At 39.6% G+C, this 72,089-nt stretch overlaps 1 long non-coding RNA gene across 2 annotated transcripts; it reads left to right on the forward strand.

The window, feature by feature from the left end:
* Positions 1-15,673: 15,673 nt before the first annotated feature.
* LOC138818385 (uncharacterized) lies at positions 15,674-26,733 on the forward strand. Of its 2 annotated transcripts, XR_011369097.1 has the most exons (5): positions 15,674-15,844; positions 17,353-17,434; positions 19,358-19,546; positions 24,445-25,143; positions 25,430-26,733. It is a non-coding gene; the product is annotated as an uncharacterized lncRNA (long non-coding RNA). The 2 variants fall into 2 exon arrangements; XR_011369096.1 differs by having other exon boundaries at positions 24,445-26,733.
* Positions 26,734-72,089: the final 45,356 nt, after the last annotated feature.

The following is a 72,089-nucleotide window of genomic DNA, read 5'->3' on the forward strand; positions in this document are numbered from 1 at the left end:
TCAGAGTTAAGAGTGAAAAAATCTGTAGGGTTTAGGAAAACCTGCAATTTATTTCAAGAATTACAAGTCAATTTCAGTTAGGATGACACAAAATGAGGGATTTTCATAAATTATATAATTGGGATACCATTAGGGTCAAGTTTATGGTTAGGATTATAGCCATGATTAGGGTTAGAGTGAAGGAGAAAAAAATGAGGCTCAAATTGAAGGTAAATTTTAGAATAAGCCTGGTAAGAGTTAGAATGAATGTGAACTAGAGTATTGCTATATTAGAATCTACTTACAATCAGCTTATGGTTATTCTCAATGTTCCAGTTAAGGTTAAGTTTAGGGTTAGAAAATGACTAAGGTATTGGGAAAAAATTGTAACCTATGTTTGGAAGCCTTATTTGAATCAAGTCAGGATGAGTGAAAATTAGTTTACTTGTGTTAGTGTTGACATATAATTTATATTAAGATTAGGGTCAGTATTTTGTTCTGATTATGGTTAGTGTTATGAATAGGAATATTTTTAGTATGAAATTGAGTTTTCACTAAAAAGTGGATGCAAAAAATGTGAGATTGAATAGTAACTAGAGCATTATCATTATATTTATTTCTCAGTGATCATTCTTGTAATGATTAATGAGAGTTTTCCAGCCAGGTTTCAGTTGAGAGTTAGCTTAAGTAATGGACTAGATGATGAGTAAATCTGAAACTGTTTTAGGGTACAGGGAAACTACCATATTTTTCCTGATGTGAGAATTTGAGGACACATAATGGTTCATGTTAGGGAACAATATAACTTCAGATGTAGAGTCAGGAAATTTGTGGGAATTAGGGCAAACTGGAGCATTCACTAGAATGAATAAAAACTAGAATATTTTTCTTAAACATTAGAATTGGACTATCATTAGGGTGAAAGTTAGGTTTCCATTCTAGATGGGCTTAATGTTAGCATTAGGGAAATGGAAATTTTAGGGTCTAATTGAAAGTAAATTTTTGAAACACAAGTCAAGTTACAATTAGGATGAATGTGAAATAGGAAACTGTTCATAATAGAAGGATTAGGGTATGATTAGTGTGAGGGTTAGCCTGAATGTTCCAGTTAGGGTTCGGGTTAGAAAAATGGCAGGATATTTAAGTAAAACTAAAAACTATTTTGAGAAAGATGAGTTGAATCAAAGATAGGATAAATAAAAACTAATATATTTGTGTGGCTTTTAGAATTCAAAGGCAATTGGTTCTAGGGTTGTGGTTACTTTTCTAATTTATGAACTAATGAATTAAAGGCACAATTCTTTCATTCTTACAAACCAAGAAAGTCACAATTTGGGGAACAAACTCAATTTTCTACATGAAAATGTGTCTTAAAATATTTTCAAACATAAATAATAGTGAACAAGGTGTCATTTATTAAAATTAGGTAAGTTGATGATACAGCTTTCAAAAATATACAAACACATGGGACAGAAACTCAGACATCTTATCAGAAAAAACAGATATTCTACTTGCTCTAGTTGGGAAATTGTGTGTGTGTGTGTGTTTGTGTGTATGTGCACGTGTGTGCATGTGTGCATGTGTGCATGCGTGCATGTGCGAGTGTGCGTGCACCCACCACAGGTCTTCAACTCAGGCCTGGGTTCTGTCATCATCTTATTCAGTGCAAGGATGGCACTAAACCACTTAGCCACAAGTCTTCTTCTGGCTTTTTAGCAGTTAATTTGAGATACATATCACATGGATTTTCCTGTCTGGACTTAATCTTATGATCCCCAGCAATCCTTGGATTAGTGTTACTGTGGGTGTTACCACAAAGTGATAGTTCATTAATCTGGGAACAATATAGAAGTACTTGTGCAAGATACAAAGTAACCAGTTCATTAATTTGGGAGTAACACAGGATCACATTATATTGCCTTCAAACACATTGTTTCTGATGAGTTTATCTGAACCCCAAGACATAATCAAAACCTATTAGCCAGAATGTATGAAGTAGCACATATTTATGGCACAGGATATGTACAATGAATTAAATCCTGAATCAAAAGTCTTTGTTGGTTTTGCTATTTAAAAACAAATCAGAAATAGATGGTCATTGAGATGAAGCCTAGACTGGAGGCCTGTAGTGAGCAGCAGAGCATCTGCATAGTGAGCACAAGGCACTGAGTCCAACCCCCAGGACCATAAAGAAGAGGTAGAAGAAAGTGAAAGTGTAGGAGAAAGAGGAAAGGAAAGGAGGAGAAAGGTGTAAGAGAGGAGGAAAGGCATAGCAGGAGGAAGAAGAGGAGGGGACAGGGAGAAAGTTGAAGGGAAAAGGGATGTAAGAGGGAAACAGGACCCTGGGGAAAAGAAGCAGGAGAGGAGACAGAAGGAGAAAGATAAATGTAATATAACAACAAGAATTGTTGGAAAAAATTTTGCATAAGTGATCTGCATGTGCATGGCAGAATTATTTTTAATCAGTGAGAAAGCTAGCACGGTGACAATATGGGTGATACCTGTTGTTCGGTCATTTTATTTTCTTTCTTCAGTGAGGAGTTCAGAAGAAATCCTGTTTGGTGTTTGACAGATATATTCAGGATTTCTTTTTCATGAATTAAACATGGGAAGGAACTATATGCAACCTCCTTTAATTAAAAAAAGAATAGAAGCTATATTTATTAGTATTACTGTGCATGAGGAAATCGTGGAGATTTTTGGTTAATTCAAAGGGCTCCATGCAAAAATATACGACAAGAGGGAATTAAAACTGTTTTTAAAGTATAATACATTATCATTGATGAGAAGTTTTAGTGGATGTTTTTCTTTTTCTTTTTCTTTTTCTTTTTGCCAGTTGTTCAGTGCAGCAGCAAGGCTGTACCCTGGAGCCCTTTCGAAGTCACCACATGAACTTCAATTTCTGTAGTCCCTGTGGGTGTGGGTGCCTCCTCAGGTCACCCGTTGAGAAGTGGGGTCCCCTTCCTTCTGGTGGATGTACAGTGAGGGGATGTGTGTGCATGCTCCCCAGCATTGCCAGATGAGCCCCACCCATCCTTCCCACCTCCCTTCCCAGTCTCAGTTGCTCCATTTCACTCAGGATCTGGCAGCCATGGGGCTGGAGTTGAATCCACTGCTGCCTTCTCCTCCTCCAGCGGTGCTGGTACTGTTCTGCAGTGGTCTTAGGTGAGAGTGCCATCCCAGGGAGACTCCGTTCTGAGGTCACTGCCTGCCCTCATGGGTGTAGGGTCTGGGGACACCATGTTTGTACACTGTAGAGTCCACGGGAGAAGGAAGGCTGGGTGGGCAGTCCACCCCTTTGAGGCCAGGCAGCCCAGCTGTGGTTCACCTTATCAGTCATTTATTTATTTATTTATTTATTTATTTATTTATTTATTTATTTATTTATTCATTGTGAAAACACCATACAGAGGGGTTACAATTACAAGGGCAATGAGTACATTTCTTTTTTTTTTTTTTTGGGGGGTCCGGTTGTGAGGCCTGAACTCTGGGCCTGGGCGCTGTCCCTCAGCTCTTCAGCTCAAGGCTAGCGCTCTACCACTTGAGCCACAGTGCCACTTCCGGCTTTTTGCTTATGTGGTGCTGAGGAATCGAACCCAGGGCCTCATGCATGCAAGGCAAGCACTCTACCACTGGGCCACCTTCCCAGCCCCAATGAGTACATTTCTTATCAAGCCCTTTCCCATCCTCCTCCCCCCACCACCAAAATTGTAAAGTTCATTTTTCGACATAACGACTTGTACATCTCCTTGTTGCAATGAGTCCACCTGTATCCCTATTTAAACTATTTGTTTTTGCCCTTCCCCTCCACAAATTATACCAACAGCAAATACAGAGAGAGCAGGGGGTATTCAAATGTTTTTCTTTCACTCGATTATTTCTAACATATTTATAAGATGATTTCTTTGTTGTTTTGTATGTCCCTCCTCCACGGTATAACCCCTGCTCTCACCTCATCAGTCTTTAAGGTGGTCTGGAGACTGGAGTTGTGTGCTGGCCCCTCTGCCAGAAGGCTTGTGACAGCTGCACAGCTCAGCACCCTGGAGCCCCTTTAGCATCCCCACAGACTTCCATTTTCTGGTCCCTGTGAACTCGGGTATGGGCTCATCCCTGCATATGCCCATCAGTGCCAGAGGAGTCTGGACTTTCAATGCACCAGCTGCAGCACCAGGGGCCTGAAGTCCTTTGGCTTTGCTGTGTAGCCTCCTCCGTCCTTTTGGTCTGCATGGGCCCAGATCTGGGTGGCATTCTGGGGATGCTCCGTTTGGAGGCTCACTCCCTACCCTTGTTGTGCTCCAAAGCAGGGAAATGGGTCTGGCCTTGGCAGTGTAGTCCACACAGATGGAAGGCAGGACTTGGGGTCTGCCTTGCCTTCCCTCCTGGCTTTGGCCCCTGAGGCTGGTTTGCTTGATCTGGTCACTGATGGAGCCTTGTTGGCCGCAGCCCACCACAACAAGTGCTGCACCTGCTGCAGCAGCAATGTGATGTCCTGGGCCCCCTCAGGGTCACCACAGGGACCTCTGATGGGTCTACATGCGCTGGGTGTGGGTGTCATCCCAGGACTCCCATTAGGAAGTGCCACTCCCCTTTGTGGTACTGGAAGCAAGAGGTGCCACATATAATTTCTACGTTCTAACATTTTCCTTCACTGAGATAAACAGAACTGGGAGATTTAAATAACTTTTATAAAAACCAAATATTTAACCTATATCACTTCAACCTGTTAAACTATTGTAATATTTTTTATCTAGTAGTAATTCTTTTTTTTTTTTTTGCCGGTCATGGGGCCTGAACTCTGGGTCTGGGCGCTGTCCCTCAGCTCTTCAGCTCAAGTCTAGCGCTCTACCACTGGAGCCACAGCACCACTTCCAGCTTTTTCTGTTTATGTGGTGCTGAGGAATCGAACCCAAGTCCTCATGCTTGCAAGGCATGCACTCTACTGCTGAGCCACTTTCCCAGCCCTCTAGTAGTAATTCTTTCTGTAATTACTTATTTTACTTTTGAATGTAACTAATAAATATTTTGTGTGTGTTTTACTATTCTAGTATAACTTCGTTTGCACTACTTACATACAATTTTTTTTCAAATTCTGATATTTAATCATGTGTTTTGGATAAGAGTTTTGTTGTACTTTTATTTCAGTTTGCCATTATGGCCTTATAAATACAAACAATAAAATCCATTTTTGTTAGTATCAAGAAAAATGATTTTGGACTATAGACTCAAGGATATAGCATTATATATCATACAGTAATATATATCACTTTGTTTAAAACTGCTCCATAAAATAAGTAGTAATTCAGGTGGCAGCCACTTCATCTGGCATGCTGATCCCTCTGGTGAAGTAGGATCCTAGTGGCAGTCTGTCCAAATCGGGCCCTTGTGGGCACCTCGCCTGGGACTGTGGGAGAAGATCAGGGTACACCTCCTGTTGGGCTAGGGCAGCAACCCAGTAGCTTCTGTGTGAATGACACAGTGCCACTGACTCACATCTAGCACCTGCCTGCCCCGTGGGCCTGGGCTCTGAGGATCAGCCCCTGTGAGCACACACACACCGTGGGGCAGAGACCGCCCACCTAGGAAGGAGTGCAGACTGAATAGAAGCCACTCTGTGGGCCAGCTTGTACAGTATTTATCCTTCATGAAGCAGGGGACAATTCTGCTCCACTGTGGGGAGAAGAAAAGAAAGACAGGCCCAGGAGGGGTGATGCCAACTTTTGTATTCAGGCTGGCAAGGAAACTTTCCTCCACGCACTCTCCAGCAGGCTCAGGAAGCCCTTCCATGCTCCTGGTCGATGGAGTAGTAGCCAGGAAACTCACGTCTGATACTCCTGGCTGCTCTTTTGGGTTTGTTTGTTAATTTATTCAGAGAGCCTCTCCCTCAGACAGCAAAGTTATATTCTGGGTTTTGTAAAACGTTCTGCATCTGAGCATTCTCAGTGTTTGGTTTTTGTGTTGTTTCTTGTAAATGGGTTGTAAAATTTGTGTTTTAGGTTTTGAGGTGCAGGAAGAGGAGCCAGAATATGAACACAGTTTCCTATAAGCCTTTCATCTAAAACTGAAAACAGATTCTCTCTAAAACTGCATTTCAGGAAATAAATTTGAGAGGGGAAAAGGCTCTTTTATCATGAGATCAAAATGTGCTATTTTTATATGCATGTTTTATACGTTCAAAATACAATTAAGTAATTCACTATCTAGGAACAATTTTTCAGATCTAAGATATAAGTGTTTTGGGAGCTAGAGGCAGGGTTATTTATCCAAAGGGAGGGAAGGAAGTTAAAATCCATAGATGACTTTGTAGAATCAAAATGGTAATACAAAATAAGAATCACAAAAAACCCTCTGTGCTTTTCGGGGTCTTTTTTTTTTTTTAATTTTTTTATTGTAGAGATACTATACAGAGGGTTACAGTTACATGAGTGAGGTAATGAGTACACTTCCACTTCCTCTTGAACATTGTTACCCCCTCCATTGTTTTCCCCCTACCATCCCCTCCCTCCCTCCCTTCCCCAAGGTTCTTTTTTTTTTTTTTTTTTTTTGATCGTGATTAAGTGATTACTTAATTTCCGGAAATTCACAGTATTGTGGAATAATGATGCTCATTTAACGTCACAAGTTCATTCTAACTTTCCTGGAGCAAATTGTCTATCACAGTCTGTAATATATAACGGTGCTCATATGTTATATACCATATATGTGATCAGCAGCATGGGGATATTTAGTAGTGGTTCAACCAGATGAGTGGGAGTTCTTTGTTTCTTAAGTCCTGTTAGTTTTGTCATATCACCTAACATTTTGGATTCATCATCCACTTATCAGGGAGACCATGTACTGTTTGTCTCTTCGTTCTTGGCTTACCTCGCTCAACATGATTCCTTCTAGCTCCATCCATTTCCCTGCAAATGCCATTATTTTGTCATTTCTAATGGCTGCATAATATTCCATTGTGTATAGATACCACAATTTTTGGATCCATTCATCTGTGGTGGGGCATCTAGGTTGTTTCCATATCCTAGCTATTGGGAACAGTGCTGCAATAAACATGGAGGTGCACGTGTCCTTGTATGTTGGTTCCTGTTGTTCAGGGTAGATGCCTAGAAGTGGTATGACTGGGTCGTAAGGGAGGTCAATCTTTAGCTTTCTAAGGACCCTCCAGACTGCTTTCCAAAGTGGTTGTATGAGTGTACATTCCCACCAGCAGTGTAATAGCGTTCCTCGTTCTCCACATCCCCTCCAGCATTTGTCGTTGGCTGATTTGTGGATGTGGGACATTCTGACTGGGGTAAGGTGGTATCTCAGGGTTGTCTTTATTTGCATTTCCTTCACCACCAGGGATGATGAACATTTCCTCATGTGTTTCTTTGCCATTTTTATTTCTTCATTTGAGAAGTCCCTCTTTAGTTCCCTTGCCCATTTAGTAATTGGTTTGTTGGGTTTGGGAGGGATTAGTTTCTTGAGTTCCCTGTATATACAGGATGTTAACCCCTTGTCTGATATATTGCTGGTAAATATTTTTTCCCAATTAGTTGGTTGTCTTTCTAGCTTGGTTGCAATAGCTTTATCTGTGCAGAAGCTTTTTATTTTAAGGTAGTCCCATTTGTCGAGTCTCTCTCCAATTTGTTGTGACCCTGGGACTCTGTTCAGGAAGTTCCTTCCTGTGCCTATTAGTTCAAGTGTCTCTCCTACTCTGTCCTGCAGTAGTTTCAGAGATTCAGGTTTAATGTTAAGGTCTTTAATCCATTTTGAGTTGATGTTGGTGCATGGTGATAGGCTGGGGTCCACTTTTAGTTTTCTGCATGTGGCTGCCCAGTTTTCCCAGCACCAGCGGTTGAAGAGGCTGTGTTTCTTCCATTGTATGTCTTTGGCTCCTTTGTCGAATATCAGCTGGCTGTAGGCCTGTGGATTTATTTCTGGATCTTCTATTCTGTTCCATTGGTCTTCGGGTCTGTTTTTGTGCCAGTACCATGCTGTCTTTGTTATTATAGCTCTGTAGTAGAGTTTGAAGTTCGGCATGGATAGCCCTCCCATATTGTCTTTATCCCCTAGAATTGTTTTGGCTATTCTAGGTCTTTTGTTGTTCCATATGAATTTTTGGACTGTTTTATTCGGGGTCTTTTATTCTTCCATAATAATTTTTGGATTGCTTCTTCTATTTCATTTAAGAGTGAGATTGGGATATTGATAGGTATCACATTGAATTTGGATATAGCTTTTGGCAGTATTGCCATTTTCATGATGTTAATCCTCCCAATTCATGAGCATGGGAGGTTTCCCACTTCCTTAGTTCTGCTTTCTTTTTCTTTTTAAGGTTTTTAAAGTTTCCATCACAGAGGTCCTTCACCTCTTAAGTTAACTCCTAGGTATTTTTTTTTTTGTGCGGCTATTAAAAAGGGGTTGCTTTCCTAATTTCAGCCATACCCTTATTGTTATTGGAATACAGGAAAGTCATTGGTTTCCGAGGGTTAATTTTATACTCTGCTAGTTTGCCAAAAATTTCTGATCAGCTCAAGTAACTTGGGAGTGGAGTCATGGAGTTCTTTAAATACAAGATCATGTCATCTGCAAAGAGGGAGAGTTTTACTTCATCTTTCTCTATTTGGATCCCCTTTCAGTTTGCATCTTGTCTTACTGCCCCAGCTAGCATTCTAATATTAAGTTGAAGAGGAGTGGAGAGAGTAGACATTTTTAATCTCACTCCTGTATTTATAAGAAATGGCTGTAACTTTTCACCATTAAGTATAATACTGGCTGTAGGTTTGTCAATCCTTAACAGAAAGAACAGTACTGGAACAATATCAATTCCAAATTTCAAACTCTACTAAAAAGCCATAGTAAAAGAACAGCTTGGTACTGACACAAGAATGGACCTGAGGACCAGTGGAATAAGACTGAAGGCTCAGAAATGAATCCACTGACCTATAGCCACTTGCTCTTTCACAAGGGAGCTAAAAAAACAGAATGGAAGACAGACAGCCTTTTGAGTAAATGGTGTGGAAAAAATTGGTTAAACACCTGTAGAAAACTAAAGCTAGATTCTGTATATGTCACCCTGCATGAGAATCAACTCTGAATGGATCAAAGACCTCAAAATAAAAGAAGACACCAAGAAAACATTACATGAAGGAATAGGAATAAATCTAGGGGTTTTTTTTTTTAGCACAGACAGAAATTTTCTTAATAGAGAGCCAGAAACAAAAGAAATCAAAGGAAGTTTGGACAAATGGGATTGCATGAAACATCAGATCTTCTGCAAGGCAAAGGTCATAGCTAGCAAGATCAATAGAAAGCTCACATACTGGGAGAAGATCTTCTCGACACAAGGTCTTATATCTAAAATATACTTAGGACTCAAAAAAAATCCCCCAACAATAAATCTTCAAACAAACAACTGCTCAATAACTAAGTGGGCTAAAGACTTAAAGAGAGACTTCTCTGAAGAGGAAATAAAAATGGCCATCAGACACATAAAGAAATGCTCAACTTTTCTGGCCATAAAAGAAATGCAAATCAATACAACATTGAGATTGCACCTCACTCTAGTTAGAATGGCAATAATCAAGAAATGTAATAACAACAGATGTTGGAGGGGATGTGGTTAAAAGGGAACCCTACTGCATTGTTGGTGGGATTGTAAACTTGTTTAACCACTTTGGAAAGCAGTATGGAAGTTGTTCAAAAGAATCCGTGTAGAGCTCCCCTATGATCCAGCAATCTCACTTTAGGGCATTTACCCAAATGATCACAAACAAGGTCATACCAAAGCTGCCAGCGCAACCATGTTTTTTGCAGAATTAGTCACCATAGCTATGATATGGAATCAACTCTGATGCTCCTCAGTAGATGAATGGATCAAGAAAATGTGATATATATCTATATATACGTATATAGATATAGACATACACACACAATGGAATTCTATGCCTCCATTAGAAAGAATGCCATTACCCCATTTGTTAGGAAATGGAAAGGCTTGGTAAAAATTAAATCAAGTGAAGTAAGCCAGGCCCAAAGAAACATAGGTCCATGATTTCCCTTGTTTGCAAGGACTAGTACATGTCTAGGACAAGCAGAGAAGATCAAAGGCTATGTACATATGACCATATACAATGATGTTAAGCGAAATGTACCCCAAGTCAGAGACATAGTGGTTTTTTCTTTCTTGCTTTTGTTTTTAATATAATGTACTATGTGATTCTTTTGTAGGTTCATCCCCCCCCATGGTATAATCCCTGTTTTCACTGTATTTGATCAAGTGTTCTGCATTTTGTATATACATTTTTGTAATTTGGGGAGTGGAAGGGATATAGCAGAATGCTTAAATGGGGATGCAGGTTGACCTATTGTGATGATGAGATGTAGAGGACACTGTGTCAAAAATGAATTTACAGTTTCGGGCAGGGGTCAAGAAGGGAGGAGTTGGGGAGGTGGGGAGGGAAGGGCTAGGGGAAAAACAAAGGAGGAGGTAACAATGCTCGATAGGAAATGAACTCATTACCCTACTCATGTAACTGTAAACCCTCTGTGCAGTAATTTTACAATAAAAAATATAAAAAAATCTCTGCCCGGTGTAGATTTCCAATGCTGCCCTCGGCATTGCATTTTTTGCCTTTTTTGGCTGTGGTTAGGTCTGCCTGTCCAGTGGATCAGTAGTCTTCAAGGCATCTTGGTCCTGAAGTGGACTTGAATTATCCATTGATTGTTGGAACCAGGCCAAGGACAGGACAAAACCACTTCCAGGGCCTGGCTTCTTCATTCCCCATGCAACTAGGATTGCAAGCAGTATTTCTCTGAATTTGTCCCCAGAAAAATCACTGAACCAAAAGGCAAAGTCACCAAACACCTCCCCTCCTCCCCCCATCCCCTCCTTTCTCCCTCCTTGGGAAAATACAAAATAATTTTGCAGGTTTTAGAAAACACACAAATTGCCCACCACCTCCCCTGGTAAACTAGGTTTTAAGTCACTAAGTCATGTAAACAGATAATGCCCCATTCATTATTCTGGACAACATCTTCAGGTTGTTGGATGCTTTAATTTGTTGTTGTTGTTGGTGGTGGTAGGGGGGCCTGAACTCTGGGTCTGGGTGCTGATCCTGATATGTTCAGCTCAAGGCTAGTGCTCTATCACTTGAGCCATAGTGCCATTTCCACTTTTTTCTGCTTGTGTGGTGCTGAGGAATTGAACCCAGGACCTCATGCATGCAAGACAAACACTCTACCACTGAGTCTCCTTCCCAGGCCTAATGCTTTAATTCTTTAAAATTTCTTCTTGTCAGTCATGAGGTTTGAACTCAGGACCTGGGTGTCAACATATCCCTACTTTCTTCAGATCAAGGAGAGCCCTGACCGCTTGAGCCACAGTGCCACTTCCTGTTTCTAGACAATCATCTCTCAGACTTTCCTGCCAGGGTTTGCTTTAAGCAGCGAATTTTTAAATTATATTTCTTCTACGTGTTTATTGGAACATTACAGTTTTTCTGAAATTTAAAGTTTTCTATAAACCTTTCTCTTCAAGTAATCCAACAGCATTAAATATTACATTTAGAAGTTATCCTATAGCACATCAATTTTGACATTATTATGGTAAGATGAAAATCTTATTCTTTGTAGAAAAATCCCATTAAAGTCTAAATGGGAAATATGCTAATTTCAGCAATCTTGAATCTCCTTCCTCTTTTTTTTTTCTCTCCAGTATCTTTTCTTGTTTTGGAACAAGTGTCATGGACTGTCCAACCATTTAAAAGGAAGCTTAGTCCATTAATTTTATAGAAAAGGAATGCAGCCTGCCTGCATGTGAAGGCAACTTTGAGTATAATGTTAATCTGATAATTCACATCATTGAATTTTCAAAGTTGTTTTGATAAATTTTTGTTAAACCATTCGTTAAAGAGGTTCCAAATAGCAATAATAAAAACCAATGTTTTGCTTTCTAAGATGGTTTTAAAAGCTAGTAATTCAACAAACACATTCTATCCTTCCACGATTCCATGGTGAAGAATTTCTCTTTTATAATTGCCCTTACCACTGACTCCCTCCCTTCAATCTTGCAGCTTTATTCAGTTTTATTGTTACAGCTTTCATTTTGGTACTAGCATCCATAATCTCCTTGTAGTATTTGACAATGAGATTTCATTTGTTGTTAGAGAGCTCAATTTATATTTATTTATATTTCCAAAGGCAGCCTCTTGAGCATATCATAGAGCATAAAATCTTGAATATCATTAACGTGATCTTATACAACTATTCCATAAATTAATATAAGTACCACATAAATGTGCATTTTCATATAATTTTTAAAATGCAAAGTAGTTACATATATATGTCAAAAATAATTCAGACCACTAGTAGAAGACACTAAGCTAAACCTTTTGCATCTTCATCAATATTCTTTGTAAAATTTTCTTTCACCTTAGAGCCTTCTTTTCCTAGCAAGAAGTTATAAGTGATGTCCTTGGATTTTAGTGACCTCTGAGTAACCTCTTTTCTTTCCACCACCAGTTAGTCCCTCATGTTAAATACCTGAGGAATAACTTGGCCCAATGTGCCTGCAAGAGGAGTACCCAAGTCGACTGTCTGTGCCCAATCTACCCTTTGTTTGGGAATGGGGTATCAGAGAGAGGGGTGTCAGGGATCAGGTAGCTGGAACCATGGTGTTATGAATTATGGGTAGCAGAAAAGAGTAGTAGAGACTAGGATACCAGGGAAAGGGTAACTGTGACTGTAATTGCTGAGTTGCAGTGTCAGGAAATTGGGTAGCAGCTACAGCTTTGCAGGGGTTGGGCTAGCTAATACAGGCATCCAGAACTGTTTAGCAGGGACAAGGAAGCATAGACAAAGTGAAAGAGCAAAAGTTGTGAGGGATTGTGGGGCACAATCAGGGTAAAAAGGTCATGAGTGTGCAAACTGGGTAGCCAGTACTATGGTAGAAGCAATTTTCATGGTGGACTGATGTGGTGCAGAGCTCTGGGTTTGCCTCTCCAGTTTTGGCTGTTAGATCTTTAGGGAAACTACCTCTAGCAGCTATTATCAGCTTGTTGTGTTCAGGCACGTGCCATCTATAAATGTCTACTCCAAGTAGATTGCATTCTTTGACACCAGTTATAGGATCTTTGCTCTAAGCATCCTGAGAGACCACACTCCACAATCCTGCAGAACAGGCTCCACATAGTGAGCTGCAATCACCTCATACAGCTCTTGCTGCTCCTCTCCAATGTCAATTATGATAGCAAGGGATCTGAGATGTGCTCAGCAGCAGTGCTCTGGGAAGCTACCAATTCTTACTCTGGCATTCTGGGAGCTCCCTAGCAATGGGAAAGAGCACTTGCTGTGGCTCTTCCAACTTCTCTCTGTGGCTGTGGACAGCCAGACTCTTGTACCTCAGATGGGTTACTTTGATGTCCAGGTGGCCTCAAACTTGCTCTATCTTCTCTCTCTAGGTGCTCTTCAGCTTCAGCTTCAGCTGCCTCTCCTTTTCCCTCCAGGTAGCTCACTTCATCCCCACATCCTTTGAATTCTGCTTCATATCACACCAAGGCCTTCCACTTTCTCATTTACCTCTGTAGCTGTGAATCTGGCACAACAAGCTATATGTAACTTCTGTATCTGTTTATCAAGATTTGAGTTGGAATCCAAGGTGGTACTAGCTCACTGAGAACATGGGAAGCATCTTAAATACTCCCATGCCATTCACTGCTCATTGAGAAAGATGCAATTGTGTTGTGGTCAGTCTTTCCTTCTCCATTTCTGGCTCAGCAGAATAAAGTGAAGTCACAATGGAGCTACCAGACAGCTGCTATGTCAGAAAGTGACCTAACGAAAGATAATTTTGTGAGGGGATACTTATCAAATGTAGTAGGATGAATGCACATATTTATAGGACACTACTAAGGGCTTCCATCTGACTAGTTATGTTATGTCCAAAATGGCAGACCAATCTTAGGCTCTCGCCTAGATCTTCCTGTTCTGAAGGCCCTGAAGACTCCTACATACAACTCAGACTTAATGACATGGGTAAATAAAACAGTAGGTGAGAGCCGGGCACTGGTGGCCCACGCCTGTAATCCTAGCTACTCAGGAGGCTGAGATCTGAGGATCGCGGTTCAAAGCCAGCCTGGGCAGGAGAGACCATGAGACTCCTATCTCCAATAAATCACCGGAAAACCGGAAGTGGCACTGTAGCTCAAGTGGTAGAGCGCTCTCCTTGAGCTGAAGAGCTGAGGGAGAGCGCCCAGGCCCAGAGTTCAAGCCCCACGACCGACAAAAAAACAAAAACAAAAACAAAAAAAGTAGGTGAGTATGGATTAGTATTCTGAAGGTATGCTAAGTTGTTGTCTTGTCATGACTACCATGAAATCAATGTCCTTTCTCTGACCTTCACCATAGTTCTTTATTTGGCAAAATTGGCAAGTTTCTTAGTGTGCCACTTTCTCCTGTTAGTTCAGTGCACAGGTTAAAACTGAAGAATTAGAAAAATTAGGGCTGAGTCCATTTTACAATTTGCTAATTTGCTAACTGCTGATTCTGCTTATGTAAACTTGCTTATGCTGGCACTGACCCTTCCCTTCCCAAAAATGAGTTAACAAGTTTCAGGGACCAGATGTCGGCCCCAGGACAAGGTCAGTGGTCGTAGATAAAGAACAGACAGTACGTGTTCCTCAGTTCCCATTTAGAAATTCCCCAGACAGGACCTTGAGATAACGACCACCTGGCAAGACCACAAGCTAAGCCAAATGTCAACCAATCATAGGCCTGTAACCATGTAAACCCCCCTTAAACCAACCATGGGCCAGTCATTTTACAAAATTTCCCACGTGGCAAAGTGATTGTTGGCGTATATGATGACCTTTAAATGAACCAATCATGGGATGCTTTGTGTTATGCGTTAATCTTGTGGTTTTTGCCTTTAAAAAAGGGCTTGTAACCACTTCTCGGGGCTCCCTGTCTGCTCGGGACAGAGAGTCCGTTTGTGCAAACGTCAAATAAACTCCTCTTGCTTATTGCATCTCCCGGCCTGGAGTCTGAGTTTCTGGGGCGCCCTCCCGTTGACGAAAGTATCCCAGGAGTCTGGGGTCTTTCAAAAACATTAAGCATGCCAAACCATGGGTTTCCATTGTCCTAGTAGAAGTTTAGCATTCTAGGATCTTCCTTCTAGGTAAGTCTATTCTTGGGCCCTCATATGCATATGCTCACAGAAGTGAATGTCTCACAAACCATGGAACATAGTTGGCCAATGATGATTAGCTCACACAGAGACTCAAGAAGTTTGGGTCTGTAGCCTTTCTGAGAGGCCTTGGACTAGGTACTGTGGGCAACATTGACAGTAATTCCTCAGAGCAATACCACTGGCAGCAAGTGAGCCCTGACTACTACTTAGCCCTTACTAGTTCTCCCTCGGGTATGAACACATGAACAAACCCAGTTTAGCTTATTGCACAGTGTCCTCATCAATGAAATCATTTTGAGCCTAGGAGAAACTCTCCATTTGAAAAGCAGTACACATAAGAAGCAGATGATGGCCCACACTCAAATGCTTCAGGAGAACAGAGTGTAAGGGTGTCTACACAGTTGGGAAATAGGATTCTGAGGGGTAGGAAGGGATGATTTTAGATAGCAAACTTAGAAGTAATTATACGAATTCCTAACCTAACTTTCTTCTGCCCCTCAGATTCAATTCAGGAAGTGGTGGAATGTTTATAATCACAAAATGGAGTTTTTAATCCCAGGCCCAAACTTTAGGTGTTCTTGTTACGTCTTCACACCTGCCACTGATGTAAACAGTCAGAAGGGCAAAGGGGAAGGGAGCCCCTGCACAGGAATATAAATGGAGCTTACAAGCCACTGCAATCTCTGACTTTCTATGTTGAAGGTAAGATAAAAGGCAGTTTGAGTTTCTAAGAACTCAGTTTCTAGGCTACATGGCTCCTTCAGAACTTCTTTCCCTCCTCCTGTGTTTTGAGAGCAACAGTTAGTACAGTACTTCTGTCTCTTAGGGGCAATCTTTCTCTTCACACAATGCTTAAAGTAGACAATAGGTGGAAGCTGCCATTAAATAAAAAAAGTATGAAATCAGGCTGGGAAGATGGCTCAGTGGTAGAGCGCTTGCCTTGCATGCATGAGGCCCTGGGTTCAATTACTCAGCACCACATAAGCAAAAAGAAAAAAGCCGGAAGTGGCGCTGTGGCTCAAGTGGTAGAGTACGAGCCTTGAGTTGAAGAGCTGAGGGACAGCGCCCAGGCCCAGAGTTCAGGCCCCAGGACCGGACCGTGCCCTTCCCCAAAAAAGTATGAAATAGCACACAGTGAGTGCTTCCCCTGAATTCCTGGACCTAACAATCTCTCATTTCTGCAAGGCAAGCACTCTACCACTGAGCCACCTTCCCAGCCCCCAATTTCTCATTTCTGAAGAAAAAATGATAATGGGTGAGTACTAACAGCCTCCATTGCATGGTGAGCTTAGAACACTTTTCCCAAGGCAGGTTCTGTCCAGGTATTAGGATGGCTGAGATCTACTGGATCAATGAACTTACAGACAATGCAAGACAGAAAAGTCTAAGAGACTGAGTCTCAAAAGAAGAAACTGGACCAAACTGGAAATGGAGAAATTCAGAGAATGTTTCTCTGAATACAGACAGGGTAAAATTATAACAAAGTTCTAAGTTGTGGCTCATTAGTAGAAACTATCAAGTCAAACCTCATTAAAGCTAAAAATAAAACTTATAAAAATAAAAAAAAACTATTTGGATTTCAGTACTAACATCTATTTTAAGATGTGTGTGTGTGTGTGTGTGTGTGTGTGTGTGTGTGTGTGTGTGTGTGTGTGTGTGTGTGTGTGTGTGGAGTCTGAGATTATGTATGGGACAGCATTGGTTCTTAAAAATCACAATATTGACGCTGTCCTTTAGGTTTCCAATTGAAGTCTGGTGGTGTTCTAGCTCTACCAGTTGAAACACACAATTCTCAATTTCTTCTGATTAACTGCAGATAAACATGTAATGGATATGTCAAGCTGGGTTGGTTTCAGTTGTACTCTGTCGATATTATGTTCACAATGAACTATACCACTGTGGACAGGGACAGGAGGGAAAATCAGAGACAGAGAGCAAAGGAAGGGATGAGATTGTCAAACCAGAAATGAACTCATTACCTAATTTACAAAATTAAAAATCTGGGTTGATGATTCTCTCCTCCAGTTTTTGTAGGTGCCCTTAAGGCCCATCGATGGAGATTTTGAAGGTTAACTTATATGATAATTAATATAGAGCCAGAATCTCTTAAGAAATTTTATGAAAAGCATTTCATCTTAGTACTGGTTTCTCTTTGAGTGGTGATTCTATATGTTGTTGGCAGAGCTAATTTTTTTCCTTCTTGTCTTTAGTACTTGTCAGGTGTTGAAATCCTTCTTAAAGCTTTGCAACAGAAGTCTGCTATATCTTGGCACCCTGCCCCTAACTAAAATGGTAATCAACGTTTGAAATTAATGTACTTGATATGAGTTTTATTTATTTATTTAATTTGTTTTTGGTGGTGAACTCTGGGCCTGGTCGCTGTCCTTCAGCCCTTCAGCTCAAGACTAGTGCTCTACCACTTGAGCCTCAGTACCTCTTCTAGCTTTTCTGCTTAGGTGGTGCTGCAGAATCAAACCCAGGGTCTCGTGCATTCAAGATAAGCTGTCTACCACTGATCCACCTTTTCAGCCCTTAGGAGTGGTATTTTTGTGCACGGATCTATCAAGCAAATCTATTTACCAAATGTGTTTATTTGCCACTATACATATTCAAAATTATGAATTATCTGATTTTTTAATGAATAAAACTGTTATCATTGTTACCAGAAATTGTTTGTCTCCTCATGCTGTAAACATGGAGGAGGCATTTTAAACTAAAACTACAAAATAAATTTTAAGATCTTGGTGTTAACAAATGTGTCCAGGTGTTGTTACATTAAACAGAGAATTCAAAATGGTTTTTCTTCATGAATACAGAGATCAAAGTTCTTATAATACTTTTTTCAAAATGCAAATTAAAGGGAAAATCAGTCAGGAGGTAAAATTTATATTGAATGTAAATTTTTAAAGAGGAAAAGAAGATCCTAGATGGCAGACTAAAGACAAAGCAACATCAGAGACCTATATGCTCAATACTAAATAAGAAGCTTTAATTGAAAAATTCAGCTGGAATGTGAGCATCAGGCAAAGGCAAGCAATCAGAGCCTACCACCAACAAAGAAACACCATAATGTATATCTCAGAAAAAGGAAACAAGTTCAGATCAGGGCTCAACATCCTTATCCTTGATTTCAATGATACACATACACCCCCCTACACACACACAGAAACACTCACTCACACACACACACACACACACACACACACACACACACACACACACAAGAATGTATGCAACAGCTCAACCTACTCACCTCCATTCAACATGAATCAAAGATCTTCCTGTAATATTTGAAACTTTAAAAGTTTCAAGTCTTGTAAATAATTGATAACAGATGCATAAGCAATTATTTTCTGAATAGCATCTGCTATGAAAATGAGAGTTCATGATTGTTATAACTACTTAAACATCTCTGAATCTCAAAAGAATTAAACTAGAGACAATCCGAATTTGGGGACTATATTTCTACCAGCTCTTCTGCAAAGGCTTAATAAGAAGTTATGAAATCTAAACTTAAATACCAAATCAATACAATTAATAATTGTGTAAGTGAAGTGAAAGACACTGATCAGAGACCTATGCTGTCTCCAGTTCTCAGCCAGCTGCACACTGTGGCACCTTTGATTCTGCTGGGCCTGGCCCACAGTTGTATCCCCAGAGCAGTGATCCTGCTGGGGTTGGGGCTGGGAGATTTGTGGAGAGGAGGGGTGGCCACGGGGGAGGCCAAGCTGGGATTGGGGGTGGTGGTGGTAGGGAGAGGATGGGAGGCCCTGGCAGAGGCTGGTGAAGGGAGGAAGGAGGCAGTAGCCCAGTGGCTCAGGAAGCAGCAACTGCAAAGGCAGCTGGGTTCTGGGGAGTGTCTGTGAGGTGCAGAGTTTGGCCCCTGGGGTCTGGTGGCTGGGTGAGGAGAGGAAGGAGTCTCAAATCCCACCTAAACAGACAATGAGAAATGAGACAACCAGTGGCTGAAGAATTACAAGAAGAAAGGCAGGGACTTGGGACTTGTAGGTAAACTCTGGGGGCGGGGAGGACAGCAGTGTTGGACAAGTGGTAGTCATGCCTCTCTGGAGGCTGTGGGCTTGGCCTCACTCTTGCCTTGAAGCAGGCACCGTATAATTCTGCCTGGAATCTTTAATAGCAGCTTAGTTTAACCTTAAAGTCTAATTTATTTGCTTTGTTTTTTTTTTTTTTTTTTTTTTTTTTTTTTGCTTACAGTAATAGAAGAATTGGTGGGACAATCTGAAAGGATCTCTGGCTTCTTATTTTCTCATCACCCTGAGGTACAACCTGTGTGCTACCAGCTTAGATGATGGGACTCTGAAATTCTGGAAAGCAGATGCACATCATAAGGCCCCATGGCTTTGGGATTTCTCACATTCTTTTTAAAATGTAATTGTTACTAAGGTGTGTACAGTGATTTCACAATTCATGTAATGTGTACACTTGTCTTGTAGACAATGCCATCCTTTCCTGAGCTTTTTCCCAGTTTCTGTTTTTTTTTTGTTGTTGTTGATTGTTTTTGTTTTTGTTCCTGACCTTCAGCTTGAACTCAGGATTGGGTGTTGCCCCTGAGTTTTTTGTAATCAAGGCTACTTTACCTCTGGAGCCCCAGCTCCTTTTATGGCTTTTTGGTTGTTAATTGGAGAGAAGAGTCTCAGAGATTTTCTCACTCCATCTGGTTTTGAACTGAGATCATCAGCCTCCTGAGTAGCTAGTATTCTAGGCCTGAGTCCCCAGTGTCCAGCTACTAAAGTGTTGGTTTCATCCTTCCCTGTTTGTGTTACAACTTTCCTTAACTCTTGGCACTAATACTACATATTGCTTGGCTCAAATCTGAATCGGTGGAACATGCTGTATTTTGAGGAAGGCAGGAATAGGAAACTGTAGGCCATAGGGACATATAAGCTAAACAAATCATTGGGAACATGGCATAAAGACAAATAAGTTTATTGCCAGTTGACTGTGTCATGTCTTTACTGTTAATTCTGCATGGCCTGTGGATGATGTTATACATATCCAAATGGTCATTGGCAGAAATAAGGTTTCTCATCCTGTTCTATAAACAAAACAAAAACCAACCAAAAAATACTACCTATGAGTCCAGCAATTTCCTCTAATTAGAGATCAGTATGCCCTAGTTTATGAAAAAATATCCATTATTCAAGTGCTGCTACTTTTTCTAACCACAAATATAATGAAATATGTAGTTGTCTGTAGAATTGCGTATGAACACCATCATTTTAATTCACAAAAAATTCAGACATTTAAATGTTTATTTATCTATTTTTTGTCAGATGTGGGGCTTGAACTCAGTGCCTGGGCACTGTCTGTGAGACTCTGTGCTCAACATAGTTAGCACTCTACCAATTGAGCCACAGAGACACTTCTGACTTCTGAGTTGTTAATTGGAGGTAAGAGTCTTATGGGTTTTTTTCTTCCTGAGCTGACTTAGAACTGTGATCCTCAGATCTCAGCATCCTGAGTAGCTGGGATTACAGGAATGAGCCACTGGCACCTGGCTTCAATAGTCATTTTTAAAATGATGAAATGCTTGGTGCCTCTGGCTCACATATATAATCCTAGCTATAGTTAGGATTACAGGTATGAGAAACAAACACTAGGTGTGTGTTGTTCATGATGGTTTATATTGGCATGTTTTGATATTGTTTGTTTCTTATACTACATTGCTCTTATTTTTATTTTCACCTAGGTGGGGGTGATAGGTACTAGCCAGTGTTGAACCTTCTTTGGTTGAGATGGAGCCATGTGGAAGTTCTTGCCTATGGCATGAAATTGAAATCCTCCAGCTCTCAGCTCCCAATGAACCTGGGATGATAGATGTATTCCATCACGCAGAGCCAGTGGTTGGGGAGCATTGCAGAAAAAACTACACTGGTCTTGAACTGATGTCCCAAATAGCTAGCTTTACAGGCATATGCCTTCAAAACCTTGTTGTATTCAATTTCACTTTGAAGTAGTGTTTGTACATACTTAGAGAGTACAATGATAACACACTACATGTTTAATATATAGAAGTCAATACAATTAGCAGGTTAATCTCCTAAAACATTGAAGCTAATGTATTTTGGTAACCTCCTGACTGTGCTAGTTATTTTAGAATATACCATAAACATGAATACAATGATGATGTGTACTAGAAGATTGAAAGTTTATAGAGATTGAGACAAGTTAGACTATGTGTAGTAAATATATATTTATCCATTGCTGCTCTGAAGTACATTATCATATATTCACTGTGACAATACCATCATATATTCACCATGACAATAATTTTCTTGCAGTGTAGAATTTTCCATTTCATAATCTGCCATCTTTTATCTTTTTTACATTCTCCTTATAAGTATGAATGCTTTCTTGTTTCTTATAATGTTTTGAAATTATTTTAAGATGGAATTAAAATTCGTTGAGTCTACTGTAATTATCTCATTTTGTTTGGTTTTGTGATGCTAAACATTAAGACCAAGGGTGCCTGAAAGTGATGCCAGCAGACTATATCACTAAATTTTATTCTAATTACCTCTTATTATTGTATTTTGATATAGGGTTTTATTGTTGCTGTTTAATAATATAGAGTGTGGTGAAGGTGGACTGAAACTTGCAACCCCACTGCCTCCAATAACAATGCTTTCTTACATAATTATCACTCTAGCTAACAGGAGGTTGAGACCTGAGATTTACTTCAGACAGCCTGAACAGGGAATTTTATGAGTCTCTCCTCTCCAGTTCAGTACAGAAAACTTGCAGTGAAACTGTAGCACAATTGGTAGGGCACTACACGCAAGGGAAAAACACTCGGGATTGTCATATAGCCCCTGAGAACAAGCCCTAAAACACACATATGCACAGACACACATTCACCCACATACACACACACTCTCACACACATGTACACAAACAAAATTGCAGGCAATGTTGTACCTTAAATTCTTATCCAGGGGTTGGACAACAGTCCACTTATTTGTGAAGGTTTTCCTTGATTATTTTGAAGGAGGAGGATAGTTCATGGGACACAGATGACAAGACTTTAGTGAGGAATACTTTATAAATGACTAGCTTATAAAAAGAACAGGAGCACAGCTTTTATCTTTAAATAGTACATTCCTTCAACTATAGTATTTTTAAATAATAATCATTGAATTATGAGAAGACAATGCAGCACCTCTTCCCTTCTCCCCTTCCCCTCTGTCATAAAATATGACAAAATTATCAAAAATAGTCTTTTATCTTACAAGAATGAACACTTGTAAAAATGTCTGACTATATGTGTAATGTTTGTTTTTCAATACTTGTTTGATTTTCCCACCTCTAAGTACTTGCCTTTTTTCCAGATGACAGCACACAGGGGCATCAAGAGCAAACAGATTAGGAAACAAAAACCTTACAATGTCCTAGGAAGTAGATGTCAAAAATAGATGCAAGAAGCACATGACAGGCTGAGAGGGCCATGAGACCCGAAATGATTTGTGCATTATGAAAGAAATAGTGACAAATAAGGCTTGGATCTGACCTAGGAAGGGCTCCTTGAGGCTGAGACCATGCCTGTATCTAGGCTTAGCTGAGGATGTTGGGAATTGACAATGTCCACATGTGGATATAGTGATGTGAGAGGGGAGATTTCAGTCTCCAGTTTGTCTTTGGGATGGTCTTATGTGACCAAACAGCTTAGATCATTGGGCTCTGAGAAATGACACTACCTACCTCACAATGGAATAGAATATAGAACTATGAGAGCCAAGCAACTGTAACTGACATTCAGCTCAAGCCAGCTCACTTGGCCTGTGGTGCAGGAACAAGAAAGATGTTCTTGTGTTGTTTTCAAAGTTCAAGAGACTCAGCTCTCAGGCATGAGAGGTATGAGTGCCTCACTCAATGCTGCAGACTTTGGATCAGTGCCAAATCACGAATCCAATGTCTCAGGCCTTTTTTATAAGAAGAAACCAAGGGAATCATAAGGCAACTCAGGCAAGTATAACTATAACAGGAAACCTATCTAATCTCATCCAGCCCACATTAGAAACTTCTTCTTGTGTGCTTTTATATGTGTATACTGAGAAAATATTTACTGTGTACTTTTCAATCCACTCTATTACAATTACTCAATTTGAAGGGTACTCCCACTTTCACATTTCAAAGATCCATTCTTTTTACCACCTCAGTGTGACAATGAATCAGCCCAAACCCTGAATGTGCCTTATAACATATGGATCCTGGACTCAGGCTTGCTGGAAATGCTGGTAATGGACCTGGTCCCTGACTACCAGAAAGGTGATCCCTTCTATGTTGGAAACTTCCTCTACCACTATAGAGAGTGGGGGACAATGGAGCAGTTGCTGGATATTCTGTTTAAAAAGTGAATGTTCCTAAGCCAGGTGCCAGTGGATCATGCCTGTAATCCTAGCTACTCAGGAGGCTGAGATCTGAGGACCGTAGTTCAAAGCCAGCCGTGACAGGAAAGTCCATGAGACTCTTATGTCCAATAAACCACTAGAAAACCGGAAGTGGCACTGTGGCTCAAGTGGGTGAGTGATAGCCTTTAACTGAAGAGCTAAAGGATATCACCCAAGCCCAGAGTTCAAGCCCCACAACCAACAAAAAAAAGTGAGTGTTCCTCTTTCAAACTCAGGGTTGATGAGACCCCCTGGCAGAGTATTGGTATACTTGGCACCTTTCTGAGACTGTTTCACTGGAGTCTGATCAAGGAGCTTGGCTAGAGACGAAGAAGTACACTCTCTGGCTAATTCCTTAGGACTGGGCTGCCAGAGCATTTCATTTGCCTCAGAAGCTAGTGGAGCCTTAGCAATTTGCTTGCTGAGAGACCAGCATTAAAGGAATGAGCCCGTGGCATCCAACGTCCACCCTCACCTAGAAAATCACTATCTTGGAGGCCTTTGAAGGAATATAGACAGAAGAAAGGATGCAACTGAAACTTGAATTGGGGGCTTGAGTGCTGTCCCATTTGTAACACTCTACCATTTGAGCCCCAGGTCCAGTTCTGGCCTTTGGCTGGTTAATTGAAGATTAGTGTCTTTGGAATTTTACAAACTAGACTGCGTTCAAACTGTGATTAGTAGAATTAGAGGCATGAGTCATTGTGCATTTATTTGGACAGATGCATATAAGCATCCTCACAGAATTTGCATGAAATTGTGTAAACATTTCTCCACTTTTTGTCTGTCATGTTTACATTACCATGTGGGTCTTAGCCAGTCCCATGTGTGTCCTGTTAGTTCAGAAAAGGAGAAGCATAGAGTTAACTTCCTTCTCTCCTTCCATTGGTACAGATCCTACTACCATAATTGGAAAATGAACAAGTGAAGAAGTAAGTGGATGTTGGCACAAAAAGAAGTTCTGTCCTTGAAAACTGGGTATCTTTGAGGTTTCCGAATCAAAGCCAACTTTCTTCTTTGCACACAAGTTGTGATTTTCACCAGGGGGTTGAGTCTTGGCACTTCAGTGCATAGCAGATTACACAGTTGTGGATGTGGTTGTGGTTTGGGACTCTCATGGAAGACAGGGAGGGCTGTGTATAGCAAGTCAGATTCAGTGGGGAAACAACTTTCTCTTCCTATCACAGGGAGAATTTTAGAGAATTATATTTAAGAAATTTCTAGAAGTGATATTTTGAGGACCATCCTGCTTGCAGAAGTCTCTTCCCACTTCCCAACCTGCAAGTCCTGCAGAAAGAAGCTCTAGTACAAGGCTCAGGATGAGGAGGGTGGAATTTCATTTTCCTTGTCACCAAACTGCCCACAGCATCGTTTATTCCATCCTCCTTATGTGGATGGACTTCTACCCTGATGATTTCTATGAACCCAAGAACCATTGCACCCTAAAAGAACTTACACAGTATGTCAAGCTCAACATGCCCTCTTCAGACCTGCTCTTCCACTTACATATTCTTCTGGACCAGCTGGAGGAACACATGACCCATGAGACCAAGAAAAAGAGGAAGAAGTCCTTGTTTCAATGCCTCAGAGCTTGTGAGTAGGAATGGAACCTGGGTCTCTAGAGATGGGCCTGATTGGCCAACAGCCCTTAGTACTCTCCAGCTTGGCAAAATGTCCTTTTATGGATATTCTTTGCCGGTAATATGTTCTCTTTTTGAAAGAACTTGGAAGTATACATTCAGAAATACCCTACCTTCCCATCAGTGTTCAGTCCAAACTCAAGTTCTACAGCTTCCCCCATTAGATCCTCATGGAAGTTTAGTCACACCTTAACTTCTAGAGTCTACTCTAAGAATCTTGTACCTATTTCCATTCTCAGGTTTGCATCAACATAGAGCAGCTCCTGCAGAACTACAGATAAATAACCTTCAGTGATGTAGTCTATGGGGACTGATGGAGATCAGAAGCCATCACTAATCTCCAGAAAGCATGTGAACATAGAGTTTTTTTTTTTTAATTTGTAGAAAGGCCCAAGCAGGTTTTGAGTCCTATGGACATCCCACATGTGATGCAGGTGTACCTGCACCAAGGAAGAAGACGATCCAGAATGTCTTCCATTGATGTTCACAATCCAGCTAGATCAGCTCCAAACCAGTCAAAAAGAACACTTCTTGGTGTGCAGGGTAAATGTGTGCTAATGGAAAATGACCACAGTCTATGTTCAGTGAAACCAATAAGTGAGGTCCAAAATCTAGATTCAGTTGAAGAAAAGGAATCTTTCCTCAAAGAATACCCAGACCAATCTGTCCTCCTGCAGGGGATCCAATTTCCAATTGAGAAATTAGAATCTGTCCCTCTCTGGACTCAGGAAGAAAATCCTGTCTTTAATGAGGAAGTAGATCCCTTTGAGGACTCCGAGGCAGAATTTCTGCTGAAGGCAACTTAGAGGCCAATCTAGATTTAGAGATTCCTTTCCCTCTTCCTGGGAAAATCTTTATTTTTCTTTTTGTCCTGATTGTTGTAAAAGGTTCATTCTATTTATTTTTCTAACTTTATTAAAATGTCAATGTTTTTGATATATTCTAAAATTCATGAATCCTAAATATGTTTCTTTTTAAACCTACAATCTGAAACATCGTGCATACATGTTCTGGGGGGGGGAACAGAGATTGACAGGGGGCTGTACAAGACAGCCTACTGCATATAATGGGAACTGTTAAATGTACAGGGAGTGGCAAGGAAGCAGGTCATGACTGCATGGGGTGATAAGGTGGCTACAAAAGGTCTAGGACATAGCAGATCAGATGTCCTAAAAATCTATTCTGTCAATTGTGACAAATGCCACAATACTTATAGTGGTCTGTGGGATGCTCTTCCAACAGTGAGTTTAAATCTGTATACATCTTCATTGTGCTTTGGGTAAATATGGAAGAAAAATTTGACTCCAGTAATATAAAATATTTGACAAATGAAAATATTTGACAAAATATATAGAAAATATGTATACTGGAAAGTAAAAGCCATCATCAATAGAAGAAAGAAAGTTTACATAGATGAAAAAACACAAAATCAGGAAGAAAAGAAACCACAATTAAATTAGTTATATGTTAATATGTGTTATATTCTTTATGTTATATATAGTATATTATATAATATATAAGATTGAATATGATTTTTCAAACTACAAAGGCATTTAAATTTTTAGTCTAGTATTTTTTTCACAAAACATTAATGTAAAATATTATTGGGGATAGTAGGGATATAATTTGATTATAATTATATGAATATATATTTGTGCATTTCTAGATATAACATTGATTAAAAATAGATGAATAATTATATACATATATTTGTATATATCTGTCTAGGAAGTGAATATAATGAAACTGACTACAGTATGTATATAAAAGCAGCTATGAGTTGAGGCCATGAGACTCAATCCTGTAATCCCAATGATATGGGAAGCTGGGTTCTGAGTTTTAATCTCTCTTACCCCCTTGGCCTTAGATTTTCTGAGGAGGCCTGGGCCTTTCAGTGTAACAAAGAGACACATATGCAGTGGGATCACACTCCCTGACCCCAGAGGAAAGTCAGTAGAAATCAGGACAAGCCTCTTATGTTATGACAGTCTATTCGGTTCCTGTACCAAGATGGCCATCTGTAGAACATAAGATGGAAAGTTGGCATTCCCTCCAAAAGGGTCTAAAAAGAGCCTTCTGAACTATAGTATCTGACAATACTGAATTAAACCTTATTTCCCTTCCCAAGCTGCAAACACATAGAAATATAGCAAGGGCTCAAGAGAGATGGGCAAAGATTTACAAATACATAAATTTACTCTGTTTTAGTAATTCAATGAAAATCATCAAAGGCATGTCTTTAATTTTTCTTTTTTCTTTTTAAAAGGAAATGGAAACATACTCTGAGTGTATCAGGAACTGGGTGACAGTTTGGTTGCTGAATTGTTGAATGCACTCCTGAGCAAAGGAGACACATATATTGGGGAAATTGTGTGGGGTTGGGTGTCCTCACACAGCTTTACAAAACAATAGCCATAACTTCTATGATGTCACAGTCACCTTTGCCATAGCAGCAAATAAGTGTCAAACACTGATTTTTCCCTGAAGTAGACTCAACACCACCAAATGGCACAAAGAATAAGAGGGAATGATTACTAGCCACCAGACTTCAGCTTGAGAAGCTGTCCTGACCAGAAGCTAGGATAAATTGAGCTGGAGAAGGCTAATCTCCATGTAAGGCTCCTGAGCACTAAGGACTAGGCACTATTACAGGTATTGGAGAAACAGAAGTGAATATGGCTCTCTCCTCACCAATTTCATGCTGAAAAGAAAACCAGAAATCATAATGATACTTTCTGTAAATCAGAGACACGAAATTGGTGGTTTTGTGGCAACAACTTCACATTGGGGATGGGGAGAGACATCCCTAAAGAGGAGATAGTTGATATGAGAGCCATCATCCAGGCAATTATCTAGGAGCAAGTTTTCTTTCTTTATTTCTTTTTTTGGGTCCGGTCGTGGGGCCTGAACTCTGGGCCTGGGCGCTGTCCCTCAGCTCTTCAGCTCAAGGCTCTACCACTTGAGCCACAGCGCCACTTCCAGCTTTTTTCTTTTTGCTCATGTGGTGCTGAGGAATTGAACCCAGGGCCTCATGCATGCAAGGCAAGTGCTCTACCACTGAGCCACCTTCCCAGCCCTAGGAGCAGGTTTTCCAGGCAGTAAGAACAGTAAGTACATCCCCCATTGATGGAAATGGACCTGACTTGCTTCAGAAAAGGAAAACAGCACTGACATGCTTGCTTGTGAAATAAGAATGGAAGGGTACAATGAAGAAAAGAAAAATCAGAAATGAAGATAGAAATAAATTAGATATATATTGGATGCTGCAGGTTACAAGAAGAAAAGTTATGATTTTAGTTTAAATCTGACGTGACCCACTGGAACCAAAGTAGTCAAACATATGGGTCTCTGGTGTCTCATAACTGGAATCCTAGTTACTCAGGAGGCTGATATCTGAGATTCAGGTTTGAAGCAAGCCCAAAGGAAATTTGGTAAGACTGATCTCCAATTAAACACCAAAAATATGGACATGAAGCTGTGATTCAGCTGGTAGACCACTAGCCTTGAGGAAAAAACTAAGGGACAGCACTCAGGCCCCAGGTCCAAATCCAAGGACTTCGCAAAACAAAGAAGCCAACAAATAAATTTTGGTGCTGTCATTCATCATTTAGCATTCTAGTTCAATATATTTGGTATTAGCCTTGGAATTATATCCTTAGCAAATGCTCTCCCGGATATTTTGCTTCATTACCAGTTTTCAAAGTCCTGGCATCACCACTGTCTCCTCCCAGTTAACATAGCAGTGTACCACTAGAAATTTGAAGATTTATTTTATTAATCACAAGAATTCTTATCATCTATCCACATACATGAAATGAATAGTAGCCACATTCCACTACTCTGAATATTTTTAATCCCCCTTTGAGTTAATTACCATTAAGGCTTAAAAACTCTAGAGTGGTTATCAAATTAATTCAACAGTCATCATTCTTCCACCCAATCTTGTAACATAAGTTTATAAAACTAGAGAGTATATGAAAGTGTACACATGATACCTTCTAACTATAATACTCTCAAGAAGTAGGGTTTTACAGAAACATCCTGATTGCATTGCCAAAGCAAAGGATAAGAGATTTAATTAAGCTACCTAACATCTCAGAAGGAAAATGCTATTGGCTTTAGAACAAATTCATTAGCCTGGAACTGAGGAAATTAGTTTCAGAAATGCCAGAGGCAAAGGGTATTATTCAAATCACCTTATCATGAGGCACAAGCAGCCTGTCTAGATCAAACTTATAGGAAAAAAAGGGATGAATGAAAAGCAATTAATGCTTCTAAAACAAGCCAGTTGGTGGTGGTTCATGCTTTTTATCCTAGATACTTAGAAATCTAAAATGAAAGGATCTCAATTCAAAGACTGGCCAGGAAGAAAACCTTCCTCTCTGCAACCAGCAGACAGGAAGCATCAGCTCTGGGCCTGAAGCCCAGCAGGATGGCCTCTGCCCACAGACATCCAGACACACAAGACCACCCGCATCTAAAATATTATCAAATACATTCAAATAGTATCTTCTGTTTGGGAGATAACATTTAAAAGATGCATCAAAAACATTTCACTGAGTTCCAGTTAAAAAAGGAAGAGTGAAAGTGGAAATATGTACTCACTCACTGAAAGCTAAGTCACTGACTAGAATGATGTTAATAGGGCTAGAGGCCTATTTGGTAACTTATTCATTCAACCATCTTTCCTCACAACTTGTCAGTCACCCTGAATAGTGAGATTTTTGGTTTTTTGTTTTTATTTTTTGTGCACATATTGTACAGAGGGGTTACAATTACATGGGCAAGATAATGAGTACATTTCTTATCAAGCATTGCAGCCTCCTCCTTTGTTTACCCTTCATATGACTTCCCAGTCTCCCCTTGCTCCCCCAATCCCCCCCCCCCGCACCAAAGTTGTAAAGTTCGTTTTCGACATGACAACTTGTACTTTTCATTGTAGCAACAGGTCCACCTGTATTCTTTTTTTTTTTTTTTTTGTCGGTCGTGGGGCTTGAACTCTGGGCCTGGGCGCTGTCCCTCAGCTCTTCAGCTCAAGGTGAGTGCTCTACCACTTGAGCTACAGCGCCACTTCTGGTTTTCTGGTGGTTTATTGGAAGTGGTTTTCTGGTGGTTTATTGGAGATAGGAGTCTCACTGTCTCTCCTGCCCGGGCTGGCTTTGAACCGCGATCCTCAGATCTCAGCCTCCTGAGTAGCTAGGATTACAGGCGTGAGCCACCAGCGCCCGGCTCCACCTGTATTCTTAAACGACTTGTTTTTCCCCATCTCCTCCACAAATTATACCGACATCAAATATAGTGAAAGCAGGGGTTAAACTGAGATTTTTGAATGAAATGTGTGTGAGCATGTAGCTTGTGAAAGTAGTAATGAAAAGCTAGGCACTGGAAGCTCAGGCCTGTAAAACTAGCTACTCAGAACGCTGAGATATGAGGAACTCAGTTCAAAGACAACTGAGCAAAAAAGACTCTTACCTCCTGTAAGATTAAATTAAAAGAAAGCTGAGCTGTGCTTCAACTGGTAGAGTGCTAGCATCACATACAAAAGCTAAGGGACAGTATTTAGGTCCTGAATTCACGCCCCATACTCAGAGCTCTCATACACAAAATAAGCATGTCAACACCACAGTATATGCATATGTTAGCAAGAGATGTAGATGAATGGGATGATGACATCATTTACCTCACCTTTAGTCTCAAGCATTCTGTGTAGCATAGCTCAGTGTGTGAAAAGCCCTAGTGTGTGAAAAGTCCTGTATATGCCTTTATCTGATTGGGAGAAGGGAAGGGAAATAACAAAATGCTGAAAGAAGTACAAAAGGTGACCCATTGCAACAATGATACTCACAGTACACTATGGCAGAAATTAACTTTACAATGTAAGGGGGGGAGTGGAGGGAAGGGACAGAGGGTGAAAAACACTGGAGTAGGTACCAATGTTCAATGAGAAGTGTTACTTAATCATGTAAATGTAACCCCTCTGTACAGCATCTTTATAATAAAATTGATTTTTAGAAATATAAAAATTAAAAAAGGTTTTTTCATAAAAATCTCAAGCTGATACTAACAGAACTTCTGAGTTCATGTCAAAGTGTTTTTTTAGGAATTTCAAGAAGCTAGTATTAAGTACATATAACCACAATTAAGTGATAATGAGAAAAGTAGTGCTTTTTATTGTATTATATAAATAAAGAAAAAATTTTTTTCATTTCTGTTTACATGGAATTCATGTTTGTGATCTGCATTGTTCCCAAGTCAGACTAATCTCTTGTCCTTAGCTTTCTTTGGTATGTATAGCCTGGACATGTAGTCTGAGGTAGAAGAATTATTCTTTGTTCAACTTGGAGGTCTAGCATAAAAGCCTTCCTCCCTGGGCAGGAGGAGGAGGAGGAGGAGGAGGAGGAGGAGGAAGTTAATAAAACCAAACCAGTGAGAGAGAAAAATTGAGAGAGCAAGGGAAGGAGTGACATTTCAAAAAAGAAATGTATCCTGACCTGACTTATATGACTGTAACCTCTGTGTAACTCACCTTGATAATAATAATACAAAAGAAAAAACAGAAATATAGTGCTGGAGGCATAACCCAAATGGAAGATCAGACTAATATGTATGTGATACCAAGTTCAAACCCCATCATCAATTTCCCCTTCAAAAAATGGCTCTTCTCATCATTTGTGCTTTCCCTAGCTTATGAAAGGGGGTGCAAACAGTTAAAGAGAGAGAAAGGTAATCTGTCAGGAACAGAACTGTACTTGCAATGAGCAGTACTTGCTAGAACACATGTTGACTAGAACACATGATGACTCTATGTTTTCTGAAATAAACAGACCTAGTTGGGCTTGAATACAGGCTCCACTGTATACTAGCTGGGGACTCAAAATTAACTAAACTCTCTGGATCTCAAATTCTTCACAGGTAAAGTGAGCATAACAATACTTATATCACGGGATTATGAGATCTGGATGTCATCAAACATGGAGTGGGTTTTATTTTAGGTGTGTGTTCAACACTCAAACACTGCTGGAAGGAGTATAAACTGGCATGATGTTTACTATATTACTTAACAGTAATACAACAACTACTACAGACTCACTCCTGTAATCTTACTTACAAAAGGTTCTAAGCCTGGACAGGAAACTGGAGCAGACTCATCTCCAATGAGCTCTAAAAAAGCTTGAGGTGGAGTTTGGTTCAAGTGGTAGAGTGCTAGACTTAGCATAAACCTCAGGAACAGTGCCCAGACCCTTAGTTCAAGCCCTAGGACCAACACAAGCACACACACACACACACACACACACACACACACACACACACACACACACACACACACACTAAATTTTGTATGTTCCTATCATCCCACTTAATAATACTTTCCCTCTTCCAAGTTCACCAGTTGTTGTTGTTGTTTTTTTTTTTTTAAAAGGGACTTGCTGTGTAGCTCAGACTGCTCTTAAACTTAAAATCCTCCTGGGTGCTGGGATTACAGGCATGCCTACCATAATTGGCTTCACTCAGTAACTTTATTTATTATATTTTCTGCAAGAAATCCATTCATACTTATGAAGATATATGGCTTAAAGCTGTTCACAGTAATATTCTACTGGACAAAATGTAAACAATATAGCTGGACATGGTAATATGCAACCACATGGTAATGCCAGCCAATACTCAGGAGAATAAGGAGTTGAGGAAAGCTTGGTCTACACTGCAGAACCTGGTCTCCAAGTGAAAGAAATTCTAAAAATATTAATCTACTATGAAGTACACAATATGTTAAATTTATGTAATGGAACAAATAGATCATTGTTAATGGAAATAAAATCTTGGCAGAAATTATAAATACATACATATGTATATATATTTAAATTTGGAGAAATAAAATTTCAAGTGGTATTATCTGAATCTTTCAGTCTACTTGTCACCTACCTATTTACCAACACATTGATTTCTGTTTAGTCTTCACAAAACACTGTTCTCTCACATTAGTACAAAAAAATTGCAAAACAAAAAATACATTATCATAAATACAAATGTAGTTTAATCCCTACTATAAGAATTTGGAGAAAACTTGCATTCAGTTAATGGCATTGAATATTGTTCAAGAAGGGGAGTCTAGGAGAATGTTGACTCTGTGTGTGTGTGTGTGTGTGTGTGTGTGTGTTCCATGAGTAAATAATGGAGTTAGAAGTCGACCTATTATTCTTGCTTAGTTTTTTTGCTCAAAGCTGACACTACCACTTGAGCCACATCTCCACTTCTCGATTTTGGTTTCTTAATTGGAGAAATATCTCAGATTTTTCTGCATGGGATGATTTAAACCTGAATCCTCACTTTTTGACCTCTAAAGTAGCTAGGTTTTTAAAACATGAGCCACTGGTGGATAGCAACTACATTAACATTTTTGCATGTTTGATGAACTTTAAAGTAAAACATATATGTTACTTTTGAGAATGGCAGGAAAGAGTAATAAATGTCTAACAGAATTTAAAACATACAAAGCTGAGAATGGCAACTAGCTGAGAATAGGATGGAATAAATCAAAATTTCCTATAACAGTTTTCAGTCTGTGCACAGAAATGATTGCATTGTTGGAGGCCAAGGCCATCAGATAGCTGAGCTCCAGCTGGCTGCTATGCTCATGAGGCCAGCTAGTGCTATTCACAAGAATGTGATGTTGTTGGATGGCAAGGATCAGCTTCAAGTTCGGAACCTGGAATGTTTCTATTAATCTAGAAGGGGAAATATACCAGGACCCAATGACTGGGTATGTGGTTAGTGGTAGAATGCTGGCCTAGCATGCATGATACACTTGATTTGATTCCTCAGTATGATGTAAGCAGAAAAACTGGAAGTGGTGCTGTGGCTCAATTGGTAGTGTGCTAGCCTAGAGCAAGAGAAGTTTAGAGAGAGTGCCCAGGCCCTGATTTCAAGCCCCCAGTGCTGGCAAAATTAAAAACAAAAACAAACCAACCAAGCACAAAATGCTGTTTGTTGAAATAAATATGTTGAAGAATTCTTTATGTTCACTAGAAAATTGTGCTGTTGGGCATTCATAATGAACTTTGTTATGAAAAATTAAAGTAAATTAATGAAATATTATCTGGCATTGTTCAGGGCATAGTGAGATCTAAAAATGATTGCTGCCTATGGTTACTTGACATAACAACATTAGAGATACACTTGCCAGATTGTGATTTTTTTTTCAGTATACAATTGTGGGATTTTTTTCTTTTTCAAAATAACTTTACTGCCGGGTGCCAGTGGCTCACACCTGTAATCCTAGCTACTAAGGAGGCTGAGAATTGAGGTTCTCTGTTCAAAGCCAGTCCAGGCAGGAAAGTCTGTGAGACCCTTATCTCCAACTAAAGGTTCAGAAAATGTGAAGTGGCACTGTTGCTCAAGTAGTAGAGTGCTAGCCTTGAGCTGCAGAGCTTAGGGACAATGCCCAGACCCAGAGTTCAAGCCCTACAGCCATCAAAAAATAATAATAGTAATAATATTAATTTTATTGTTACTATTAAGGTTTTATATATAAAGGCTACCATTTCATATGTTTGTTTCTTTGATAAAAGAAACGCATATCCATCTTCATTGCCAACAGTTGCTATATATTTATTCAAATACACACATACACACATACAAACACGTGTAGTATAAAGACCCAGGCAGTCTGCAAGGAAATATTTTAATAGGAATTCCATAAAATATTGTCTGCTGAAATCTGACTTGAATTTATAGTAATATCTAGCTGCTTCCACCCCTGGACAAGTCATCATCATTGGTGAAGATGTTGCCATTTGAATTTAGAATGCCCCAGAAAGACCTGTGTTAAAGAAAAATGATTTACCATTTCCTGAGAATACCTGAATATTTCCTCTGGAGATTAAGTTCTTCAGAGTGAAACCCATGAGAACATAGACTCTCATCTTCTTTTATCTTTAATCATTCTAAGTCAAAAACTTTTCTCTTTGACATACTCTCCACTTTCACATTGTCTTGTCACAGGCCACTAAAGCAATAAAACCAACTGAACATACCCTGAAATCTTCGAACTTGTAAATCTGAGTAAGCTGCTTAATAAATGGACAATATCATTATTATGGTAGGTTATTAAGCTAACACAGAAGTCTAGTCTATCTAACAATGTAGAATATATTAAAATGTGCTTCATATTGTATTTTGTGTTTTTGTTTCTGTTAGTCCTAGGGCTTAAACTCAGGACCTGGATGGTGCTTTTGTGTTCTAGGCCAGAGCTTGACATACAATCTGAACTGAACTCCATTTCCCCTGGTGGTTAATTGGAGATGAGAATCTAATGAGGTTTCCTACTTAGGCTGGCTTTGAACTGTGATCTTTGGATCTCAATCTCTTAACTAGCTAAGATTACATCCTTGAACTACCAGTGCCTAACCATGTTGCATATTTTGTGTAATTCCAATTTCCAGCATTGTGTAGATGCTCTTACTACAATATATTTAAAAAAGTAACCCTGTTTCCATTGTATTTGATGATGGTATAATTTGTGTGTGTGGGGGGGAAGGGAACAAACAAATTGTTTAAATAGGGATACAGATGGACCTATTGCAACAGTGAGATGTACAAGACGTTATGTAGAAAAATGAACTTTACAACTTTGGCACAGGAGTGGGGAGCGGGGTAGGGGAGATAGGTAGGGATGGTAAGGGGAAACAAAGGAGGAGGCAACAATGCTTGATAAGAAATATACTCATTACCTTGCCCATGTAATTGTAACCCCTCTTTATGGTATTTTCACAGTAAAAAAAAACCTTAAAACATGGATATTTGTAAAGTTTATAATAAAGAATGTTCAGCCTTTACAAAATGTATGCAAAATCTATGCTAAACTATTGATATTTACTGTACCTTTCCTGCAATCAGTTTGATATAGTTTAATATTTGTCATGCCAAGTTTTTCTATATTCTACTGGAGATTTACTTTTTCATGTATGTATATATATGTATATGTACATGTATCTACCTACCTACCTACCTATCTATCTATCTATCTATCTATCTATCTATCTATCTATCTATCTATCTATCTATCTATCTATCTACATATCTATCTATCTATATCTATATATTCTGTATTCTCTCTCTATATATATATATTCCAATGTGGATAAATAGACTTGAAACTTTGCTTTGTTATTCTGTTCGGAAGCTGAAACTGGTCAGCTCATTCTGTGACAATATCTGTGCTCATTCTCATCATTCCTTTATTTACCACACAATCTGCCTTCTAAAACCAGCTTCATTTCCTAGGTAAGGTTACCAATCAGTCCAACCAATATACACCCAGAGGCTTTTAATAAAGCAAGCTTTAAGGAAGGAAGATAACATGAAGTGACAACTACAGAATTTCTACAGAGACCTGACATCGTTCACATTTCTGCCTTCCTTCTCTTCTCATACTTCAGAAAGCATTGACTAACCCTGTAAATATACTGCATTTATCACTTAAGGATCAGTGTTTTTTTTTTCCAACCCGAAACCTTCTTTTCCATGATTTTTAACATAAACTTTTAGGACTTTTTTTGATTCTGATAGGATTCCATTGAAAACGAAGCCAAGTATATCAAGAAAGCCAATGTTTTCAACTCAGAGTACTAAACAAAAGAGGGAGAAAATGAAGGTTAGCTATATATGTTAAGCACAAATATAGGCAATATCAAGATATTTTGAAATTGTATATTTTTACTGGATAAAGTGGCTCAAACCTGTAATATTATCTGCCTGGAAAACATAGATTAGAGAATTCCAGTTCCAGGCAAGCACAGACAAAAAAAGTTTCAGAAACTCTAACCATTTGCTGGGTGCAATGTGTTTTGCTTGTTCAAGCAGGCCCAGGCATAGTGATACTACCTCAAAATAAGCAATCAAATTACATTCTGCAGTTATGGCAGTAGTAGAGATGCTGTTTCACAAGTATAGAGTTTTGGGTTCAATCTTCCAGCACTGCTAGGCATTTAAGTGTGTGACCGGGCAAGAATTTGGCATGTCTAAGGTCAAGATTTCACACTCTTTTTACAAGCTCTAATAAAACCTTTACCTCTTTTGGTATTTTTAAAAAAATATACCATAACTTCCATGCCCAAACCAAATAATTTCCTATCAGAGCTTTTCTCCTATCCGTTAACGAATATGTTATGTGTTGGATACTGTCCCAATGAAATCACACTAAAGATAAAAAATCCATTGCCTTAGAAAGTGACTGCATTTGGAAACAGAATCTCAAAGGTAGCATTTAAGTTGAAGTCTCCTCCAAGAAAAGCAGAAGGCCTTGAATATTCCAAGGAAAGAGGACTCTGAAGAAGCCAACTCTGATCTTGGAGTTTTAGTTCCACCAACTCAGAGGCAATGTATTTACAGTGTTAATGCTACCCAATCTGTGGTAGTGTGTTATTACAATTAATAACAAATGTGGAATCTATAAGACATGAAAAGTCATTGACTCTTGGGGTCCATGACTCATCTCTACAATGTTAGTGATTAAGAAGGATGAGACATGGGGGATAATGCTTTTCAGGCTAGTAGGAAAATTCATGAATACTATCTCCAATTAACTATAAAAATTTCTGGGCTGGAGACATGGTTCAAATGGTAGACTGATTATTGTTAACAAACAGAGAACATGAGGTATGTTCAAGCCCAAATTGGGAGAAAGAAAAAGTCCTTAGAATACTATGAGAAACAGAGCTATGAATAGGAAAGCAGAAACAAAAGAAATAAACATTGATACAGACAGACCTTCCCAATGTCAAATATGGCACAAACTCTAATATTTAGGGTTTTCCTTCCTATACAGTAGAAATAAATGGTAGTTTGATTTGACAAAACTAAAGTGTAAAACTGTATGCAATAAACAATCACATTACTTTTATGTTTCCATAATTTAAATTTCCTACAAATTTATAGAATAGTGTAGCTTTGGAAAATCAATAAATGTTGCATTTTCATATAGGATTACATATCCTTTTAAGTGTTGTCTAAAACTGATCTACACTGAAATAATTGCCATTGTACCTTTCTCAAGATTCCAAATGTTTATATTTTCTACTGACCTTCCACAAAAATCATACCCCAAACATAACTTTTTAGTTTGTTCATGCAATCATAGAAACATAAACATATGGCCCAAAATGTTAATTACTTTTATCTGCTGTCATTAATGTAGTATAACTAATACAATTAAGTATATACCTTGAGAGAAATAAGATTCTTCCTTCTAAATACAGATTTGCAGGCATACACGTGCCCACGCGCACACACACACACACACACACACACACACACACACATACACACATATTTACCATTCTGACTCAGGTTAGGTTCCTGACATTGAGTATCAGACAATGATCTAATAATCAAACTTTCCTGCCCAGATATAAAATACATTCATAATTCCACACATACAAAAATACCAGATCATTCAAAATAATGAGAATATTTAAAAGAACCATCCAGCTCCTGAGCCATTTACTCCCTGATTTCATTCATTCATGATGATTCATTTTTCATATAATAATTAAAAATCTTTCTGAGTCTCTGATTAGCAGACAAAAATATGCTATCATATAATAGAAAATGTAGGTAAAATTACTTGTCCCTAGGTAATCTTTAATATATCTTATCAAAGACTTCTGTTTTCTTCTTGCAGAGTCTGTTTCCGGCATTTTGCCATCATGTCTAATATTAAATTACAAAGGACATGCCATATTCCTTAATTCATTTTTCCTAAAGGTTACGCTATGGAGTTGAATCTGATTTGTTTGCATATTCTAAATTAAATATTCTCAACAACTTGAATTATTGTTGGTGTTACTCCTAAGCCATTTGAAACATCAAAAAGAACTGGAAATTCACTTGGCAATGATTTGTGACTGGCAGTAATGGTTGTGGGGGGATGAAGGACTTGAATTATCTAGAGTACCTTAAAAATGGTACTGTTCTTTAAAGGGATGATCGTTTAGTAAGCTTTTAAAGTGTGGTTTTCTTATTTCATCTAACAAGATAAAAGTATGCTTTTCATCACATTCTTGCCTGCAAAGCAGTAGAATTATTTCCTTTGTACAGTTTATGCCCAGCTGCTACTGTAGTGAAACCCACAAACAACTGCACAGCTGTGTTAGCTGCTCTAGATTTTGAAAATTTCTTCCAGTAGTCCTTGTAATTTGAGCCCAGATTCATGTGATAGCACATAATCCACAATTACAAAGCACCACAGTATACAAAGACCACGTGCAAAATGAGGTTCAATTTTTTTCTTTGTTGTTTCCTTTTTGTCTTATTGTCTTTTAAGGAGCTAGGGGCTGTTTATTTCTCATTATTGTTGATGTGATCTAAATAAATTTACCACATTATTCAAATAAAATAAATAGATATAAAAAGACATATTTACTCACAAAATAAAGCTAAACATTTGAGTGACTTTTTAAATTCTAGTCCTGTTCTCAGTTATCTTCAAATAACATTGAGATGAGTCAAGCATATGTGTAAATCGACATATATCAAGCACACAGAACTCTGGAATCTTTGCGCTTTGATTTCTATATCAACTTCACCTAGAAAAGAAAATTATCACTTGCTTCATGTCTTAAGTAATCTACTTAAAACAAGTTTTATTAGTCTTTTTCTCTTAAAATAAAATTTTTTTGCCAGTCCTGGGTTTCTAAAATTATTTATTATTTATTTTTTAATTGTGAAAATACCGTACAGAGGGGTTACAATTACATGGATAAGGTAATGAGTACATTTCTTATCAAGCATTTTTGCCTTCTCCTTTATTTCCCCTTCCCATCCCTTTCCATCTCCCCATTGGTATAAGTTCTGGAGGGGAAGGGAAAAAAAAACACATTGTTTTAATAGCATATAGGTGGACCCATTGCAACAATGAGATGTATAAGATGTTATGTCCAAAAACCAACTTTACAAGTTTTATTACTTTTATCAATAGATCTCATAATCTACGGAATTGAGGCATTGCATAAGTATTTGATTTCTGCGGCGCGCGCCTTCTCGACCAGCGAGGAAGAACGAACACCACACCAGGAGTCTTCTCAGATCACGCTTTATTGGAGAGCCTTTTAGTTGATGGGAGAGCTTGAGCACGAGAGAGCGTGCACCCGAAACATGGCCGCTTATATAGGGAATAGGAACACGGGTCTTTCTATCATTGGTCGTCTGCCTTTCACCGTCACCAGGTGCCACGGGATTGGCTGGGGACTCTAAGTGGCTCGCGCATGCGCAAAGCCCAGGACCCACCGTCCCGCCAAGCACCGCCTGAAATGGAGTGGTTACCTCAAAGCTGCAAGGGAGTGGGCGCCATCTTGTAATGGCGTTTACCCTGGCTCCCTACAGTTCCCCCTTTTTTGTTTTTTTGGCAACAGGTAAGAGTAGAGGTTGGGCCTCTGTCTAAAACATTAGGACCTTGCACTGGCCTTCGCCTGAGGGGCGCCTTCCCCAGTGATGACCAGGCCCGTCCGATGCCTTTTTTGCAGAGGTGGGATCTTGGGCATCAACCCACTTGCAACCCAGCATGCTCTTCTTGAGGAGATGGTACCCTCAAGTGCAGTGCACTTGCCTCGCACCCTGTCCCAAATTGCAAATTGCATACCTGTCCCGGTGCAATGGGATCCCCTAATCCCTCGGGGTGCTAAGGCTATGCAAGATGGTAAGGCTTAATTGCCTCTCAGGGCCGACAGCCAGATCTGGGGTGAGAATCCACTCTCCAAAGCGGCTAATGCTTTCAAGATAACAACCTTGTCCCTTCTGGTTTGGGCTCGAAGGCGACAGACCAACCATAGGCAGACCACGCATCCTCCCACGCAGCAGGCTAAAAACATTCCGACTCCCACCCACTCTTTGAAAAAGGACACCGCAGAGGCAATCCAGTCAGTAAATTGTAACAGCCCACAGCATCATTGGTTTAGCTATCACAGGGATTGCTATTAGCACTGTTGCTAACAGCAGGAAGATCAGCTGCATCAGGAGACGAGTGGATGGCATCTTCAAGAGGGGGTTCTGCTGCAGTCTCCACTGGCCTGGTCAGTCTCGTTGGCACCCAGTGAGGTACTTCTTGACTCTGTGGAAAAACACAAACAGCTCCCCTGGATCTCATTATTACCGGATCCGGTCCATACCATTTATTATTAATAACATCCTTCCACATAACCATGTCTTTAGTATCCATGGGGTCTCTTGTCATATGCCGATCTGCAGCAGACTGATCATTGTCATTTAGAATTAAAAAATTAAGGGTAAAGAGCGCAAGAGAAAGTCTTTCCCTGGGGGACGCTGACTCAGCAATTTCCCCTTTTTGTTTTTGAAGCATTTCTTTTATGCTTCTATTAGCTCTTTCCACTATACCTTGTCCTTGAGGATTGTAGGGCAATCCGGTGGTGTGGGCAACCTGCATTTGTGCGCAAAAGGCGCGAAAACCATGGGAAGTATAAGCAGGGCCATTATCCGTCTTGAGTCTAAGGGGCTTTCCCCAAGCTGCCCAAGCTTCTAAGCAGTGTATTTTGACGTGAGACACCTTTTCTCCTGCCAGAGGTGTGGCATGAATGACACCAGAAAAGGTGTCCACAGACACATGTAAATATTTTAACTTACCAAATTCTGTCAGATGAGTAACATCCATTTTCCATAGGGCGTTTGGTCTCAACCCCCTGGGGTTTACCCCCACATGGGGAGGATGAAGAAAGGTAACACAGGATTTACAGGCTTTAACAATATCTCTTGCCACATGCCTGGACAAATTATATCTTTTCCTAAGGGTATTAGCAGGTACATGATACAACCTATGAAAGTCTTTTGCCAATTCTACAGGATCAGCAGCGACCAGAGCCACAGCCCGAGTTGCCTGGTCCACCAAATCATTACACCTTGCCATCGGGCCCGGCAACATAGAGTGGGCGCGAATATGTCCAATATAAAAAGAGTGTTTTCTGTTTAAGATAAGGGATTGAATCTGTAACAAAACATTAGAAATTGTACTGGCCTGCTTAATTGAAGCAGCAACTTCAAGAGAAGCAACGGCATTTACAACATATAATGAATCAGAAAATAAATTAAAAGGTTGATCAAATCTTTTAAAAACTTCAAGCACAATTAAACATTCAACAGCCTGTGGGGCATTCGGCCAAAAATTAAAGACTACCGGCTGTTTGTGTCCTTGAACAAAAAGGGCACCTTGTCCAGATTTTGATCCATCCGTAAAGATGGTCAGAGCATCAACCAAGGGCTCCTTTGAAGTGACAACAGGAAAATACACTAAATTTTTGTTAACTATGGCAAGCAGAGGATGCTTAGGATAATGGTTATCAATTACATTTGGAAATGAGCAAACAAGAATTGCCCACATATCCACTGTGGCTGCTAAAATTTCAACTTGCTCACGGGTGTATGGAATAATTAATTTATCTGGAATTTTTGCAAAGTGCATCAAACAATACTTTATACCCAAAATTGCCTGTTTAGCCACTAATTCAGGAAAATATTGAACAGTTTTTGCTCCCACAGAATTGCCGTGGAGCCACCATAAGGGGCCGTTTTGCCAAAGAACCCCCGTGGGATAATTTTTTGTTTTTAATATACATAAATCGATAGGTAATTTTAAATCAACCCGTGAAAGTTGAGCCCTAGACAAAGCTGCCTCAACCTTTTGTAGGGAATTTAGTGCTAAAGGTGTCAGGGATCTAGAGGAGGTGACTTCAGGGTCGCCCTCCAAAATGGCAAATAAAGGTAACAACTCTGACCGAGGGAGATTAAGAAACCCCCTTATCCAATTAATATCTCCTGCAAATTGCTGAAAATCATTAAGTGTTTTGAGATGACCAGTTCGAATGGAAAGTTTTTGTGGTTTAATCTCAGTAGGAGAAACTATGGTTCCCAGAAATTGAACAACACTAGTCTGTTGCACCTTCTCAGGGGCAATAATCAGTCCTTTATCAGCTAAGGTCTCCGTTACCTGCCCAAACACTTTATGAAGAGTCTCTACGGAGGGAGCAGCCAACAAGATATCATCCATATAATGGACAATCCGTACTTTTGGAAATTTTTTCCTGACAGGGGCTAATGCAGCCCCTACGAACAATTGACAAATTGTTGGGCTATTAGCAATCCCTTGGGGGAGAACTTTCCACTGATAGCGAGCATCCGGGGTTTCATGATTAACAGAGGGCAAAGTAAAGGCAAAGCTCTCCCTATCCTTTTCATAAAGAGGTATGGAAAAAAAGCAATCCTTAATATCTAAAGCTAAAATAGGCCACTCTCGAGGTAGCGCAGAGAGCCATGGAAGTCCCCTTTGGATGGGTCCCATAATTTGCATCTGGGCATTTACTGCTCTAAGGTCATGTAATAATCTCCATTTTCCGGAGGCCTTTCTAATTACAAAAATTGGGGTATTCCAAGATGACACTGAAAGCTCAACATGCCCCAGCTGCAGCTGTTCCTGGACAAGAGTTTGAGCCGCTTCCAATTTTTCTCGAGAGAGGGGCCACTGAGGAACCCACACCGCCTTTTGTGTTAACCAAGGTATGGGTACCGCACCTTCAGTGGAAGCTTTGTTTTCAGAGGCCCCTAAGAAAAACCCAAACCCTTCCTGTCCTGTTTAGGAAGTGGCTCTATCGGCTCCTTGCGTCCTTGGAGGCGCCGACCAAGCCCCAAGGCTGGCACAAATCCTTGCTGTTTCATCATATTCTGACTGGCCTCAGAATAATCATTAGTTAAAGTTAGCTTTAGCTGTTGCTGCACATCTCTTCCCCAAAGATTGACAGGGACGTCTACCACAAATGGCTGCATTTTTCCAACTTGGCCTTCGTCTGTTTTCCAAGTCAATTCTTTTGCACTTAACTGTGGGGCATCGGCATAGCCCAGCCCTTGTAAGGTCTGGGAGGATTTCTGACTTGGCCATTGCTTTGGCCACTCCCCTCTTTGGATGATGCTTCGATCTGCCCCTGTATCCACCAGTCCCTCAAATCTTTTCCCTTCCACTTGGAGAGTTAGCATGGGTCTTTGGTCTAAAGTTATGGACAGGCATGTAAGGTCGACTCCAGTGGAGCCTAGCCCTTTATCTCCTCTCTCTATCTCCTTAGCAGGGAAGTTGCCATGAAGAGAAGGCAAAAGCAGGAGCTGTGCAATTCTATCCCCGGGAGAAATGGACACCACTCCATGGGGGACATGGCAGAGAACCTTGATAGTCCCCGTATAGTCAGGGTCAATCACTCCCGGGAAAACTATTAATCTTCTCATTGTGGAGGAGGAGCGTCCTAAAACTATTCCTACAGTGCCTTCATCTAGGGGTCCTGTCATGTCTGTCTCCACAATCTGGACACCCATCTGCTGTGTTAATACCCGTCCGGAGGTGGCACAGAGGTCCAACCCTGCGGAGCCTGAGGTTGCTCTCTTTGGCTGGGGGATTGTTGCGGGTGCTGTCCGGGAGCCAGAGTCTGAAATGCCCCGTAAATTTTCGGGCCCTGGAGACGAGGGCCCTCCTTCCCGTTTTTTGGCTCTGGTTCCGAATCAGCGTTTGGAGTAATTTGGGGGATAAAAGGTCCATTGATGTCTCTAACTGACCTGCACTCGTTGACCCAATGCTTTCCCTTTTTACAACGAGGACACACTCCTGGAGTCCTTGGCGGCCTGGGTACGTTTTGCGCAGGACCACCATTTTTTGGACACTGTTGTCTAAAATGTCCCAACTGACCACACCGGAAACACCCTTTTCCTTTACTATCTTTTGCGGCCCCAGCAGCCGACAAGACAGCAGCCGCCAGCCCCGCATTGGTCAGGGGGCCACCTACTTCTCTGCAGGCTTTTAACCAAGCTTCTAGGCTTTGAGTTCTTACTGGGGTAATTGCCCTCTGACATTCCTTGGTGCTTTGTTCAAAAATGATTTGCTGTACAAATGGCATGGCTGTTTCCAGATTTCCTAACACCCGCTCGGCTGTCTCTAGCATACGGGCAACAAAATCAGAAAATGGCTCATTAGGGGCCTGCATGATTTTTGTTAGATTGCCAGCCATCTCTCCCTTGTTTGGGAGGGCCCGCCAGGACTTGTAAAAGATCTCATTTACCTGGCAGTATACTTCAAAGGGATATCCTGTCTGATCTACCGTGTAGGGTCCCTGCCCGAGAAGCATATCTACGGTCCAGTCCGGGTGCCCGTCACGGACATTTTGTCTGTATTGGGCTTGAGCCTTGTCTTGAACAATAGACCGGAAATCGAGGAACCGCCCATGATTGAGACAGGTACGGGCTACCTCAAACCAGTCCGTGGGCGTCATAGCATTGACAGTCAGTCTTCGGAGCAGGGCAGTGGTATAATTAGCCGTCACTCCATAAGTCCGGACTGCCTCAACTAAATCCTTAAGCTGGAAGTAGGAAACCGGCTCAAAATTTCTTTCATTAGTAATTGGATTTTCAAAAACTGGAAAAGCGGCCGCCAGCCACGACCAGGTGCTTCCTTTTATAAAGTGACTCCGCCCCGCCGGCGGGCACGCCCGGGGGGCCGGCGGGTGAGGGCCAGCTCTGTTTCCTCTTCCTGGCTGCTGCGGTACTCCCACCCCTAGGGGGCGCCACCCCCCATATCTGTCTGCCTCATACTCTGCCGCAGCCTCTTCTAACTCTTCACTATCAGCTGGATCGAGCTGCTCTCCCTCCTCCTCTAACATTTCTTCCTCTGAGTCACTCACAAGATCACTGCATTCTTGGTCCCACCTTTCCACATGTAGGGCTGAGAACCGGTTTGCTTTTAAAGAAGGGCATGGGGGTCTCCTTGAGACCCCCTCCTCCCTAAGACCCTTCTCCTTTTGTGAGGGCTGCAGTCCCTCCTGCTTTAATTCTTTAGGATCCTTTTGTCTTTTTTCCCTTTTTCTTTTAGGCCTATTTTCCTCCCCATTACTGGATGCTGACTCTGATAGACTATCCTGATGCCGTGTTAGTACTTTGCATCCTTCCTGGATTAAATCAAACCCTCCCTCCTAGAGGCAAGTGCACACCATCAAAAAGACAAGCCACAAGGGAAGAAGCAATGCAAGCAACCAATAAATATCGAAATCTACAGTGAACAGCATACCGGGGGATACTTACCGACGTCCCCTCTCCGCGTGTTGAGTTCTGGCTCCTGCTCGGCCTCTCGCGCGGGTCCCGGGTTTCGGCACCACTTTGCGGCGCGCGCCTTCTCGACCAGCGAGGAAGAACAAACACCACACCAGGAGTCTTCTCAGATCACGCTTTATTGGAGAGCCTTTTAGTTGATGGGAGAGCTTGAGCACGAGAGAGCGTGCACCCGAAACATGGCCGCTTATATAGGGAATAGGAACACAGGTCTTTCTATCATTGGTCGTCTGCCTTTCACCGTCACCAGGTGCCACGGGATTGGCTGGGGACTCTAAGTGGCTCGCGCATGCGCAAAGCCCAGGACCCACCGTCCCGCCAAGCACCGCCTGAAATGGAGTGGTTACCTCAAAGCTGCAAGGGAGTGGGCGCCATCTTGTAATGGCGTTTACCCTGGCTCCCTACAGATTTCTTATTTCCGCTGAATTAATATTGCATTTATTTTCCTTTTTGGCCCACGAAATAATGACATTCATGAGGATAAAACATCACTGTTTTTCATTTTGGTTGCCAAAATGGAACTGTTAGACATTTTGAAATTTTAACTTTAAATCTGAACATTCAAATTTCATTATTACTTCAACTTCACGACAACTTTAATTTTAAAACAAAAAGAATTATTAAATAGAAAGCAACATTGTAAGTTATCACACCTTAATTCCTGAATTGATTTTATGATAAAAACAATTATATTTATATAACATGATATACGTACTCAAAGTATGAGATATGGAAACAAAAGACTCCTTTTTTGTTTTTGTGTTTGTTGTTCGTTATAGAATGTGATGATTCTGTCTTCTTTACCATATGCATGGTATATTCATTGTACGTCTTCAGGAAGGTGGGAGGTGGGCACAGAGCTTTAGGGAAAAGGGTGAAAATTGCAGTAGTGGAGTTCATTGAACATTGATGATTTAACACATGGATGGGGACAGGAGGGAGGGATGAGGAACAAGTGAGGGAACTGAAGATATTCTATAAAAGGAAATGTACTCATTACATGACTTATGTAATTGTGATCCCTCTATAAATCACCTTAATAATAACAACAGAGAAAAATTTTAAAACTCAAACAGAATGTTGTTTCTTAGAATTCTAGATTTTTTTTTGTTCACTGGTTTGGGCTGCTTGAGTCTATTTCTAAAAATATCTACATTGATATTCATTGAGTGAATTTGTGAGCTACTAGTATATAAAAGTCAATTATGATTTCTTGTATGTCTTTTTTGAGACTCTAATTTATTTACATCTTTAATCGAATTTGTATTATTTCTGTCTACTGGGTTTTGGTTAGGCCTGCTCCTGTTTTTCAAGGACCTAGTGTTGCAACATTAGTACTGATTCAAGATTGTTCTAATTTGTTTTCTTTGTGTGTGTGTGTGTTTGAAAATACTGTACAGAGGGGTTACAATTACCTAGGCAAGATAATGAGTACATTCCTTATCAAGCATTGTAGCTTCTTCCTTTGTTTCCCCTTCCCATCACTTCCCATTCTCCCGCCGGCCCTCCCCCCAATCCTCCTCTGCCCCCACCAAACTTGTAAAGTTCGTTTTCGACATAACGACTTGTATATCTCATGGCTGCAATGCGTCCACCTGATTCCCTGGTTAAACAATTTGTTTTTTCCCTTCCCCTTCACAAATTATGACAACATCAAATACAGTGAAGGCAGGGGTTATACCGTGGGGGAGGAACGTACAAGGCAACATAGAAATCATCTTATAAATGTGTTAGAAACAATCGTATGAAAAAAAAATTTTAAATACATATCTTAGGCTTCATTTCCTTAACACCAACTAATCTGATCTTTTCTGCTTGACTCAGACATATACTAACTATTGCAAATAAGGGAAACCATGGGACCTATGCTTCTTTGGGCCTGGCTTATTTCACTTAATATAATTTTTTCCCCAAGTCTTTCCATTTCCTAACAAATGGGGCAATCTCATTCTTTCTGATGGAGGAACAGAATTCCATTGTGTATATATACCACATTTTCTTGATCCATTCATCTACTGAGGGGCATCTGGGTTGTTTCCATATCTTAGCTATGGTAAATAAGGCTTCAATAAACATAGTCGTGCTGGTAGCTTTAGTGTGGTCTTGTTTGTGAACATTTGGGTAAATGTCAAAAAGTGGGATTGCTGGATCATAGGGGAGCTCTATGTGGAGTCTTTTGAGGAACCTCCATACTACTTTCCAAAGTGGTTGAACAACTTTGCACGACCACCAACAATGCAGTAGAGTTCCCTTCTGTCCACATCTCCTCCAGCATCTGTTGTTATTAGAGTTCTTGATTATAGCCATTCTAACTGGGATGAGGTGGTATTTCAATGTTGTTTTGATTTGCATTTCTTTTATAGCTAGGGAGATTGAGCATTTCTTCATGTGTCTATTGGCCATCCTTCTTTCCTCTTCAGAGAAGTTTCTCTTTAAGTCTTTAGACCACTTATTTACTGGGCAGTTGTTTCTTTGAAGATTTGTTGTTGTTGGATTTACTTTTGAGAGTTCCAGGTATATTTTAGATATGAAACCCTTGTTTGTTGTATGGTTAGTGAAGATCTCCCAATCTGTGGGCTTTCTATTGATCTTTGCCATGCAGAAGCTCTGCAGTGTCATGCAATCCCATTTCTCCAACTTTTCTTTGATTTGTTGTGTTTCTGGGTCTCTATTAAGAAAATTTTGGCCTGTGCCAAGGAGACCTAGGGTTTCTCCTATTCCATCCCGTACTGTTTTCAGAGTGTCTGCTTTGACTTCGAGGTCTTTGATCCATTTGGAGTTGATTCTGGTGCAGGGTGATATATAAGGATCTTGATTTAGTTTTCTACAAGTGGGTAACCAATTTTGCCAGCACCATTTACTGAAGAGGCTATCTTTCTTCCATTCTATTTTTTTTGCTCCCTTATCGAAGATTAGATGGCTATAGGTCTGTAGGTTCATTTCGGGGTTTTCAATTCTATTCCATTGGTCATGAGGTCTGCTCTTGTGCTAGTACCAAGCTGTTTTGATTATTATGGCTTTATAGTAGAGTTTGAAATTTGGTATTGATATTCCTTCAGCACTGTTCTTTCTGTTGAGGATCGTTTTTGCTATTCGGGGTCTTTTATTGTTACATATGAATTTTTGGATTGCTTCTTCTATTTCCTTGAAGAATGAGGTTGGAATATTGATAGGTATAGCCTTGAATTTGTAGATAGCCTTGGGAAGTATTGCCATTTTCACGATGTTGATCTTTCCAATCCAGGAGCATGGGAGGTTTTTTTTTTTTTTTTTTTTTTTTTTTTTTTTTTGCCACTTTCTAAGTTCTGTTTTGATTTCCTTTTTCAAGTTTTTAAAGTTTCCATCATAGAGGTCCTTCACTTCTTTGGTTAAGTTAATTTCTAGGTGTTTTATTTTATGTGGGAATATTACTAATAGAGTTGCTTTCCTAATTTCAGCCACACTTTTCTCATTGTTGAAATACAGAAAAGCCATTGATTTTTGAGGGTTAAATTTATAACCTGCTGCTTTACCAAAATTTTGAATCAGCTCGAGTAATTTTGGAGTGGATTCTGTGGGATTCTTTAAATACAAGATTATGTCATCTTCAAAGAGGGAGAGTTTTACTTCTTCTTTCCCTATTTGGATCCATTTTATGTTTGCATCTTGTCTTATTGCTGTAACTAGGCATTCTAATACTAGATTGAAGAGAAGTGGAGAGAGTGGACATCCTTGTCTCATTCCTGAGTTAAGAGGAAATGGTTTTAGTTTTTCACCATTAAGTATAATGCTGGCTGTAGGTTTGTCATATACAGCCTTTATTGTATTGAGGAATGTTCCATGGATTCCTAATTTTTCCAGAACCTTCATCATAAGGGAGTGTTGGATCTTGTCAAATGCTTTTTCTGCATTTATTGAGATAACCATGTGGTTCTTATCCTTGCTCCTGTTAATATGATGAATTTATTTATTGATTTGTGTATATTGACCCAGCTTTGCATCCCTGAAATGAATCCTGTTTGATTGTGGTGTATGATTTTTTGGATGAATTATTGAAGTCGATTGGCCAGAATTTTGTTGAGAAGTTTTGTATCAATGTTCATGAAAGAAATGAGTCTATAGGTCTCTTTCTTTGACGAGTCCCTGCCTGGTTTTAGGATGAGGGTTATGATGTCTTCATAGAATGAGTTCGGTAGTAAACTTTCTCTTTCAGTTTCATTGAAGAGTTGGAGGAGTATTGGTGTGAGCTCTGCTTTGAAGGCTTTGTAGAATTCCATTGTAAAGCCATCTGGTCCTGGGATTTTCTTAGATGCGAGGTCTCTTATTGCTGTTTCTATTTCAATGCTTGATATGGGCCTGTTAAGATGGTTTAACTCATCTTGGTTTAGTTTTGACATGTCAATATTTGCTAGGAAAAAGTCTATTTCTGCCAAGTTCTCAAACTTATTAGCATAAAGTTTTGAGAAGTATTCCAGTATAATGTTCTGAATCTTGGTTGTTTCTGTGGTGATGTTTTTATTCTCATCTCTGAGTTTATTTATTTGGGTATGTTCTCTTCTTTTTCTGATAAGATTTGCCAAGGGTCTGTCAATTTTGTTAATTCTTTCAAAGAACAAACTCTTCGTTTTGTTGATTCTTTGTATGATTTTTTGTATTCTAATTCATTTAATTTTGATTTAGTTTTAATTATTTCTTTCCATCTACTGGATTGGGTCTTTTCTTGCTTCTCTTTTTAAGGAGGCTCAGATGTCTCATTAAATTGTTGGTTTCAGATCTCTCCAATTTGTTGATGTAGGAACTCAGAGCTATAAACTTGCCTCTAAGTTCTGCCTTTGCTGTGTCTCAGAGGAGCTGGTAATTTTTGTGTTCATTTTTCTTGAATATCATGAACATTTGAATCTCCTTTCTAATCTCTTCCATGACCCTTCGTGATTCAGCAGTGTGTTTTTAAGCCTCCATGTGTTACAGGATTTTCTTTGGTGGCTTTTGGTGCTGAGTTCTAATTTTGTTCCCTTTTGGTCTGAGAGAATTCAAGATATAACTTCAATGTTTCTGAATTTGGACAAGTTTGCTTTGTGGCCTAAAATGTTGTCTATTTTGGAAAATGTTCCATGTGCTTCTGAGAAAAACGTGTATTCTGATGCTGCTGGGTGAAATATTCAGTAGATGTCTGTTAAGTCTAATTGATCTGTGCAGTTGTTTAGGTCTGCGATTTCTCTGTTGAGTTTTTGCAGAGTTGATCTATCTAGTGGGGAAAGTGGTGTGTTAAAATCCCCAACAATTAATGTCTTTGGATCTATGTGGGATTTGAGTTATAGTAGTGTTTCTTGGTTAAATTTGGGTGCTCTGTTTTTTTGGCGAATAGATATTTAGGATTGTAATATGCTCCTGAAGGAGAGATCCCTTAATTAGTATGTAGCGACCTTCTTTATCTCTTCTCACTAATTTTAATTTGAAGTCTATGTTATCTGATATTAGGATTGCAACTCCCACCTGTTTATGGGGGCCATTTGCTTGGTAGATTTTGTTCCAGCCTTTCATATTGAAAATGTGTTTGTTTTTATGGGCAAGTTGTGACTCCTGAAGGCAGCAGATAGAAGGATCTTGCTTTTTAATCCAACTAGACAGTCTATGTCGCTTAATTGGAGACTTAAGTCCGTTAATGTTGAGAGATAGGACTGAGAGGTATTTGGGAGTTCCTGCCATTTTATCCACCTTCTTGGGGGTTGCGGCAACTGGGTTATTCCTATGGTTCTTGGATTCTCAGTTTGGGTGAGGTTTCTTGGCCTTTATTGTGGTCTTATTGGTTTTCTATGTGCAGGACATCTTTAAGAATCTTTTGTAGGGCTGGTTTGGTGGAGATATATTGTTTCAGTTTTTCTTTGCTATGGAAGGTTTTTATTTGACCTGAGGCTATGAAGGAAAGTTTAGCTGGATACAGAATTCTGGGTTGATAGTTGTTTGTCTTTAGGGCATGGCATACATCATTGCAGGCTCTTCTTGCTTTGATTGTCTCTGCTGATAAATCTGAGGTGATTCTAATTGGTTTCCCTTTATAGGTGATTGATACTTTGTTCTTGACAGTTTTAAGGATCCTTTCTTTGGTCTGAATTGATCCTGTGTGGATTATAATGGGGCAGTGGTATGTCCTATTCTGGTCTGGTCTATTTGGAGTTCTAAAAGCTTCTTGTGTCTGAATAGGCCTTTCTTTTTGCATGTTTGGGAAGTTCTCTGCTAGGATCCTGTTAAACAAATTTCCTAGACCATTAACTTCTGTCTCTATGTGCTCCTCTACAACCATTATCCTCAGATTAAGTCTTCTGATTGTGTCTTCCAAGTGTTGAATAGATCTATCATATTTCTTGGATTTGGCTTGGATGGTTGTATGTTCTTTCTCTATAATAGCTAGGCTGTCTTCAATCCCTGAAATTCGATCTTCTGCATGGTCTAATCTATTATCAAGGCTTTCTACTTTGTTTCTTATTTCTTTTCCTTCTACTTGGTCGGCTTTCATGGCTTCAAATTCTTTGTTGGAGCTTTGTTTTAGATCTTGTATGAACTTCTTTTCTTCCTTAATTTGGTGTTCAGTGTTTATTCTCAAATCACTTAGTTGATTGGTTATGGTTTCCTTGGACTCCCATTCCTTCTGTTGTGTTCCATTCAGCATTCCCTTTGTGGTCTCCCTGACTTCCTTCAGCTCTGTGTTTATGTATTCCATGAATCCCGTTAGTGATCTTTCTGTATTCTCATCCTGCTCTCTCAATTCCTGTATTACTCTCTGATTAGCTTCCTCACATTCACGCACTTCCTGTAGTTCTCTTTGAGTGTTCTCAACCTGCTCATGCCATTCCTGACTTTCTTTTTGAGTGTTCTCAAGTTGCTCACACAATTCCTGTATCAATCTCTGAGTAGCTTCCTCATGCTTATGATATTCCTGCATTTAAAGTTTGTTTTTCCTCCTCTCTCTCCCTATCATGCTCATACAGAGTCCTTTGCAGGTTTTCAATCTTTTCATTTACCATGTTTACCAGTAGTGTTTGTAGAGCTTTTTGGGAACTCTCCTCTGGATTATTCATTATCTGTTCTGTCCCCTGATTATGAGTGGGAGTTGAGATACACAGACTTGCCATTTTTCTTGTGTTTTTCCGGATTGCTCTGCCCATTTGGGATGAAAGTAACACCAGTTTTGTGTTAGCACACTATTTTAAGGCAAGCATCAACCAAAGTCTGTAGTTGCACAGTCAAAAATCTGCAGATACAATCTAGTTCAATAGATATATCTATTCAACATCAAACAACTATGTATTAATGGGGGGGGTGGCCTTCCCTCCTCTGCTCCCTGAGAAGGAGTGAGGATGTCAGGCTTCTACTCACACCAGAGTCTTAGTTCCTGGATCATCTCTGGTCTGCGAAGTGCAGGATGAAGATGTCTGCTCCTTGCTGGTTCTTGCTGGTGTTGAGTAGAATCCGCTCACCTGCCGCATCTGACACCTTTGTCCTGGACTCTCTGTGTTGCAAGTATGGCGGCTATGGCCACTGCTACCACAGCTGCGGCGGCTGGCAAGTGCTCAGATCTGTCTCCTTGCCTGGATTTTCCCTCTCTGGCCTAAGTCTCTGCACTGTGATGGCACATTTGGTGTGATTCTCTCGTTTTAGGACTGTTCACTGGAACACTAAAACTGCTTTCTATGCAAGAGCTTGTTTCGCCTCCAGCTTCTCCTCTGCCATCCTCCTGGAACTCCATCAAAATAGTCATTTTTGAAAATCACAAAATTACATCTCTTGAAGCTTCTTTATCTATTAAATAAAATGTATTTGCATTCTAAATATGTCATTCATCTCTCCAACAATTGTATAACCAAACCAACTCCATGGCAAATAGATCCTCTGATTAATTCAAGTAAATATTTAGGAACAGAAGTTATCACAATTGTATAGAAATATTTATCCACCACTCTAGAAATTAAATCTGAAATCATAAAGTATTGGGATTAATAATTAGCTTTCACTATGTTGCCATAAAGAGGTAGTGAACCTTTTCAAGTGGGCACAGAGATTTGGTCACTGAGAAATTGTGATCAAAGAGGACATTAAGATCAAAGTCCTTTCCTCCTCTTCCTTCTTTTTCTTCTCTGTCTCCGTCTATTTTTTCTTCTCCCTCTCCCTCTTCCTCTCCCTCTCCCCCTCCTCCTCTTTCTTCCTCTCCCACTCCTATTCCTCCTCTTCTTTACTTGCTGGCTTCTATGAACACATGCTCCATCTAATGTTCCTGACATGGGGTACAGTGCCACCACCAATCCAAAGCAATGAGGATAAGAAACATAAACTGAAATGTATAAAATCAGAAGCCAAGATTAATATTTTCTTCTTTTAAGTTGATTTTATAAAGTACTTTGTCATATTAATAGGAGGCTGACACAGGAGGCTGTCATTTATTATAAGGGATAAGATTTGCTGGAAAAAATGTGACCTGAATTTCTCCAATGATATCCACTAGACTGACTGCTCAGACTGTTTATGTACTAGATTCAAAGATGTTCTAACATTTGACACAGAATATGAACATTTTCAGATGCACCTGCAGGGTCTCTGATTCATTCTTCATTGGATCTGATCCCTTTAATAGTGATTACTTGAAAGAACAATATAGAAGGAGAGACATATATCATACAGAGATTAAGAATTAGCCTAAGAGATTTAGAATGTTAAAGGCAATGAGGAATAAGCCTAGTTGATAATTAGTTCTTCAATAACCAAAAATGGTTCCTTAGAACAGTTTCTGGTATACCTTAATTACTATCATTTATTCCTTCCATCTGGAGTCATTCGTTCTCTTCTGTCACAACTGCTAATTAGCCTTTGCCTTTTTGGTGCCATGACTGACCAAAAAGATTTCCAAATCTCACTTAGACTACCCTTTTGATTGTGATTAGTAGTGATCACTCAAAGCCTGGAATCTTTGAATTTCCAGAATTAATCTTCACCTGACATCTAACCACATTCCTGGCATTAATTGCTGTGACCTAATGAACAAATCTTTTTTTTTTCAACACAGTATCCTAATATAGGTAAAGTACATGAATTAGAGACTATTGTCAGGTATCAGTATGAAAGGAGCAATTATATATTCCAAGTATGGGTTATTTATTTTGCATTTACTAACTAAATGTTGTCTTTGTTTTATTTATTTATTTATTTATTTATTTATTTATTTATTTATTTATTTATTTATTTATTTATTTATTTATTTTTGCCAGTCCTGGGGCTTAAACTAGTCCTTGGGGCTAGGGAATTATCCTGAGCATTTTTTTTTTTGCTCAAGGCTAGCACTCTACTACTTGAGGCACAGCGGCACTTCCAGTGTTTCTTTTTCTGTTTATGTGGTATTGAAGAATTTAACCTAGAGTTTCATGCATGCTAGGAATGAAGTCACATTCCCAGATCCCTAAATGACTTTCTTAAGATGGCATTACATTTTAATTCCGTAACTATGTATCATAATTTTGGCCAGGTTCTAGGAAAGGACATAGAAATCAATGCTAAGTCCAGTAAGGCTGAAATTCCTATCCCATCACTAAGGAAGTACAGTGTTAAGACTTGCAGGCTATTAGGACTCAGGGCTCCCAGAGCGTTAGCCTTGAGCTGAATAGCTGAGGGACCTTGACAGGCCCAGAATTCAGGCCCCACAACTGACAAAAAAAATCGCCATATTATCATACCATTCCATGGATAAATGTCTAATAGCAGATAGTTTTAGAACCTATCCCTCTGATTTGAATATTGCTTTTGTTTCTGCCTACAGTTAAATAATAGATTATTTTTCTGCTCTATCTTCCTTATGGACTTTCTTACATATCTGAAAACAAAATAAATCATTCTGCCTACTAATAAGCTACATGTATCTACTTATATAGGTTGTTCTATATATGATTCTATTACTAAGCATGTGACTTTAGCTCTCAAGTTTATTCAGCTTTAACATGAGAGGACAGAGTCTGTGACATGTCAAGAACTCTAGTAGTTATTATTAAAGGGATAACTAAAGCTAGAATGTGCAGCTGCAAGCACAAACCATCTATAATTGCGGTAGTAACACCTAGAACTAAGTGCATAGAGGTTCTCAGAAAATTTTTCCAGCAAGCAAAGATGTCATCTTTTCAATTTCCAGCTAGAGAATGCCAATGCTTGTGTGCTCTGTTACTAGTTCTCTCCTATGTCAGATTGGGCAGATTGGTCTTTTTTTTTTTGGGTCCGGTTGTGGGGCCTGAACTCTGGGCCTGGGCGCTGTCCCTCAGCTCTTCAGCTCAAGGCTAGAGCTCTACCACTTGAGTCACAGCTCCACTTCCGGCTTTTTTCATTTTGCTTATGTGGTGCTGAGGAATCGAACCCAGGGCCTCAGGCATGCAAGGCAAGCGATCTACCACTGAGCCATCTTCCCAGCCCAGATTGGTCTTTAATGGCACATAGTTAAGAGTTTCTGGTGATAAATAATAAAACAAGCTAACAGATCATGCCTACAGACAAGTATCCTGGGCCCATGACTCTTTATCTTCCATGGGGTCCTCGAAAGGGACTGTGTAGCTATAGACATGAGAACAAAATGAAGAACTTAAAAAAATTCCATCTGTTAAGCTGATGAAGGATGCTGTCCAAACCTGTGGAAAAAAACATGAAGTGCTAATTCTATGCACTGCTGATGCCTTTAATTATGCAAGTTTGCCAGTTGGAAAGATCATTATTCTGTTTTTAAGAAGATCATGCCACTGTACAGTTTGTGCCAAGGGTAATCAGTCACAGAAAAGAATCTCTCACTTGTATAGCTCTACCTTACTTATAGCTTACTAGATCCTAATTATGTTTCATAAATGGACAGTCAAACAAGGAAAATAGAAAATATGCATGACTGTAAATTAGAATATAGAAATTACATGTCAAAACAGGGAGCCTTTTTCTGTGCCTGTTCTAGGGCTTGAACTCAGGGCCTGGACTCTGCCCCTGAATTTTTTTACTCAAGTTTAGCATTTTAAAACTTGAGTCACAGCTCCAGTTCTAGGGTTTTTGGTGGTTAATTGGAGATAAGAATCTCACAGAGTTTGCTTCTTCATGATGGTTACGATCAGCCTCCTGAGTAGCTAGGAATAGAACTCTGAGCCACCAAAACCTGCTTAGGCAGCCATTTTGAAATTACACAGTAATGTTCCAGCAGGCAACTCACAGCAAGAGCACACTGAAGATAATTCCATTGTTACAGGATTGCTGATCCTTGATGCCCCAAGGAGGATGTCTCCAACAGGGAGTCATCTGCCTGGCCCTTGCATACTGAGTTCCTGATTTGTCTCAGAAAAGAATTTGAGGATACAAATTAAAGGCCAAGAAAGTTTATTAGTAAAGCAGAGTTAATGAAACAAAGAAAGATAGTGCACAACCCAGCCATGGGTATGGGCATATCTGACCATAAATTCTTCATGATCTTAAAACTATCTGCATATCTGTGCTCAAATGGAGGTTGAGGGTTTGACTCATATTTATTAAGAGTGATTAAATGTACCAAGTGTGTGAACAAAGATAAATACATAAGGTACACTTTCATCAATTAGGCTCAGAGACTTCTAGACTGACCTATTTGTTAAATTTTGGTCATTGATGTCTGGTAAGCCCTTAAAAGGATGAATTTTGCCACATGCTCCAAGACAGGTGTCCATTCGTGAGATAAATAAAACTTTAATCACATTTTATCAAGAAAAGTTATTTTTCCCAAATGTCTGTTTTTTCCAGGATGAGTCTCTTTAAGATATTGTAGTTCAGTTTCCAGATCACACTTTATATATATATTTTATTGTAAGAATACCGTACATAGGAGTTACAATTACATGGGCAAGATAACGGGTACATTTCTTATCAAGCATTGTTTCCTCCTCTTTGTTTCCCCTTCCCATCTCTTCCCATACTCTCCCCACCTTCCCCCACCCGATCTTCCCCTCCCCCAAAGTTGTAAAGTTCGTTTTTTGACATAACGACTTGTACATCTCATTGTTGCAATGGGTCCACCTGTATCCCTGGTTAAACAATTTGTTTTTGCCCTTCCCCTCCACAAATTATACGAACATCAAATACAGTGAAGGCAGGGGTTATACTGTGGGGGAGGGACGTATAAGGCAACATAGAACTCATCTTATAAATGTGTTAGAAACAATTGCATGAAAGAAAAAAAATTGAATACTTATCTTGGGGTTCATTCCCCTAACATCAACTTATCTGACTTTTAGTGCTTGGCTCAGACATATACTAGTTATTACAAATAAGGGAAACCATGGGACCTATGTTTCTTTGGGCCTGGCTTACTTCACTTAATATAATTTTTTCCAAGTCTTTCCATTTCCTAACAAATAGGGCAATGTCATTCTTTCTGATGGAGGCATAGAATTCCATTGAGATCACACTTTATTTTGGACAAGCAGGCTAAGTCAGAGGAAGAGATCTACTCTTTTTCTTTATTCTTTTTCTTTTAACTAATACTGAAGCTTTTGATGGAATGTCAGCCTTAAAGATAATGCTTTTTTGCTTTTAATAGAATTATTAATACAGTGTCTCTGAATTCTGTGCTGCTGTTTCCTATGCCTCACTTTCCTTGTCTACTCCATCTCACCTTAAGAGGTAGTATTTCAAAGGTGTGAAATATTTTTTCTATAGCCTTAGTTTCATCAAGATCTTCAGAAAAACAGAATAATCCCTGTTTTCCTGAAGTTTGCCTATATTGGCTCATAGGGGCTTATCTGATTCTGATGGTTTGCTCCTGTGCCTCCTAGTAGTTCCTTGAGGTACTGCTATTGGGATCTCACTTGCCCTGATACAATTAGATTATTTCCTTTGGTGTTCATACCTTGGGGCATGTCTTCTGCTCATCTCCTCAACTTTCTATTGTTGTCTTTTTTTTCTAGAGGGGAGACCAGTGCCTGGAAGCTCTGCAGATATATAATCTCAGGACAGTTAGTGAGTAGTTGGAAGTATCCTTTCTTTTTGGCTCCATGACTGCCACTCAGTCCATGCCTTCACCACCATGAAGTTATTTACATGTCCTCAGACATAGTTTCCATACTCTTCTATTCCTTTATCTCTTGATTCAACCTGTACATTCTTGTCAGGTGGATCTTAAAACACAGTTCTTCATATAGTCTTCCTATTTAAGATCTTTTGTGAGTCAACTTCATTTAAAAGTCTAGTCAACCTTTCTTTTCTTCTCCCTCTGCTAGCATTATATACCCTCCTCTAATCATCAAAAGTTTATCATTTCCTAGTTTTTCTTTTCTCATCTTTTTGTTGTTCATCTCCATTTACCTGCCTTAAGAACCTTCCAAACCATCTAAACGTCTTTAAAACCAACTTCTTTTGCAATTGATAAAATCTAGGATGCAAAGAAGTGTGACTACTCCAAACTATTTACCTTCCATTCAGTTTTGAAACATGGCCATGTGTAATGTTATAAAAAAAATAGCAACTTAGAATACTGCAAATACTAAGTGAATATATTTGCTGAAGTTGTAACAGTTTAGATTTTGAGATTCTGAGAGTTAAATAAGGTATCATGAAGAACACAAGGATAAGTCTTGGGCATATTTCAGCTAGCCTGACTGTTTTATGCCATGGGATATATTACCTAACTCTCAAAAACTTACTTCAGGTATAAATTTTAGATGAATATTGTAAAACTAGTATCGTAAATTTAAAGTTTACAGAAATTAAATCTATTAACATATTTTATTTACCTTCCTTTTTTTAGTGTTAAACATAGTGACTGGTAAGTAATATAAATTCAATCAACTGACTATATACTCATTTACTGTAGCCAGATATTTTTATCTAATATCTACATATATTATATAATAAATCATCTGAATTTAACTAGGTTAAAATTAAGACAGGATTGCAGAACTTACTACAAAATCATTTAAACTTATGTTTTTCTTTAATAAAGTTGTCTCAGTTATGAACATGTATATTTCAGTTGAGTTTACTTTTACCCAGGTTGGATGGTTGAAATGCCTTTTGACAACCCAATGAAGACATTTGCAGAAACGGTGGCCTGAATACAATAAAAACAGGTGTCACCTGAATTTCAGCAGAACAGCTTATTGAAATTTTTAGAGATAAAACAATAAGGAGAGAAGGAGCCTTTGATTTTAGGGAGGTTTGTAGAGGAGACAGCATGACTAGGTCTTTACTTTGAACACTTATTTGTAATTCAGGGGATTGGAATAAGTTACAATTTTATATACAAAACAGAGCATCTTAAAAAAAAATAAACTAGCTAGATGAAGTTTCCCAGTAAAAATTCAAACCTGATTCTTTCCTTCCTTTAATAAAGGATAGGTTATCATTGTTATGATAAAGTAGTCTAAAACTACAATTCCCTCCCTCATGTTGTATGATGTACCAAAAGAAATTTATGGGGAAAAGATTCCTTCACTGGTTAGCTGTGACGCTTGCTCCTTCATTGCCAGATTCCTTTGGCCTCTTAAGAAGTGTGCTGACCCTTCTAGGTACTGTCCATCAAGTTCTTTGTATCCAAAGGTGCTTAACGAGATCAACAAAGCACAAGTATCATATTCGAACAGTTGTTGGTAAGAAGAAATTTCTATGAACTTGGAACAGATCTGAGTCACTTTAGAAATAAGGGAGATTTAGTCATTTCCTCAGGATCACAATCCTAGAGAGTGATGACATTTGATCTATTTTATCAAATGAAAACATACAAGCTAACAGGATTTCTGTAAAAAAAAATAATAGGACCCATTGTATGCAAAGTAATTAATACCTAATGGAATTTCAGAATTGGTAGGTTCTCTACTCCTCTGCATAAAGTTTCACCAAGTCCTCAAGACATAACAGTGAAAGGCAAAGCAAATGTATTTGGCTATTATTGGGTACCTGGTAAACAGAGATGCCTTAACTCTGACAAAGTGCATATCATAGTCGTTAATGTGACCTTTCTGAACAACTATATAGTCTATATGTTCCAGTGTGAGCCCATGGGCGGTACAATCATATCTGAGACTGAGAAACTTGTCATCAATGTAAAACACCTCCTCATCTTCCACCAACATCAAAGGTATGAGTATGGAACTATTTGTGGAGTTCTCTGATGTCTTCAATAGGAGGATTCTGGGCTTAAAGAGGGAAGCGTAAAAGATAATCATTTGTGTCCCTTTTCTCATATTTCAATGTTTCTGATGAATGTGAATCCTGAGAAATGTAACTTCACCAATGTCATCAGAAAATGCCTCTAGCTCCAACAAATACTTACACTTCTTGTTTATAGCTCATCCATGATAATTTTGACATCATAGAGTGACTCATCATCATAATCCATTACACCCAGACCATAAATGCCCTTTCAGAAATTGTCACTTGTAACCTGTGGAGTTGCAACATATCCAATGCTATTATCTGTAAATCTGACCTGTCATCTCATTTGGTAGCTTTTTTCAGATGTCATCAAGAAGAATGGTGAATCAAACATCCAGAGCTCCCCTAAAGGCTGTACTGAGAATCAGGTTGTCTATTTCTTTAACAATGATATCCACTCTCCAACCTGGATCTGAGAACCAATATCACCCTTAATAATCAACCATTTGTCAAGCTCATTTCTTGCTGCAAAAATTAATTTAACTGAAAAACCAGGATGGTATATTTTGATTGACATGGCCTCAAAGGAATAACCTTGTGACCCTACCCCCACTCAAATAACAGTGTTCAGATTTGGGGAATTTTACTTGGAAGGTGAACCCTTAAGTTGGCTCTTCTTCAGATGGTCTCTTCTTCTTGACAGTTTCCAGTCAGGTCCTTGAAGAAGAGGAGGAACTTGGGGAACTTTACCTTATATAAGGTTAACAAACTTCACTCTATACAGAAACTGCTACTAAAACTTAGAAAAAAGCCTACTAAGAAGAAAGAAAATTGGGCTAGGAATCAACACTAAAGTTCAGGTTGGAGTTAACTATTTACTGGTTATTGCACTTCACATTTGTACCTCCTCTTAGATTCTTAAATACTGTTCCCCATTACATTTTTGTGCCCAACTATAGGGGAAAGATAACCTTATTCTCAAAGTTAACTCTTTTGGACATTTGTGGGAATTTTTCTCAAAAATAGGCAATTCAGTTCTCTGGTACACATTAGTGAATTATCAGATTCATCCACTTAAGGGCTGAACCTTACAAGATTGCCCCCCATCTTCATATGTCAATCATCATCCCTTCTTTGTTAGATCATTTGCTAGAATGGTTCACAGTCCTCAGAAATAGTTTACTCCTACATTAAGGATTATAAAAGGACATCACTCAGGAATTAGAATATTCCATGTTCTCTCCAGATGTGCCACTTTTCAGCCAACCAAGTGTTTACAACTTAGAAACTCACTGAACTTTGTGATTTAATTTTAATTTTTATTTTAATCTTTTAGTTGTACAAAGGAGTTGCCCTTTCAACAATGCAGTTTGTGAATATAATGCAAAGTCCAGAAGGCAAATTCCAGAATAAAAAAATAAACTGAATTTAAGAGTGCTAAAATGAAATAGCCAGTATACTCAGTTACTGGGGAACTTGGAAAACTACAGAATAGTAAAAAAAATGGACACAGGAAATTAACCATACTTAGGTAAGCTGTAGAGTAGGAAACTGACAATACTCAAAGTCTAAGTAAAATAGACTGTGGGCTGGTCTTGCGTTTGATCTCATGCTCTGGGCATTGTCCCAGAGCATTTTTTCTCAAGGCTACCACTTTAGCCACAACTCTGGTAGTGTCTTTTTGCAGGTTAATTGGAAATAAAAGTCTCATCTTTCCTGCCTGGGTTGGCTTCAAACATAGATCCTCAGAATTGAGCCAACTGAGCATCTAGGATAACATTCAGCTTCATCTCAGTTTTTAGGTAATTTGTTTGCCAGTATTCAATCCTTGTAAGTCTTTCTATAGCATTGGCCTCCGATCACCACACAGATTCCCTTTCAAGTATATTTATTCTTTGTTTTAATACGTTTATTGTAAAAATACTGTTCAGAGGGGTTAGTTACATGAGCAAGGTAAAGAGCGTACATTTCCTATCAAGCATTGTTACCTCCTCCTTTGATTTTCCTATACCATCCCTAACCTCCCAGCTCCACAACTACACTATACATTCCCCCTACCCCGGCATAAATTGTAAAGTTTGTTTTTCAACAGTGTCTTGTGCATCTCATTGTTACAATGGGTCAACCTGTATCCTTATTTAAGCATTTTGTTTTTTTTTCCTCTTTCCCTCCCCAAATTAGAGAAGTGTATATACAAGATGCAGGGCACCAACATCAAACACAGTGGAAATGGGTTATACCATGTGGGGGGATGGGAATACAAAGAAGCAAAAATCACATGGAATATTATAAATATTTTAGAAACAATAGCAAGAAAGAAAAAACCACTTGCGTCCCTATCTTGGGGTTCATTTCGTTTATCATCATCTTATCTGGTCAAGTATTATATTTATACGTAATTTTTCCCATTCAGTCCTACCAGTGGCTCCTAGTTACTTTTCCATGGTGGCATTTCCAATTAACAAACCCTGCTGATAAATGAAAACACATATTGTGATCAACAGAATAAAACTAATTTGAGCTGCTGTTTCTCGTTTCTAGCTTTAAGCTCTTTGGGAAATTTTCAAGGGCCCTACATAGCATAGTTGTAAACATGAAGTTGAATGACCCACTAACTATGAAGTCTCTCCTTACTTAATTTAAGGTGTTTGAGAAGGGTAAGGTGTGGGTTGGCCAATTGAACCAAAGCACAGATTCCACTCCAGTTTGGCCAGTAACATCTCCAATACTGGTCTTCTGCAATACTACCAGACATTTCCCCTGGCTATGATTAGTACTTATTGCTCATCTCAAAGAGTTGGCCTTCACTACATACAGCTAAGTTTCTCAGAAATGTCAAATTTTCCCCAAGTATAGTTGACTTGGAAAGAATGGAACCAGTCAGTTTCAGGGTTTTTTGAGAGTCTTGCTTTTTAGAAGCAAGTTGTCTCAGATCACATTTTGCTGACCTATCATGAATTTCATGCCCATGGGGTCTGAGCTCCATGACAGCACAAATAGGACCTCTTGTGTGGCCTCCCTGCCACACAGTCATAGTAGTACTCAGTATGTGGACGGAATCACCACAGTATTTACCTTGCTTATCCAGTCTCAATTTCAATCTGGGTAGATTCAAAATTGAAAGTCATACACAGAGTGTCTGCTCCAAGACTGAAGTTGCTAGCATATTGTAGGATTAACTAGACGGTCCATTGAGACCATGGAACTAAGCATGGTCACATTAAGGGCATTAAGACTGTTTGGAGTTCCCCAAGCAGGATGTTTTCACAGGTCAATATCTGACAAACATTAGACACTTATCTGGGCATTATAAAACTGAATCATGTTTTTGACCAATTTGATCATTAACACCCTCCTTACTAGAAGGAAATCCCCTCCCCCACTAGAAGGGAAACTTGCATTCCTGCTATTTAGAAACCCTCAAAACTCCCTCCCTCTTGGCAGAAAACCCTCCCTCCTTCTTGGTAGAAAACCCGTTAGGTGTAGCTTGCCTTTTTTTTTTTCTTTTTTGGTCAGTGTTGGGACTGAACTCTGGGCCTGGGTGCTGTCTCTCAGCTCTTCAGCCCAAAGCTAATGCTCTAGCAATTGAGTCACAGCACTACTTCCAGTTTTCTGGCTTTCTGAGTGGTTTATTGGTGATAAGAGTCTCACAAACTTTACCTGCCAGGCCTAGCTTTGAACCACCATCCTCAGATCTTAGCCTCCAGAATAGCTAGGATTACAGGCGTGAGCCCCCGGTGCCTGCTTTTTTCTTTACTTTTCTTTTCTTCTCTTTTTTCTTTGTTTTGTTGGTTGTGAGGCCTGAAATATGGGCCTGTACACTGTCCCTCAGCTCTTCAGCTCAAGGATATTCTCTACCACTTGAGCCACAGCACCATTTCTGCCTTTTTCTGCTTATGTGGTGCTGAGGAATTGAACCCACAGCTCATGCATTCAAGGCAAGCACTCTACCACTGAGCCACCTTCTCAGCCCTTCATCTGAGTTTTTAGTTAGCTCACTGACAATGTTCAATCCTTCTAAGGCCTTTATGCAACTTTGGCCTCCAGTCACCACACAAACTCTTCCCTTTTCAGATAGTTTCTAGAACTAATTTGCCCATGCCATCCTACTAGAGCATTTCATTTATGGGTTTAAAAAAAACTTTTAGTATAATTAACAAACCTCTGTTCATCTTACTCTATTCTACATTTTATTTTTGCCAGGCCTGGGGCTCCCTGAGCTTCTTTTGCTCAAGACTAGCACTCTGCCAATTGAGCCACAGAGCCACTTCCAGCCTTTTCTATTTATGTTGTGCTGAGGAATAAAACCTAGGGCTTCATGCATGCTAGGCAAACCATTGACCACTAACCCATATTGTCAGCCCCCGAAATTTATTTTATTTATACTAATCATCAGAATAAAACTGATTCATAAGCTGCTATCTAGTTTCTGGCTTTGAACCTTTTGAAAATTTTTGGGGGGATCCTGAAAAGCACCTATGTTAATAGGAAATACAAATGACCCTCTAGGGAAGGGGTCTCTTCTAACTAGTATAAAATGTTTGAAAACGGACAGGTGGATGAAATGCTAGCATGAAAGGGATGTCCAATTGAACCAAAGCACAGGTTCTACTCTAGTTGGCCAGGAAGGTCTCCAACACTGGTCCTCCAAAATACCATTAGACATTCCCCCTTGCTATGTTTAATGCTTACTGCTCATCTCTTCACAGGTTCGGTCTTCCCTGCATCTTGATAAGTATCCCAGAAATGCCAATTGTTCCCCCTACCTCAGGAAGATAGGTTTTTTTTCTTAGATCCTTATTCTTGGGAACAGCAACAGCAGGGTCTTACAAGTTTCCCCAGGCTGTGTTTGGCATTCCATGCCTTGGGGGTCTGAGGTTCATCACAGTGGGAAGTGGACCACTTGTTTTTCTGGTCTCTGTGTCATACAAGCTTAACAGTAATGGCAGACAGAATATTTAATCCATTTCACCCAAGCATTAATTTTTGTTGGTCATAGGACTTGAACTCTGGGCCTGGGTGCTGTCCCTAAGCTCTTCAGCTCAAGGTGAAAGTCCTACTACCTGAGTCACAGTGCCACTTGCAGTTTACTGGTAGTTAATTGGAGATAAGAGTCTCAAGGACTTTTCTCCCTGGGCTGGCTTTGAACCCCAATCCTCAGATCCTGAGTAGCTAGGATTGCAGGTGCAAGCCACTGGCACCCAGCTTTGGACTTGAATTTTAAGTTTATCCAGAGAGTCTGCTTCTGAAACTGAGGTTCCAAAGCCATACATCCTTGGATCAGCTAGGAGATAAATCCAGGCTTCAGAGTCAAAGTGGGCAGCTGAAGGAGTTTAGTGAATAGGACTTTTTTGAGTTCCCCTTGCAACATATAAGATTTAAAACACACACATGCAAGCACATATGCATAGCAAGTTTTTGTTTGGACTAGTGCACATTATGGAGCTCCATAATGAAAATTATCCATTATTTATGAGTGTTCTCAGACCTTTGTCAATATTCTCCCAGTGGATTCTCAGAAGCAGGTCCTTGGATCATTTTTCTTGGGTTCCTTAGGCCTAGAATTCTTATTCCCCCTTTAAGCAGGCCTCTTGTGATTTGTTTTTGGTGCACTCAATCCTCCCTATTGTAAGTTTCTTGTGCACCTCTCTCATTTTCAACTCTCCCCTTACTGGAGATTTCTCGAATATGGCTTCCTCCAGCTCCCACATTTTTTTTTGAGAAGTCAACAATACATTTTATTCCACAGGAAGAAAAGTGGTGACTGATTTGAGAAGCAGGTTTACAGAGTCGGAACACACTGGTGATCATCATAGTGTTATAGAGTGAAGAACTAGGTAGTTTATTTTCAGTTCATCAAGCAGCGACTATGGATTTTTGAGGCACAGATAGATGACATTTGAAAACAAGGTGGCCCAGGATCCAGCTCCCACATTTTTATCCTTGGGCCAGAGAATGAAAATGCACCTCAAGACTCAAGTTCTCTTTGTGCCTAAGACACATTCAGCCCATGATAATCCCCAACCAACAAGGTAATATGCTCTAGTTCAATTTTTCCTCTCACGGCCAATGCATGAGGTTATTTTTTATTGGGGTGCTTCCTTGGGCCCTTTCCTGACATTGCTGATACACTTTCCATCATTAACCACAACGGATGGTGTTTAACCCAACCTTGAGCTACCTCAACAAGGCAGGATGTGTCTCTTCTGAGGGTCTCCCCACATCCCCCTTGTGTAACAAGGATCCTGGACTAGTCCCCAAATTGTTGGGAATACTCCCCTGTGTAACCCAATATCCCAAGAAAGACCACCAAGTTGAAAAGTACTTAGCATGACAAAGTTTAGTTCTGTTAAAGGGCTTGTTACTGACAGGAAGCCAATTAAACAACTACTCTGAGTAGGAAGATTGCCCAGGTTTTACCCATAATGAGTTACTACTTCTGGTATTGATCAGAAGTCGTGTTAACAATCTTACACAATTGGCTCTTTTGAAGCTCAGCTGGCTTCAAAAAGGGGGTTTAAGAGTTTCAGAGCAATCCACTAAACCAGGCCAGAAATTGTTAGAAAATTCTTACTCAGCTGGTACTCTATGAATTAAACTATGACTCAAGTCCCTAGAACGATTTTAGTAACAGGATATACTTTAGTTAAAATAGTTTTTTGTAAGATGATGCTATGCTTAGTCAGTGCTTTCCCTCAAGCAATCACTTTCAGCGAAAAAGATTCTAATTCCTACTCAGTCCATTCCCAGACAGAATTTACTATCAGCAGCTCCCTCTTTGGAATGGAGGCTTATGAGCTTCCAGGTGAAAACACCTTATTCACATATTGTCTTGGCTCCCTTAGGCAAACACTTCAGGAAGTGGTTATGAAACCAACAGCTGTGTGTGGCTGATCCTTTATAAAAAACAAACAAACAAACCTGTCTTGTACTTCTGCTCCTAGCACAAATAGAAAGAAGAAAGCCTCTCTGAGCACAGAGCACAGATTGGGCTGCAGCATATTCAGCACCATAGATGAATCAGTCAGATCCCAGCTGCTTGGCTGACCACAGGGCACACTTCTGATGCCACATTTCTGAGGCAAAGCAGTTCTAAGCTGCCAAGACACTATGGTAGGAAGAGGCCTGATGGAGAATTCTTGGTGGGAAGGAGAAGGTGAAACTTTGGATTTAGGTTTTAGAAAATGCAAGCCATTTTCTGAATTGCTTGAGGCAGCGAGCAGAACATGTTGTCTAGCCCTCTAGATGCAGAGTATGAGAACACTTCCCACATCTTACACTCAATCGCTCCTGCCTGACAGTCTTCAATTCCCTCTTACAGGAGTTAAGCAGTTTTTAAGAAAGCAAAAGTTAGCGAACCTGATCTAGGTGGTGAAGAAATCATATCCTTTGGCTTTAGAATAGATCAGTTTCTATCTCAGAACAAGAGGAAGGAAAGAAACCACATTCTACAGAATTTAACACCTTAAAGATGCTAGTTTGCTGCATTAAATTTTCATTGTTAGAGTCTTACAAGAAAAAAAAAGACAAGCTGAGAATTTCTTGAGCCTTTGCTAGCCTAGTACTGGGTTCTTGTTGTGGTTGTTGTTTTTTTCCTAATACTTTAGGAAGAACTGAGAAAATGCAGACATTAGCCTGAAACCTAATTAATCTGAAACCACAGCACCTAAGTTACCGAATTCTAAATTTAGTCTCAAAGCTGAAGGCCAAGGCTTCCCTGCCCCCAGCATCTTCAGAATAGCAGTATTGTCTCTGTCTCAAGTTTGTTTTCTTTAAAGAATTCGAGAGCAGAAAAGTTTTTAAAGCAGTTTTTCTTCAAAGCGAAAACAGAGCAGTGAAACAGATTCCTCAGCGAAAAGAGGAACCAAGAGCTGGTCAGAAGGGGCCCACATCCCTCAGGTATATGTAGAGCCCTTTGTCTCTGCCCCTTAGGGCATGTTCCTAGATTGGTCAGTGGGTGGGCTTGTGCTACATGGCGTCTCGTAATTGGTTTCCCAATCTCAGAGTTTGATTATGGAATTTTCCTTACTGGATACTCCATCTCAGAGCACAAGCACGGAAAACACTTTTGCTTGGATGGAGGGTAGAGGGACACTTTCCAGACAATAGTCAGAAAAAGCACATGTGTTAGCACCTAAAGCTTGATGGGAACAAGGTGTGTATTTTTTTCTGCATCATTCATCCCCACCATGTTGGAACCAGTTCCAACCATCACCTTTTATCCACAACTACCCAGCTGAAGTGGTTTAACTCCCTCTGCATGGCACATCTCCACTTGTTACTCACAGGACACTGTACATTGTGGTGTCCCATGAAACACTGTTGACAGAGAGATTGGATATCTAAATTGCTGTTTTGAAGCAGCAAAGCCCTCTGACTTAAACTTGCACACTTACCTTGAATGCAAATTGATTTCTACTTACAGAGGCAAATTCAGTTCTGCTTTGAGCCAACAATTCTGCTTTGAGCCAAGATACCTTTAGCAAATCTAGGGCAGAGAAATAACTGGACTGTATTTCTAAAGTCAGTTGAAGTAGGAGCCACCATTTCCTGGGTGCTTGTATTATCTTCATAGTCCTGTATTTTGTTGTGGGAAGTAATTTCTCCTGAAGGTACATTCTGAGCTGCATTTAGCCTGAAGATCATATTTGTGCATCTGAAAGCATACTTAGGAATCTAACTGCAGATGAAGCAAGTTCTTAGTAGCAGAACAATATGTTCAATATATAACTGGTAATGACGTTTTGATGAACAAATGAAAGAAAACTGATAGAAGCAGTGATATCGATCAAGCTGCATTGTATTTATTAACTGACTTGTTGAATGATGACCCTTTGTAAAACTACTTAAAAGACTATATATATATATATATATATATATATATATATATATAATAAAAAGCAATACTATGTATTTTCTGTGAGTGCATATCAATCCACAGTGTAAGTATCTTAAGGACAGGAGAACTCAATGATCATAACAATGTAACTAGTAATGGTTTAGTCTCTTATCTGTTGAAAGCCCAGAGGAAGACAGTACAGGCATGAGGATTCCAAGAAGATGGAGGCATACCCCAGCATTAGGATTTAGCCCTCACTGTCTTGGCCCAAGGTGACTCCTAAAATGTCAGTAATCACTTCCAAGATCCAGGAAGTGAGGTGAAAGAACAAAAAGAAGGAAATAAAGAAATACAGAACATGTGTGTACTGTCCTTTAAGACAATATCCTAGATGCTATCAGGTAACATTTTTATCTGTATTATTGAGAAATGTTATCATTATTTTACTTAACTTGGACTTCAGTTAAATCGAAAGGTGTCTCTATTGATTCAGAAAGGAAGGGTGGACATTATGGTAGGCACTTGAGATATTTTGCTATGTATATCATATACCTCATGTATAATGTTTTACTATTTTTTTATGGGGAACAGATGATACATTTTATGTTCAACTAGAAACTACTTTGAAGCATAAGAAAAAGAGGAAACATATCTCATATGCTACATATGCTATTATGTGTATGATAACATCCAAATTACAGCAAACTGACAATGTATTTTGTACAAAAGGGATGATTTCCCTGAGCGTACTATCATTACATTAAAAACAGTCTCAGTGCACTCAACGGAGGGAAGCCAGAAGGAGGAACATAATGAGTGGGAAATGGAACAACATACAAAAAAGGGGCCTATCAGCTGCACTGGTTGTAAAAGGAAAAGAACTAAGCAACACAAAGACAGTGATGGGAAAGGAGGAATAAGAGGGAATAGCAAAAGGCAAGAAATGTAAACATCACCTGATATGGAAGAAATAATTTGTATTGTCAAAGCTCACAGAATTCACAAACGTTATACACCATGATAATGATAATTTTTCTTGGGAAGGTTCAAATGTGTTTCTGACTTTAAGTATCAGGATTCCACAATACTGTGAAATATGTGAAAATTATGTAATCACATCTCTCAATTTTTATTTATTTATTTATTTATTTTTTGGTCTGGTAGTGGGGCCTGAACTCTGGGCCTGGGCGCTATCCCTCAGCTCTTCAGCTCAAGACTAGCACTCTACCACTTGAGCCACAGCGCCACTTCCGGTATTTTTCTTTTTGCTTATGTGGTACTGAGGAATCGAACCCAGGGCCTCAGGCATGCAAGGCAAGCACTCTACCACTGAGCCACCTTCCCAGCCCTCTCAATTTTTTAAAAAAGTGAGAGAAGGGTTGGGTTAGGAGGGATGGGTGATAATGTTGTCAGACACCTCGTATTCATATATTGTTTTGTAGAATGGGAACTTGTTTGTACAACTACTTAAAGATAATAATATAAAAGCATGTTTAAAAAGCAGCCTCACACACTTAAGTGAGATATAGTTTTGAACCCAGGGTTATTGCACACTGGCAATTTAAGTTGTTTTCCCAGCCTGTGGTGGTTGTTTTCTTCTTTTTTTCAATAATTGCGGTCAAATGAATGTAACTTAAAATTTGTTATCTTTTTAAAACTCTGTATTAGCATTACCTAGTTAAATAAATGGATTTTATTTTGATATATCCACATAGGCATACAATGTATCTTGATTATACTTACCCCTTCATCATTCTCCTTTTCCTCTCCCAGGTTTTATTATCTTAATCATTTTAAGAATAGAGCATAGTAGTAGT

Source organism: Dipodomys merriami, unplaced genomic scaffold, assembly GCF_024711535.1.
Source record: "Dipodomys merriami isolate MVZ:Mamm:240054 unplaced genomic scaffold, mDipMer1.0.p SCAF_75, whole genome shotgun sequence".
In the NCBI taxonomy this organism is placed as follows: Eukaryota; Metazoa; Chordata; class Mammalia; order Rodentia; family Heteromyidae; genus Dipodomys; species Dipodomys merriami.